This window comes from Heptranchias perlo, chromosome 11, assembly GCF_035084215.1.
Source record: "Heptranchias perlo isolate sHepPer1 chromosome 11, sHepPer1.hap1, whole genome shotgun sequence".
In the NCBI taxonomy this organism is placed as follows: domain Eukaryota; kingdom Metazoa; phylum Chordata; class Chondrichthyes; order Hexanchiformes; family Hexanchidae; genus Heptranchias; species Heptranchias perlo.
In genome coordinates, this window is record NC_090335.1 from 21,516,209 (window position 1) to 21,588,297 (window position 72,089).

The following is a 72,089-nucleotide window of genomic DNA, read 5'->3' on the forward strand; positions in this document are numbered from 1 at the left end:
GAATAACTTTCCAGGAAAGGCCTTTGTAGTGGATAGCTTAAATGGTTTCAAGGGAGAATTAGCAACATTTCTAGAGATCAAAGAGATTGAGGCATGAGGTGAGAAGGCAGGTGGCTCGGACTTGAGACCTATCACAACAGGACAGGCTTGTTGGGCCTAAAGATCTTTTCCCAATTTCTAAAATCACTCTCAGTGTTGATTATTTCTACCCTTTCCTGAGAGCAACTAACCCCATATTTTCCACAGCTATAACATAATATAAAATTAATTAACAAAACCCAAAGTTGACCAAAGCCAACTTAAGATCAAATATGAAACTGAAGCATTTGCCATGTTTCTTTATTCTGCTCACACTCCTGTGCTTAATGTTATGATAATGTACCATATTGTTCATTGTTCCCTATTCTATTCCTAACATGTCCCCTGCAGAAAGCAAATGTTGATATCTTTTTCAACAGCTGTTGTATTATGTCTTTTTCTAATTGATACTCTCTTCCTTTACCAGAAGCTCTACAGTAATGCTGAATACATAAAAGGGCAACAGAGACAGCGCTACCAGGTGAGACTTATAGTTGTGGGTTACAGAAAGTATTCCACAGGCGACCTTGAGATCAAAACTTTGCCAATAAAGTCGTATTCTGTGCCATAACATGTATATTTTTAACTCATTTTAAAATTGTATTTATTAACTTTGTAGCTTTTGATTTATTTTTTAGCATTTAAAAAAAAAATCACTCTTCCCCTATTTGATCCCTTTCTATTCTCTGATGAGAAAAGCAGACAATAGCCTTTTCTAATCATGTCCTTTAGTGAGATATACTGATCTTCCCTTCTTGCCAGCAGATGAGTAAATTCGTCAACAATCGCTAAGAAAAGAGTTTGCCCAGACGAATAAATTGCAGCAAGCTAAGGATCAGATTTCTTTTCACAACACGATATCTTGTGAACAAAATGTTTGTAATTCAGTAAGATTTTTAGTAAGGTGAAGAAATAATTAGAAGCGCTAATTAATAGACATCACAACATTCAGAGTTAACTTTATTGCACACAGAATTAAAAACTGTTCTTCAGCATCTCCATGATCAGAACTAGTTAGTAAAAGTGTTGCTTTACATGTTTTAAAAAAGGTGTTTTGGCTTTTGGAAAAACACTGGGGCTGAAATTGGTCTTTGACGGAAGCCTGGAATGGGTGATACTGAATCGGCAGCCCATTTTACACCGCCTCTGATCTTTCGGAAAAGAAAACTGCGCGGTGTAAAATGGGCTGCCACTTCACTATCGCCTGATTCACACTTTTGCCGAAGACCAATTTCATCCCTCAGTGCTGCTTCATTATTGATCCCATTAGGAACTGAGCTAGAGTTGTCCAATTTCACTTGTGCTCTGTTTCTCCTTCCCTACCAGTGGGGAAGTATTTCACTTGCACTCCATGATATCCTTCCAAGCAGCCTGAGATCAGAAATTCACCACATTGCAAATTGCACAACTTAAATCTGTGTCCTCCCACTTGATGGGCTAACAAGGGCAATTAGGGATGGGCAATAAATGCTGGCCTTGCCAGCGACGCCCACATCCCATGAATGAATAAAAAAAATGCTAGTAAGCCAAGACCTTGTAACAAAATGCTACCCTGGCTTTGATTTTTGTTTAAAATTAGTACTTTACTTACTGAGCTCTATACTATAACTGCAGATGATATTTTAATTGTTCATTTTCTCCAAATTTACAGTATAAATCACAGATTAAACATGGTTGGTTGATGCAAGAAAATAAAACACAATGATCTTCACATCCTCAGCGATTATTACGGTATTGGAAAGGTGACAACTGTGTCACTGAATTTGTGAGCTCTGGGGAGCATATTAAAAATGACTGAGGCAGTTAGCTGGCAAGAGTGGTGCCATTAATACAAAATATGCAGTGAATGTTGGCAGGCTGGTATCATTGAAAAGTACTCACTCGCTGGGCTGCAATCTTTTAGAACCTGGCAACAGCTGTTCAAATTTGAACAAATGGAGACATTAACATTTTCTAGTGATGGACATGAGCAGTTAATTTTCCATCACATTTGTATCATTATATGACTGATGAAGTGTGCTTATAGCATGTCATTAATTCCAGGCAATACCTTATTTCAAGTTCTGCCAATCTTATAGCCAAGATAACATAATGGATTTAACACTGCATACGCAAACAACATCAAATAAATACAGCTGTAATGAATCACTGTAATGAAGCATGAAATAATGCATATGCATATAATCTTATTCTACATTAAAGTAGACATGCATGTGATACTTATCACACTCGTTCACCACCTAAACCAAAATCTCCCCCATTGTATCTGACAGTTCACTTTGTACCAGGGCTATAAAGAGAAGTCAATAGCAATCAGTAATAAAAGTTGCCAAGCTTGCCTCAGTTAAACTGAAGCTACGTGTGGTGACCCAGTTATTTTGGAGAAGACCTGATCACCAAGAAAAAAAATATTTTTTTTTTGTGTTGTCGTGGTTATGATTGTAGTGACTATTTTGTGGGAATTTAGTTGTTGTGGAAATGTTTGTTAGTATGAAATTTTCTCAGAGGGCAAGGAACAAAAACACAATTGGTGAAGTTTTAAAATTCATTTGGTTCTCTTATGTTATATTATGAATAAAATAGTCCTCTGAAAGTTATATATTACGGACTGAACAATGCAAATCCATGTATAAAAGGGTTGTATAGAACTGAAATAGACAAGAGGGGTATAAGTTAAGAATAGAACCTCTGAACATTAGCAAGTCAGTTACAGTCATTTCAGGCAGGTGCTACAGGTAAAAACTGAACTCAAACCCCCAGTGATTTAATATTCTGGTTTTCCAACTAAATCAGTTTTAAGGGCTTCAGGGTATATTTTCATCTTGCTGCCCAAGTGTAAAACCGGTGTTGTGGATGCTCATTGATTTCAAAGGAAATGAAAATCAGGCAGTTTCTATGACGGGTGGCTGATCCGCAATGCTGGTTTTATGCCCGGGCAGAAAGTTAAAAACTACCGTGAGATTTTTATTTACTATTGTCTTTACACAATACTTATTTATGGATAGATGGGAAAACTACATAAGCCATTTTGTGTTGAACTGCAATGATATACGTTGTGATTTATAATTGGCATTATTGTCAAAGCACAAGACGTCATAGTTGCTTTAATGCTCAATCTATCTTATTATTAAAAATGGTAGGTTGGTCCTAAAATATCCATTAGGATGGTAGGAGAACTATTCACATATCAGTGACTCCCTGGCTTCACGAGCAGCCAGGTGAGACACTGTTCTGCCCATGGGTTGCTCCTCCTCCTCTGCCTCCTCGTCCTCGTCCTCCACCGCCTCCTTCTCAATGTGGGTGGCAGATGTCGATGGGGCCTCCTCCAGCGGTACCCCTCTCTGTTTTGCCGTGTTGTGCAGGGCACAACAGACGACTATAATACGTCCCATTCTGTCTGGTGCTTATTGAAGCGATCAAGGCACCTGAAGCTCATCTTGAGCAGCCCTATAGCATGCTCAATTATGGACCTGGTAGCAATGTGGCTGTTGTTATATCGACGCTGTTGCTCGATGATGGGGTTCCTCAGAGGTGTCATGAGCCACGTGTGCAGGGGGTATCCCTGGTCCCTGAGGAGCCAGCCCTTCGGTGCGTGGAAGAGGGGCGGGATGTTGGACTCCCGGAGGATGAAGGAATCGTGGCAGCTGCCAGGGTATCTGGCGCAAACGTGAAGTAATCTCTTGCGGTGGTCACGGATGAGCTGTGTTTTTGATGGAGTGATAGCCCTTCCTGTTGATGATCAGTCCTGGCTAATGTGGAGGTGCTCGTATTGCTATATGGGTGCAATCGATTACACCCTGCATCCGTGGGAAGCCAGCCACAGCGTGGAATCCCACTGCCCTCTCCATCTGGCTGAGGTCATCCATGGGGAAGTTGACGTAGTGCGAGGACCTGCGAAACAAGCCATTGGCGACCTGCCTTATGCACTTGTGTGCAGAAGACTGAGAGACCCCGGCGATGTCCCCGGTGGCACCCTGGAACGATCCGGAGGCGAAGAAGTTAAGGGCAGTGGTGACTTTGACAGTGACAGGTAAGGTGATGCTGCTCGGCCCAGCCAGGAGTAGCTCGGCATGAAGGAGGCTGCAGATCTCCGTGACCACCTGGCGACTGACTCTGACCCTCAGTATGCACTGCTCCTCAGAGAGGTCCAGGAAGCTGAGCCTCGGTGTGTAGAGGGTAGTGCCTCCTGCTATGTCACTCTCTCTGTTGTTGCCCTCCCTGCTCTTGTGCAGGTGCCTGTGGCGCAGCACTGTTTTGTGGAGCTCCACGTGGCGGAGGTGGACGGCGTGCCTGGCGAGGATGGTGATGTTGCTCGTCCTCGGATGAAGTGATGAATGCAGCCATGGCACCCCCCCCATCCTGACGGTGAGTTTGAGGGGGTCCGAAAAGTTGGTAAATGTGTTTGCATGGAAGAGTTTTGGGTATAAATTAAGAATTTTGAGTGAAAAGACAAAGGTCTTGCAGCCAAAACTTTGTCTGAAGTGACAGAGTGCCCTGCTGCAATAAATGAGGTTTTCTCCCCACCTGTCAAATAATCATTTGCATCTCCCACTGGCTGCTGACTGAAACATGTCTGTTGCAACAGGGAGTGTTTCCCACAGCACGGGAAACAGGCTGAAGATCCTTCAAAATTGCACCCCTGCCAAAATCTCCACTCACTGAGGTCCCTCCAATCTGCACGCCAGACCTCACCAATCTGCCGATCTGAGTTGGTACCAGGCCTGCGAGAGTGCGTGCACCAAGGTTCTCTGCTGATGCACCAGAGGCCTTGGTGCAAGAGGTGGACAGGAGGAGGGACATCTTATATCCACGGTGGGGGGGGGGGCGCGGGGGGAGCAAGAGGCCCTCCAGACATATACCCAAAAGGCAGTGGGAGGCAGCAGGGGACAAAGTCAATGCCAGGCACACAGCATCATGAACATGGATGAATTGCAGGAAGAAGTTCAATGCTTTGACATGAGTGGTCAAAGTGAGTGAGGTCATCTGTCAAGTGGGGTCTCCTACCAACTGTTCCATGCACTACACCCCCCATCACCGACATACCAACAAACTCTTTCCATCAGTACTCAACTCTTCCAACCAGATGCTTCCTCTCACCCTTACACATTACCACTGTTGCAGCCACCCACCCACAACTCACAGGCCACACACACTGGTAGCTATTCAGCCATGACAGGCATATCAGCCAGACACATGTCCTGCTTTCTTGCAGGAGAAGGTGGCGCATATCAGGAGCCAGCAAGTGGCAGTGGCATTTAGCCCCTTGAGCCTGTTCCACCATTCAGTGAGATTTTTTTAAAAATTCGTTCACGGGATGTGGGCATTGCTGGCGAGGCCAGCATTTATTGCCCATCCCTAGTTGCCCTTGAGAAGGTGGTGGTGAGCCGCCTTCTTGAACCGCTGCAGTCCGTATGGTAACAGTTCTCCCACAGTGCTGTTAGGAAGGGAGTTCCAGGATTTTGACCCAGTGACAATGAAGGAACGGCGATATATTTCCAAGTTGGGATGGTTTGTGACTTGGAGGGGAACGTGCAGGTGGTGTTGTTCCCATGTGCCTGCTGCTCTTGTCCTTCTAGGTGGTAGAGGTCGCGGGTTTGGGAGGTGCTGCCGAAGAAGCCTTGGCGAGTTGCTGCAGTGCATCCTGTGGATGGTACACACTGCAGCCACAGTGCGCCGGTGGTGAAGGGAGTGAATGTTTAGGGTGGTGGATGGGGTGCCAATCAAGCGGGCTGCTTTATCTTGGATGGTGTCGAGCTTCTTGAGTGTTGTTGGAGCTGCACTCATCCAAGCAAGTGGAGAGTATTCCATCACACTCCTGACTTGTGCCTTGTAGATGGTGGAAAAGCTTTGGGGAGTCAGGAGGTGAGTCACTCGCCGCAGAATATCCAGCCTCTGACCTGCTCTTGTAGCCACGGTATTTATATGGCTGGTCCAGTTAAGTTTCTGGTCAATGGTGACCCCCAGGATGTTGATGGTGGGGGATTCGGCGATGGTAATGCTGTTGAATGTCAAAGGGAGGTGGTTGGACTCTCTCTTGTTGGAGATGGTCATTGCCTGGCACTTATCTGGCGCGAATGTTACTTGCCACTTATGAGCCCAAGCCTGGATGTTGTCCAGGTCTTGCTGCATGCGGGCTCGGACTGCTTCATTATTTGAGGGGTTGCGAATGGAACTGAACACTGTGCAGTCATCAGCGAACATCCACATTTCTGACCTTATGATGGAGGGAAGGTCATTGATGAAGCAGCTGAAGATGGTTGGGCCTAGGACACTGCCCTGAGGAACTCCTGCAGCAATGTCCTGGGGCTGAGATGATTGGCCTCCAACAACCACTACCATCTTCCTTTGTGCTAGGTATGACTCCAGCCACTGGAGAGTTTTCCCCCTGATTCCCATTGACTTCAATTTTACTAGGGCTCCTTGGTGCCACACTCGGTCAAATGCTGCCTTGATGTCAAGGGCAGTCACTCTCACCTCACCTCTGGAATTCAGCTCTTTTGTCCATGTTTGGACCAAGGCTGTAATGAGGTCTGGAGCCGAGTGGTCCTGGCGGAACCCAAACTGAGCATCGGTGAGCAGGTTATTGGTGAGTAAGTGCCGCTTGATAGCACTGTCGACGACACCTTCCATCACTTTGATGATGATTGAGAGTAGACTGATGGGGCAGTAATTGGCCGGATTGGATTTGTCCTGCTTTTTGTGGACAGGACATACCTGGGCAATTTTCCACATTGTTGGGTAGATGCCAGTGTTGTCGCTGTACTGGAACAGCTTGGCTAGAGGCGCAGCTAGTTCTGGAGCACAAGTCTTCAGCACTACAGCTGGGATGTTGTCGGGGTCCGTAGCCTTTGCTGTATCCAGTGCACTCAGCCGTTTCTTGATATCACGTGGAGTGAATCGAATTGGCCGAAGACTGGCTTCCGTGATGGTGGGGATACCGGGAGGAGGCCGAGATGGATCATCCACTCGGCACTTCTGGCTGAAGATGGTTGCAAACGCTTCAGCCTTGTCTTTTGCACTCACGTGCTGGACTCCGCCGTCATTGAGGATGGGGATGTTTGCAGAGCCTCCTCCTCCTGTTAGTTGTTTAATTGTCCACCACCATTCACGACTGGATGTGGCAGGACTGCAGAGCTTTGATCTGATCCGTTGGTTGTGGAATCGCTTAGCTCTGTCTATAGCATGTTGCTTCTGCTGTTTAGCATGCATGTAGTCCTGAGTTGTAGCTTCACCATGTTGGCACCTCATTTTTACGACGCCTGGTGCTGCTCCTGCCATGCTCTTCTACACTCCTCATTGAACCAGGGTTGATCCCCTGGCTTGTTGGTAATGGTAGAGTGAGGAATATGCCGGGCCATGAGGTTACAGATTGTGGTGGAATACAATTCTGCTGCTGCTGATGGCCCACAGCGCCTCATGGATGCCCAGTTTTGAGTTGCTAGATCTGTTCTGAATCTATCCCATTTAGCACGGTGGTAGTGCCACACAACACGTTGGATGGTGTCCTCAGTGCGAAGACGGGACTTCTTCTCCTCGAGGACTGTGCGATGGTCACTCCTACCAGTACTGTCATGGACAGATGCATTTGCGAGAGGTAGATTGGTGAGGACGAGGTCAAGTAAGTTTTTCCCTCGTGTTGGTTCGCTCACCACCTGCCGCAGGCCCAGTCTGGCAGCTGTGTCCTTCAGGACTCGGCCAGCTCAGTCAGTAGTGGTGCTACCAAGCCACTCTTGGTGATGGACATTGAAGTCCCCCACCCAGAGTACATTTTGTGCCCTTGCTACCCTCAGTGCTTCCTCCAAGTGGTGCTCAACATGGAGGAGGACTGATTCATCAGCTGAGGGAGGACGGTAGGTGGTAATCAGCAGGAGGTTTCCTTGCCCATGTTTGACCTGATGCCACGAGATTTCATGGGGTCCAGAGTCAATGTTGAGGACTCCCAGGGCCACTCCCTCCTGACTGTATATCACTGTACCGGCACCTCTGGTGGGTCTGTCCTGCCGGTGGGACAGGACATACCCAGGGATGGTGATGGAAGAGTCTGGGATGTTAGTTGAAAGTTATGATTCTGTGAGTATGGCTATGTCAGGCTGTTGTTTGACTAGTCTGTGGGACAGCTCTCCCAATTTTGGCACAAGTCCCCAGATGTTAGTAAGGAGGACCTTGCAGGGTCGACTGGGCTTGGTGTTTTGCCGTTGTCGTGTCCGGTGCCTAGTGGTCCGATGCCGGGTGGTCAGTCCGGTTTTATTCTTATTATGACTTTTCGTAGCGAGATTTTACAACTGAGTGGCTTGCTCAGCCATTTCAGAGGGCAATTAAGAATCAACCACATTGCTGTGGGTCTGGAGTCACATATAGGCCAGACCGGGTAAGGACGGTAGGTTTCCTTCCCTAAATGACATTCATGACCCAGATGGGTTTTTACGACAATCCGGTTGATCTGTGACCTAACTCCATATACCCACCTTAGCCCCATATCCCTTAATACCCTTGGTTCAGAGAAATCTATCAATCTCAGATTTAACATTCACAAGTGAGCTAGCATCAACTGCCGTCTGCAGAAGAGCGTTCCAAACATCTCCCACCCTTTGCGTGTAGAAGCATTTCTTAACTTCACTCTTGCACGTCCTGGCTCTAAATGTTAGGCTCTGTCCCCGCATCCTAGTATTCCAAGTGTAGGAGACCTCCGAAAACAGTTGTAAATGTCTCGGCAGGCAGAAGCAATAATCCAGCCACTAACCTTAAAATCCTACATGGTCCCTTTAAATAGCCCTGGTTGGGGGTCCTCCAGGCACTTCAAGACACGTTCAGATGGTCGGGATTAAGACCGTGCGTTGAGTTGAGCATTAAGTCCCAAAATGGTGTCTATCACTTTAAATCAGCGTTGCACACTGATTGAAGCCATTTTCTCCCTACTTTACATTATTCCAGCGTTTGTTATCTGCGCCTGCGCTAACTCCTATACCAAGATGGCGTCCAGTGCACGTCATGCTGGAAACGTGGGCGGGCATTCAAGACGCCATCTTGGATGTCGGAGAGGCTGTGTAGCGCTGAAACAACGGGCGCTACACGGCCCAATTTAGCGCCCAGTCTGTTCATCATGCCTTTACATACAGAGCTTGATGAAGCTCTTAAGCAGTACTTACATATTTACCATGAGAGGGGATTTGTTTTTAAGAATTTGCCATAAGGAGTTTGCTGAACAAGGATCATCACTGTTGTATTGCTGTATCTTACTTTATTATATTCTTCTGTGCATCATTTTATTTGTAAATAAATCTGGACAGTAGTTTATTTTTTTTTATTCGTTCATGGGACGTGGGCGTCGCTGGCAAGGCCGGCATTTATTGCCCATCCCTAATTGCCCTTGAGAAGGTGGTGGTGAGCCGCCTTCTTGAACCGCTGCAGTCCGTGTGGTGACGGTTCTCCCACAGTGCTGTTAGCCTATACAAAACCACATGATCGTAAGATAATTATAGATAAGAAAGGCCATTTAGCCCATTTTAGTTCATCTGTGAGAAAGAGCTTAAAGTTCCCCCAAATCAATGCCTAATTGATTCTTAAATGAGTCCAGGGTTTTCAAACCCACTACTCTATTGGGGAGTCCATTCTATGTATTAACCACTCACTAGATGAAGAAAAATTTCCTTATATCAGCCCGAAATTTGGTCTTTATAGTTTGAACCTGTGTTCTTTTGTCCTCTGTCTTTTGTCCTTTGTCTTTTGTCCTTTGTCTCTTGTTATACCATTTCCTCTCGTTTACCTCTATACCTTCTCAGACACCTCTCTTCAAGGCTGAAAATCCCAAATTTCTCCAGTCTTTACTCATAACTCAGACCTCTAACACTGGGGATCAGTCTTGTGGTTCTTGAATGTCTCCTTTGTGTGTCAGTGTCCAGAACTGGGCAAGTACCCATGATGTAGTCTGACCAAAGCATGATACAGTTTGATTATTGCTTCCCCTGACTTGATTTCTACTGTTTTTGCTATATTGTCCAACATTCTATTGACTTTGCTGATTTTTATTCTTTATTATTTGAACTTGTTGAGCTTCAAGTCTACTAAGACTTCTAGGTCTCTGTCAGTTTCAATTCTATCTATTTCAACACCATTCACATCCATTTTTTTCTTCCTTTATGCATTTCTCTGCATTAAATTTCTTCTGCCATTTTTCTGTCCACTTGTACATTTTATCCAACTATGAGCAGCTGCTTCCAATTCTACTGCCTCCCCTTTTGGTTTAGTATCATTTGCGAATTGACCAATTTGCATTGGGTTTCTGAGCCCAAATCATTGACATTAATTAGAAACAGTAGTGGTCCTAACACTGATAACCTGGGACACCCCACTTAACACTCCTACGACCCCAACATAACTCCACTAACACGTACTCGTTGTTTTTAATCTTTCAGCCCACTTCTTATGCACACCGAAGGGTGTTCTAACGTGAATATTTTTTGTCTTTAGCTTGATAGGTGTAAAAGATCAAGGAAATTAAGGCGAAGCGTAAAAATGGGCGTAAGTCATTTAAGCCCAAATTTTCTCGATGTTTTTGCACCAAAAATCGGCTGTTGTTTCGCCACAGGTTTTCAGGAAATTCTGGGCCGTTGCTGCAGCATTTACCAATTGAATTAGTTTTGAGAACCTACCTGTCCAACAGTCATTTGTCACCTGAGATTTACAGTGAAATATGGGCACATGGTCAATGAGAGGTATGTTCTCTGCTGACATCTGAAAATACTAGAGGTTTAGAAGATTAATGTAAATTTGGCTTTCACATAGACAGCCACTGAATGACTTCTAGCAATGCTGGATTCAAATGACATTTAAGCTCATTGTAAAACACAATTGGACTCGATATCCTTCTTCAGCTCATCGCAGATGGCTGCACCTTATTGATTTTGTACATCTTGAGGCTCATCCCCATGTTGTCTAGTATATAAAAGTAACCTGGAGCCTGAGTACTTTCTCATGGGGGAAGGGTGCAGTGGAATATTATGCACTTTGTATTGCAGCTGCTTTAAGAGCCATGCTATCAGAAGGTTAAATGATGGAAATGTAATGTACTTACTTTATTGGTGGGAAAATAACAGCTTGAAACTCCTGTAATTTGATTATGAAGCTGTTTGCTCAGCGATGAGCTGCTGTGAAAAACCCAAAGATACTGGGTTGTGTTAGCAGAGGAAATACAAAGCAAAAGTATCCAGATACTTTGAAAAAAATTGCTTTTGGACTATGGGCAACACTCGCGAGCCTGCATTTATTGCCCATCCCTAGATGCCCTGAGAAGATGGTGTACCACAGAATGGCTTGCTAGGCAACGTCAGAGGGCATTAATAATTAACCACATTGTGTGGACTGGAGTCACATGTAGGCCTGATTGGATAAAGATGGCTGGTTCTTTCTTCTCCGAAGGGCATGAGTGAACCAGTTGGTGTTTCTGACAATCCGAAAGCTTTCATGGTGTTTTTTTTCTGGTCCCAGCCCACAGGTTTATTGAATTCACAACTTGCTGCAACTACTCCAGTACCATAAGCACTACACGACTGTACCCACCTGGAGTACTGCGCGCAGTTCTGGTCATCTAATCGTATGAAAGATATTGTTGCCTTTCAGAGGGTGCAGAGGTGAACAGCGAAGGTATTTCCATGAGTTTAAGTTTTGTGGAAAGATGAAAGAAATTGGGCTGCCTTTCTTTGGAAAAGAAGAGACTTTGAGCTGCGTTGGGTTTTTCAAGGTTTTAAAGGGAATTGACGAGGTTAATCCAGACAAATTGCTCATTTTGAGGTTCAAACACAGGAGACAAAAAAAAATTAGGAAGCTAGGAGTAGAAATGGAAATCAGAAGGAAATTTTCCTTTGCAAAAATAAGAATAGATTTAAGGATTAAGATATCAGGTAAGATCAAAGAAGCAGACAGTATAAATATGCTCAGGAGGCAGTTAGATGTGAAGGATTTGAGGATTTTGGTGAGAAGGTGTAAAGATGACGTTGTTAATTTCTGTTCCTAAAATTGTCTTGTTTTGATTATTCAAGTGTGTAATTTACAGATCAGCAAAATTTAATGAATGTAACATGGATGCTAATTTGGTGAGAAATGCTTCAATTTGAATATTTAATTGATAGTCAGGGAAAAAAAATCACAGTTTTGTGGGTTTCCTGGTTTATAAATAGCTTGCATCGCTTAAATGAACAGCATTTATAAAAAAGTAACTGAAATTGTTTGATAATCCTGCAACTTTTACATCAATACAAAGGCTTTGTGGTTTTATATCACTTGGAGCAATAAAGAGAGACAGGCCTGTTGTTAATTTCTGTTCCTAAAATTGTCTTGTTTTGATTATTCAGGTGGGTAACATAGAAACATAGAAAATAGGAGCAGGAATAGGCCATTCGGCCCTTCCAGCCTGCTCCGCCATTCAGTATGATCATGGCAGATCCTCTATCTCAATACCATATTCCCGCTCTCTCCCCATACCCCTTGATGCCTTTTGTCTAAAAATCTATCCAGCTCCTTCTTAAATATATTCAGTGACTTGGCCCCTTCTGTGGTAGAGAATTCCACAGGTTCACCACCCTGAGTGAAGAAATTTCTCCTCATCTCAGTCCAAAATGTCCTACCCCGTATCCTGAGACTGTGACCCCCCTCATTCTGGACTCCCACCCCCCCCCCTCCGCCCCCCCCCTCCAGCCAGGGGAAACATCCTCCCTGCATCCAGTCTGTCTAGCCCTGTCAGAATTTTATATGTTTCAATGAGATCCCCTCTCATTCTTCGAAACTCGAGTGAATACAGACCGAGTCGACCCAATCTCTCCTCATACGACAATCCTGCCATCCCAGGAATCAGTCTGGTGAACCGTCACTGCACCCCCTCTATGCCAAGTATATCCTTTCTTAGGTAAGGAGACCAAAACTGCACACAATACTCCAGGTGTGGTCTCACCAAGGCCCTGTATAACTGCAGTAAGACATCCTTACTCCTGTATTCAAATCCTCTTGCAATGAAGGCCAACATACCATTTGCCTTCCTAACTGCTTGCTGCACCTCCTTGTTTGCTTTCAGTGACTGGTGTACAGGACACCCAGGTCCCTTTGTACATCAACATTTCCCAATCTATCACCATTTAAATAATACTCTGCCTTTCTGTTTTTCCTTCCAAAGTGGATAACTTCACATTTATCTACATTATACTGCATCTGCCATGTATCTGCCCACTCACTCAACTTGTCCAAATCGCCTTGAAGCCTGTTTGCATCCTCCTCACATCTCACCTAGTTTTGTTTCGTCAGCAAACTTGGAAATATTACATTTGGTTCCCTCATCCAAATCATTGATATATATTGTGAATAGCTGGGGCCCAAGCACTGATCCCTGCGGTACCCCACTAGTCACTGCCTGCCAACGCGAAAAAGACCCATTTATTCGTACTCTGTTTCCTGTCTGTTAACCAATTTTCAATTCATACCAGTATATTACCCCCAATCCCGTGTGCTTTAATTTTGCACACTAACCTCTTATGTGGTCTCTTATCATCTTATTGCTGAGCAATACATATGCTGTGAATGTTGCAAACAGTCACAAACAATAGTTACGTGTACCACAATCAGGCTCACTCACTCACTCACTCACTCACATTCACACCTGATACTAAAATAAATTAAATGACCCATAAGATACGAGGGAATTAAACCTTCTGGATGGCTACTGCTTTAAAACACATGCAGGAATATTATTGTTCTGTAAAATGAACTGTATTAATTCTCAGTAAAATCATTTTTTGATTCTGTCAGTTGCCTCCATTATTCCAAATGTTATTGAATACTCCCCCCTTTTTTCTTGTAACACAGAGATGTGAATAAAATTCTAGGTCGGTAATCATAGGATTTAGCAAGAGTAAGAAAAAGATTGAATTCCAATAGTAAAACTAAAATAAGAAACTTTAGCAAATTTACACACAATGAAAGCTTCTAGTTGTAAAATTATGTGTTCACAGCCTTTAATAGACAAGACACTCAGATTTTGGAATGCTGCTCAAGTTTCACTCTCCTGGTTTGTGTGTTCAGTGGAACACTGAGTATTTTGCAGCCTTGTTACACTCTGCTTAGTATTTATGTTATTATTTGATGACATTTAAATTTTAGTGAACTACAGGAATTGGAATCAACTGAAATTATCAATAGATTGATGAGCAATGAAAATTAAACCCCGCGCAGTCCACTTCTGCCTCCTTCCAAAGGTCCACAAACAGGACTGCCCCGGTAGACCCATCATTTCAGCCTGTTCTTGCCCCATGGAACTTATTTCTTCCTATCTCGACTCCATATTTTCTTCTCTTGCCCAGTCTCTTCCGACGCTCTCCGCCATTTTAACAGTTTCCAGTTCCCCGGCCCTATCCGTCTCCTTTTCACCATGGACGTCCGGTCCTTCTACACCTCCATCCTCCACCAAGATGGCCTGCGGCCCTCCGTTTCTTCCTTGAACAGAGGCCCAACCAGTCCCCATCCACCACCACTCTCCTCCACCTGGCTGTGAGGAAACCTCTTAAACTCATTTAAATGATTCCTCGTGGTTCAGGCTCGAACGTATTGCCCAAATGAAAGTTTATTACTCAGACAGCAATAGTATAATAACTATTACAGTTATACAATAAACTCATACAAACTTGTTTTCTGCAGACCCAAGGTGATCAGGCATAGCTTCCGTAGATTGGACTTCCGACCGTGCTGCCCACTAACTCCAAAAAGCCCGGCACTTGTTCTTATATCGTCCCCTTCCATGTCCAAAACCTTCCCCATTGATGTGAGCCATCTCACATGACACCCAGAATGTATATTGAAGTGAGGTTCCTCCAGACCTCGACATAATGGCCATGTTGATAGTTTTATTGCTAATCAGTTTAACCTGATGTCTCCTGCCTGGCAATACAAATGATGTGGAGATGCCGGTGATGGACTGGGGTGGACAAATGTAAGGAATCTTACAACACCAGGTTATAGTCCAACAATTTTATTTTAAAATCACAAGCTTTCGGAGATTATCTCCTTCGTCAGGTGAGTGAGTGAATGAGAGGTTCTCAAATCGCATATCTTATATTAGGCTGGGACACCATCACACCAATCAAAGGTGTCGTTGGTGTTCAGACAGGTTAGCCACGGAAAACAGTAGGTCCCAGTATACTGAATACACAATGGGTCAAATTACACAGACAGAGAGAAAGAGACCCGAAAGGCAGAGAGAGAGAGAGAATTTCCAGTTGTATTAAAAACAGATAACTTTTTTTCCCCTGCTGGTGGGGTTACGTGTGGCGTGACATGAACCCAAGATCCCGGTTGAGGCCGTCCTCATGGGTGCGGAACTTGGCTATCAATTTCTGCTCGACGATTTTGCATTGTCGTGTGTCTCGAAGGCCGCCTTGGAGAACGCTTACCCGAAGATCGGTGGCTGAATGTCCTTGACTGCTAAAGTGTTCCCCGACTGGGAGGGAACCCTCTTGTCTGGCGATTGTTGCGTGGTGTCCGTTCATCCGTTGTCGCAGTGTCCGCATGGTCTCGCCAATGTACCATGCCCTGGGGCATCCTTTCCTGCAACGTATGTGGTAGACAACGTTGGCCGAGTCACAGGAGTATGAACCATGTACCTGGTGGGTGGTGTCCTCTCGTGTGATGGTGGTATCTGTGTCGATGATCTGGCATGTCTTGCAGAGGTTGCCGTGGCAGGGTTGTGTGGTGTCGTGGACGCTGTTCTCCTGAAAGCTGGGTAATTTTCTGCGAACGATGGTCTGTTTGAGGTTGGGTGGCTGTTTGAAGGCGAGTAGTGGAGGCGTGGGAATGGCCTTAGCGAGGTGTTCGTTGTCATCGATGACATGTTGAAGGCTGCGGAGAACATGGCGTAGTTTCTTCGCTCCGGGGAAGTACTGGACGACGAAGGGTACTCTGTTGGTTGCATCCCGTGTTTGTCTTCTGAGGAGGTCTATGCGATTCTTCGCTGTGGCCCGTCAGAACTGTCGATCGACGAGTCGAGCGTCATATCCCGTTCTTACGAGGGCGTCTTTCAGCGTCTGTAGGTGTCCATCGCGTTCCTCCTCGTCTGAGCAGACCCTGTGTATTCGCAGGGCCTGTCCATAGGGGATGGCCTCTTTGACGTGGTTAGGGTGGAAGCTGGAAAGGTGGAGCATCGTGAGGTTGTCCGTGGGCTTGTGGTAGAGTGAGGTGCTGAGGTGCCCGTCTTTGATGGAGATTCGTGTGTCCAAGAAAGAAACCGATTCTGAGGAGTAGTCCATGGTGAGTTTGACGGTGGGATGGAACTTGTTGATGTTATCGTGTAGTCTCTTCACTGATTCTTCGCCGTGGGTCCATAGAAAGAAAATGTCGTCGATGTATCTGGTGTATAGCATTGGTTGGAGGTCCTGTGCAGTGAAGAAGTCGTGCTCGAACTTGTGCATGAAAATGTTGGCGTATTGGGGTGCGAATTTGGTCCCCATGGCTGTTCCGTGTGTTTGGGTAAAGAACTGGTTATCGAAGGTGAAGACATTGTGATCCAGGATGAAGCGGATGAGTTGTAGGATGGCGTCTGGAGATTGGCTGTTGTTGGTGTTGAGTACTGAGGCTGTTGCAGCGATGCCGTCATCGTGGGGGATACTGGTGTAGAGTGCCGAGACGTCCATCGTGGTGAGAAGTGTTTCTGGTTCAACTGGTCCGTGGGTGCTGAGTTTTTGTAGGAAGTCTGTAGTGTCGCGACAGAAGCTGGGGGTTCCCTGTACGATGGGTTTCAGGATGCCCTCGATGTATCCAGAGAGGTTCTCACACAGGGTTCCGTTGCCTGATATGATAGGATGTCCGGGTGTGTTGGCTTTGTGTATCTTTGGGAGGCAGTAGAAGTCTCCCACGCGGGGAGTACGTGGCATGAGAGCATGTAGGATGCTTTGAAGTTCTGGATCGAAGGTCTTGATCATTTTGTTGAGCTGGTGGGTGTGTTCTTTGGTCGGATCTGCAGGTAACCGTCTGTAGTGTTCCTGGTTGTCCAGTTGTCGGTATGCTTCTTTGCAATAGTCCGTTCTGTTCTGTATGACAATGGCTCCTCCTTTGTCCGCTGGTTTGATGACGATGTTGCGGTTGGCCTTGAGAGCGTTGATGGCGTTGCGTTGTGCTCGGGTGACATTCTGGACTGTCTTGTGAGTGCGGCTAATGAATCTGGCTACATTACATGTATGAATCTGGCCACCAGGTACATGGTTCATACTCCTGTGTCTCGGCCAACGTTGTCTACCTCATACGTTGCAGGAAAGGATGCCCCGGAGCACGGTACATTGGCGAGACCATGCAGACACTGCGACAACGGATGAACGGACACCACGCAACAATTGCCAGACAGGAGGGTTCCCTCCCAGTCAGGGAACACTTTAGCAGTCAAGGACATTCAGCCACCGATCTTTGGGTAAGCGTTCTCCAAAGCGGCCTTCGAGACACACGACAACGCAAAATCGTCGAGCAGAAATTGATAGCCAGGTTCCGCACCCATGAGGAACGCCTCAACTGGGATCTTGGGTTCATGTCACACTACACGTAACCCCACCAGCAAGGACAAAAAAGTTATCTGTTTTTAATACAACTGGAAATTCTCTCTCTCTCTGCCTTTTGGGTCTCTTTCTCTCTGTCTGTATAATTTGACCCATTGTGTATTCAGTATACTGGGACCTACTGTTTTCCGTGGCTAACCTGTCTGAACACCAACGACACCTTTGATTGGTGTGATGGTGTCCCAGCCTAATATAAGATATGCGATTTGAGAACCTCTCATTCACTCACTCACCTGACGAAGGAGATAATCTCCGAAAGCTTGTGATTTTAAAATAAAATTGTTGGACTATAACCTGGTGTTGTAAGATTCCTTACATTTGGCAATACAAAGGGACAGGAGATGCCTTGGGCATCCCAGATGGATAATGTGATGACTGGCTGACCTCCATTGTTCTAGCTAACCTCTGTTATTAATACATATCCTTATCTGATAATCACATTGAGATGTGATTAACTTTGATGGGACACAAAGCAAATTCTAACACTGGCTGAACTTGTTTTTACGTTGAACAATGTCTCCTTTGACTTCACTCACTTCCTCCAAATAAAAGGTGTCGCTATGGGAACCCATATGGGTCCCAGCTATGCCTGCCTTTTTGTGGGATATGTGGAACATTCTTTGTTCAAGCCCTACTCAGGTCCCCTCCCTCACCTCTTTTTCCGGTACATTGATGACTGTATCGGTGCCGTTTCCTGCTTTCGCCTTGAACTGGAAAATTTCATCAACTTTGCTTCCAATTTCCACCCTTCCCTCACCTTTACATGGTCCATCTCCAACTCTTCCTTTCCCATCCTCGAATTCCCTATCTCCATTTCTGGGGATAGGCTGTCAACTAATAACTTCTATAAACCCACCGACTCCCACAGCTACCTTGATTGCACTTCCTCCCACCCGCTTCCTGTAAGGACTCTATTCCCTTCTCCCAGTTTCTCTGCCTCTGTTGCATCTGTTCTGATGATGCCACCTTCCACACCAATGCTTCTGATATGTCTTTTTTCCTCAACCGAGGATTCCCCTCCAATGTAGTTGACAGGGCCCTCAACTGTGTCCGTCCTATTTCCCGCACTTCTGCCCTCACCCCTTCCCCTTCCAGAACCATGATAGGGTCCCACTTGTCCTCACCTTCCACCCCACCACCCTCCATATTCAACATATCATCCTCCGCCATTTCCGCAGCCCGCTTGATTGGCACCCCATCCACCACCCTAAACATTCACTCCCTTCACCACCGGCGCACAGTGGCTGCAGTGTGCACCATCCACAGGATGCACTGCAGCAACTCGCCAAGGCTTCTTCGACAGCACCTCCCAAACCCGCGACCTCTACCACCTAGAAGGACAAGGGCAGCAGGCGCATGGGAACAACACCACCTGCACGTTCCCCTCCAAGTCACACACCATCCCGACTTGGAAATATATCGCCGTTCCTTCATTGTCGCTGGGTCAAAATCCTGGAACTCCCTTCCTAACAGCACTGTGGGAGAACCGTCACCACACGGACTGCAGCGGTTCAAGAAGGCGGCTCACCACCACCTTCTCGAGGGCAATTAGGGATGGGCAATAAATGCTGGCCTTGCCAGCGACGCCCACATCCCGTGAACGATTTAAAAAAAAAACTCATCTTCCCCTCCCATCCCCTTGCAGCATTCCGAAGGGACTGTTCCCTCTGCAACACCCTGGTTCACTCTTTCTTCACTCCTAACCCCCACCCTCCTCTCCACGGCACCTTCCCGTGCGAGCGCAGGAGATGCAACACCTGCCCTTTCGCCTCCTCCCTTCCCACCGTCCAGGGCCTCAAACACACCTTCCAGGTGAAACAGCGGTTTACTTGTACTTCTTTCAATTTAGTATACTGTATCCGCTGCTCACAATGTGGTCGCCTCTACATTGGGGAGAACAAACGCAGATTGGGTGATCACTTTGCTGAACATCTCCGCTCAGTCCGCAAGCGTGACTTGCCGGTCACTTGCCATTTTAATTCTCCGTCCCACTCCTACTCTGACCTCTCTGTCCTCGGCCTCTTACACTGTTCCGATGAAGCTCAACGGAAGCTCGAGGAACAGCACCTCATCTTTCGATTAGGCACTTTACAACCTTCCGGACTCAACACTGATTTCAAAAATTCAGATCATAACCACTGCTCCCATTTTTTTGGACTGCAGGTGCTGGTAATGGTTCTGCTGTTGCCATTTACAGCTCTCTAGACTCATCTTTTATTTCTTAACCTGTCCCACTACCACCCTCCTTGCCTTGCACCATCATCCCTTTTGTCATTTAATCGCTCCTGCCATCCAGAGAACTTTCCTTTTTGTTCTTTCCTTCCCTCCCCTTCCTGCCCCCTTCCCCAGCTCAGCACTTGATTTAAAAACTGTTGAATCTTTAACATCTTCCAGTTCTAACGAAAGGTCTTCGACCTGAAATGTTGGGCTCGATTTTTGGACGTCCGAGCGGGTGCGTTTGTGGCGGGGGGGCTCCGAAAATTGGGGATTCCTGTGGCGGGTCCGGAGCCCGGCTCCAACCCGCCCACTTCTGGGTTCCCCAGTGACGCGCTTAGATGCGCGCGCAGCCCCCGCGGGATCCCACTTAAACCAATTAATTTGATACTTAAGTCGTTTGCAGATCTGATTTGTAGGATATTTTAGGAGGGGTGGGATTTTCATCCAAACTGAGCGTGTTTCCCGTACTGGGGGAAACACTCCCAGTTGAAATGGACGTGTTGCAGCCACCAGCCTGTGGCAGCTGCAAAGGTCCATTTGACGAGGCCACTCTGTCACTTTGGTCTGCACCACCCTTCTCTTAACACTAAAATTCACCAACTTGCACACTTACCCCGGGGTCCAGACACATGTACCTACCTTGCGGACCCCCTCAAATGTACATCTTCCAGATGGGGGCCGCCATAGCTGCAGTCATGACCTCCTCGGAGGACGAACAGCATCACCAGCCTCGCCGGCCACGCCGTCCACCTCTGACACGTGGAGCTCCACAACACAGTGCTGTGAAACATCCACCTGCACAGCAGGAGGGAGGGCAACCGCAGAGAGAGATGCGTCGCAGAAGGCACTACCCTCGCCACAGGGTCCACAGACCGAGGCTCAGCTTCCTGGACCTCTCTGAGGAGTAGTGCACACGGAGGCTCAGATTAACTTGACAAGTAGTCGAAGACATCTGCAGCCTCCTTCATGCCGAGCTGCTCCCGGCTGCCCCGAGCACCATCTTCCTACCTGTTGCTGTCAAAGTCACCACTGCCCTCAACAACTTCTCTTCCACATCCTTCCAGGGTGCCACCAGGGAAATCGCCGACGTCTCTCAGTCGTCTGCACAAAAGAGCCCTGCAAGTACACCTGCACCCACTCTGCTGTGACACAATGGGTGGCATCAGGTGTGGGTCTTCATGGTGATCCTCAGGAAAGGGCATTATTGCACAAGGCAGTCAAGAATGGCCAAGACGTGGCAGCAGTGGTGACAATATAATATGTAATATGAGTTGATCAGAAATCAAATATAAGTAAAAACCATGACAAACCCTCAAACACCCTTGTGCATCCCCTTCATGCTCACGACACATTTGCCTTATGCTTCCTACTACATATATGTGATGCATGCCCTGTGGCTGCAGCACAGGTAGTGGCAGGTTGAGTGAGGCTGACCATGAAATAGATGCATCAGAGGGTGAGTATGAGATAGAGCCATGAGATTGTATGAGGATTGGGTTGAGTGGTAGTGGTGGGCCGAGTGCTGGCGAGATGAGTGAGTGCAGGTAAGATGAGGATGAGCTTTGAGTGGGTGTGAGGGGTGATGTGACAGGGTAGTGTTGGCAGTGCAGAAGGAGATGTGGGGCGGGGGCGGTGATGTGGCAGACAGAGTGTAGGGGAATGAGTAAGAGTACTCACTTCGGCTGACTTACGTAGGTCATTGAAGCGCCTCCTGCACTGTATGCAGGTGCGTGATATGTTGGTGGTGCTGGTGACCTCCTCTGCCACCTCGAGCCAGGCCTTCGTGGTGGCAGAGGCAGGCCGCTTCCTCCCGTCCGCCGGGGAGAAGATCTCTGTCCTCCTCCTCCTCACCCCATCCAGTAGGACCTGGAGTGAGGCATCATTAAACCTGGGAGCAGCCTTCCCCCTGGGCTGCTCCATGCTGTAATTTTGGCTCCTTTCTGCAGCATCAGTCAGTGGGGGACTGCCCCTTTAAATAGGGCTCCTCCAGCTGACTGCCTATGATGTGGGTGTGCAGTCCGCCCGCTGTGCAGCTTTCCAGCGGGAAACCCGGAAGCCAAGGTAAGTACCTTCAATTAGGCTGCGATCGCGTGCGGACCACCCCAATTTCACTGGGCGCGTTACCCACGTGCCCAGTCGAGCCCCCGCTGCCAACCCCGCCTCCCTCCTAATATCTGTTTATTTCTCCACAGATGCTGCCTGACAGCATTTCCAGCATTTTCTGTTTTTATTTCAGACTTCCAGCATCCGCAGCGTTTTGCTTTTGAATGAAAATTAGAACATGGAAATACTTTTTTTCAGTATTTTAGCTTTCAGACCGATTGGATGCTTTATAAAGAACCATTTTCAATATTTTTTCTGTTCATAAATGCTTTTTTAAATTTAACTTTGCAGGATAACCTAGATTTAGTTCCTCGTTTTGAGAATCACGGTTTGACGTTTGCTGGTTGTGATGTGAAAGCAGAACGGATGGAAATCATTGAACTGAAAGGTAATTGGAAACTGCTCCGCTGCAACCACATTTTCCAATTACGTTGATAGATTCAGTCAGAACATTTGGTAAATGGTCTTTGTACACACTATATGGCAATTAGTCTCTTTAAAATGTTTGAACAGTACAAGTAGGTGAATAATACAGACTTATTGCACCCATCACATATGTACTTAAGGTATGCACTTGACTTGTACATTTAGGAAACAATGGTAGTCTGTAGCCTTATCAAGGAGCGTTTTTAAATTGAAAAATATTAACACTCTTAAAAATATATTAATAGAATGGTTACCACACCAGTCTGTTTTAAGTGCTAGAATCTACTTATTAAAATGAAGAGTAATTGGAATATGAATGCCGTGTATGCACAACTGGCAAAGCAATAAAACACATTTACAATAATTTCCAATCTTGGTTTATAAGTAGTGCTTTGTTGATTCAATCCTAAAAATTGAATTATTTTTTGTTTAAAAGTAACCTCCTTTACTGGATCTTTGCTATGTACTGGTGCTGTAAGTGTGTACTGTTTTATGGTATGATCTCATTTAAAGAAAGAAAAAGAACTTGCATTTACATAGCACCTATCACCACCTCAGGACATCCCAAAGCGCTTTACAGCCAATTAAGTACTTTTTGAAGTGCACTCACTGTTGTGATGTAGGAAATGCGGTGACCAAATTGCGCAAAGCAAGGTTCCACAAACAGCAATGAGATAATGGCCAGATAATCTGTTTTAGTGATGTTGGTTGAGGGACAAATATTGGCCAGGACACTGGGGGAAAACTCCCCTGCTCGTCTTTGAAATAATGCCCTGGGATCTTTTACGTTCACCTGAGAGGGCAGACTGGGCCTCAGTTCAACGTTTCCCGAAAGACGGCACCTCCAACAGAGCAGCACTCCCTCAGTACTGCAAGATTATAATTATATTATGTTTTTCTCTAACAGATCCTGTCCATAGAATTTTCTAGTAATTGACTGTAACCTATTTCTTGATTAATTTGCAGTAATAATGTTAGTCGTTTATACTTGAGTTTGAATGTTGTGTGCTCACGGCATGGATTATATGTTGCATTAACACTGCAATCACAGTGTTGGTGTGAGGCTAAAGTTGATTGTAAATTCAGTCAGGCCCGAACTGGCTTTCGTAATCATAATCTGAGTGGGCAATGCCCGGTGCATGTTCTGCTCACCGCCGATGAATTTTGTCTTGAAACAGGGGTTAGGCCCCTCATTAACATATGCAAGGGGCCAAATGCCTGTTTCAGCTGGCTACCAGGGACGGCTGCAAAGCTGCCTTGATCAGTATGGCAGCATCTGTAATACAGATGTAGGTTGGGCGCAGGACCTTGTGCCACAAAATTGTCCCTTTTGCCCCCTGTTTTCCATCTGGAAAATGGGTGCAATGAGGAACAATTTCTCCTTCACCATCCCCAAATACAATGTCAGCCTTCACCGGTATCAAAGGAGGATACAACGCCTGCTGTTTAAATAAAATAAAAGTAAAAGAATATAAAGTGAAAGATTATCTTGTGCTCAACTTTTCAAAGTAGCTCTGCAAGAAAGATTCCTCCTTTTTTCAAGGATACTTATCAGAAAAGGCAATTTATGTAGGACACCAAAGAAAATCTATGAAAAGGGAGAAGTTATCCGGGAAAAATAAGAGACAATAAGATTTTAAAAATATATAATTAAACAGAAATAAACCGTTAAAAGGTGATGAAAAAAAGTTAAGATGGGTAGAACAGGGTTGAAAAGGGTCTCCAACAAATTACTACTGCTTTTGGGGATGGCAGGGCAACAACCAGCTGTCAGAGGATTAGTAAGACCTTTTTTGATGTTCTTGCAATGTACTTTCCAGCTCTGTGATATTCTATATTCCAGTAGACTGCTGTGAAGAAAATGAGTCAGAATAAGATTTCAATTCCAGTGAAAGGACACGCATTAGAAACGGTCTGACTCATTCTGAGTTCAACAGAACATTTACAGATTTGTACAGAGCAGAAAATAGAAAACCGGCCCTTGAGGTCCTTTTCTAACTTTTTTAATTTGCAAAATTATTAATTGAAATATTAGGTGACATTCACTTTTTAAATAATTATTTATGGTTTATGTAAGGCGCTGCCTAGATTCAATTTATTTACTCATCTCGCTGTTTGTTATTGATTTGCTTTATTGAGAACATTTTGTCTACTTGTGCAATGGACTATGTGCAGATGACGCTACATTAAAGAAGATTTTTTTTGAGGTTAATGGAAGACAGTTGAGATTGAATATTATAAAGTGATTTGTGCAAAAAAAAAGATTGAACACCATAAGAGCTTATCATTGTCTCTTGCGCAGTAGATAGTTGAGCAGAGTTGGCAACTTAAACCATTTGCTGAACAAGTACAATTCAATAAAACAGTCCTTATGGTTTTCATTTTATCCCAGAGAAGTAAAGCATGGCGTCCATACATAACACTGGCCATATTACCACGGACATTACCATGAAATGTTATATGAGACTCTTCGATGAAAAAAGGACACTGAAATGGAGATAACATGACTTCCAAGGAGAGAAGCCTCTAATAAATTCAATTCCACATTTTTTTTTGTAGAGGAATCCCTAGAATTTGATTTAAATGTCACCGAGAATAACTCGAGGCGTTACATAGTTTCTAAAGAGTAACTTACAGTTTAACTGTATTACTAAGAATGTGTATATTCCTGGCTTTTTTTGCTTGGATTTATATACAAATTACAATCTGGAAATATGCTGTTCAGCCCAATAAGTCCATGTTAGTGTTTAACCTCCATATGAGTAGTAGTCCTAATCACATTTTCCCATATTCCTTTATCCCTGTTTCCTTCAACACCTATCTAACCTATTCTTAAATGTTAACATGGTTTTTGCTTCAATCACTAACTCTGGTATGCATTCCACAGCCTCACAAGCCCCTGTGTAAAAAGATATCTCCTGTTCTCTGTCCTCCTGTTCTCTGTCCTAATTCTCTTACATTACAACAGTGGCCACACTTCAAAAGTACTTCATTGACTGTAAAGCACTTTGCGACATCCTGAGATCATGAAAAGTGCTACATAAATGCAAGTTCTTTCTTTCTTCACATTTAACCTTATATCAAAGGTCCTTCATTCTAGACCTCTCAATCACTAAACACAATCTATTTCCATCTACCTGTCCTATCTTTTCACAATTTTAAATACCTTTATCAAATCACCCAACTGTCTATATTCTATGTTCTAATAAAAACAACCTCAATTTATCAAGCATTTCTACATATTGTTATTTGCTCACGCCAGGCAACATCTTAGTGAATCTAATATCTTCCTTTTATTTATTGTAACATCTCTCGCCTCACGTTTTGCCAATTCAGGACTTATCTCATCCCTAATATCCTTCTCTTTTATAAACACTGATGTGAAGTACTTGTTAAGTATCCCCAACAATTTCAGTTTGTTCTCTACAAACTCACTATCCTCTCCTCCCAGGGGTTCCACCTCACATTTAACCATTCTCCATTTACTGATACACTTGTAGAATATTTTACTGTTTTTTTTTAATACTTTTTGAGATCCTCTCCTCATACCAAATGAATCGATCAATTCATACATAGAAAACAGAAGACTAGTATAAAACATTTCAAACTGTGTCAATAAGGTTTACAGGAATGTTACACGAGCGTTTCTCCTGCAATTTGAAGTCTTTCATAAGAACAATGGAATTATAAATTTACTGTTCTTTTGTAATGTTGGTCATGGTGACATGGGATGTCACTGCAGCAAAAGAGAGAAGGTAAGAAAAATAGGATAAAGGTCTTCACCATACTAGAGGGGCAGTAGCAGAGGCCTGAGAGCAGGTCATCCACCTACCCTCAGCTGTTGTTGGTATACAACTCAGCAAGAAGGGAGAAGAAAGGCTCAGAAAATATCTCGAAAGAAGAAGGTCTTGTACTTTCAAGAGAAAGTGTTTCAGATCAATTCAGATCAAATTTTATGTACATTGCGGTCACAAATTCTAAAATGTGCATTATTCTATTTTAACGTGGACGCTGGCAGATCTCCCAAGTGCTTACTGTAAGTCAGAGGATACACTCTTTCAAGCTATGTAGCATACCATATATTAGGGCCATTGATTAATGGTGATTGATTAATTAAAATTGCATTTCTGTTGCAAATTATTATGGGAACGTTAGTGCTATTTTTGGATTCAAATTATGTGATTATGTCCACATTTTTGTGGAAATTGCAAATCGGTGGCCTTGGTTATTATTGTATGTTTGTTTAGCTGTGTGTAAGGAATTTCAGGGCCTCTGAGCGGTGAATGAATGGCGTTCGTCGCACATTAAATTTGCACTTACCCATAAACTTTTCTTGTTTTTTTTCACGGCAATTTCTTCTAGTGGGTCCCTCAATCCAGCATGGCGCCCTCTCCCGAGCGCCTGGGACCAGTGTGAACGGGGCAAGCAACTATCTATCCCCTTAACTAATCAGATTGAAGCATGTTAATAAGCCACGCAGAGTCAGAACCAGGAAGTGTAAGTTAGAATAGTGAATTCAATGTCAAATCAGGTACAGAAAGCGAAATAGAGGGTAAGAAATATTGATAAAAGAGACAGAAAGAAAAAAAATAAAAATTAAATATTTCTTTTTAAAATGGCCAATAACAATTAAAATGTGAAGGAGTGAGACTCCACACTTGTAAAAGTTAATTTTTCAGTGCCAGAGAGATTGTTTGGCAGTCATTAAGACTTACCATGCTGTTAAAAGGGTGACAATTGTAAACAATTTTACAACACCAAGTTATAGTCCAGCAATTTTATTTTAAATTCACAAGCTTTCGGAGGCTTCCTCCTTCCTCAGGTGAACGAAATGAAATCCTCGAAATGAAATCGCATTTATAATTCACAGAACAATGCTTGGTGATTACAGACAGTTTTTTCAACTGCCCGTTGCCAAGGCAATCAGTGTGCAGACAGACAGGTGTTACCTGCAAGGTCTCAGAATATACAAATCACCAAAAAAAAACAAACAAACAAAAAAAAACCGAGATAGAGAAGTAGAAACATAGAAAAGACAGCAACTGACCCGTTATATTAAAAACAGATAACATTTGTTCGCTGGTGGGGTAACGTGTAGCGTGACATGAACCCAAGATCCAGGTTGAGGCCGTCCTCATGGGTGCGGAACTTGGCTATCAATTTCTGCTCGACGATTTTGCGTTGTCGTGTGTCTCGAAGGCCACCTTGGAGTATGCTTACCCGAAGGTCGGTGGATGAATGTCCTTGACTGCTAAAGTGTTCCCCGACTGGGAGGGAACCCTCCTGTCTGGCGATTGTTGCGTGGTGTCTGTTCATCCGTTGTCGCAGTGTCTGCATGGTCTCGCCAATGTACCATGCTCCGGGGCATCCTTTCCTGCAACGTATGAGGTAGACAACATTGGCCGAGTCACAGGAGTATGAACCATGTACCTGGTGGAGACTACACGATAATATCAACAAGTTCCATCCCACCATCAAGCTCACCATGGACTACTCCTCAGAATCAGTTTCTTTCTTGGACACACGAATCTCCATCAAAGACGGGCACCTCAGCACCTCACTCTACCGCAAGCCCACAGACAACCTCACGATGCTCCACTTTTCCAGCTTCCACCCTAACCACGTCAAAGAGGCCATCCCCTATGGACAGGCCCTGCGAATACACAGGGTCTGCTCAGACGAGGAGGAACGCGATGGACACCTACAGACGCTGAAAGACGCCCTAGTAAGAATGGGATATGACGCTCGACTCATCGATCGACAGTTCCGATGGGCCACAGCAAAAAATCGCATAGACCTCCTCAGGAGACTAACACGGGACGCAACCAACAGAGTACCCTTCGTCGTCCAGTACTTCCCCGGAGCGGAGAAACTACGCCATGTTCTCCGCAGCCTTCAACATGTCATCAATGACGACGAACACCTCGCTATGGCCATCCCCACACCTCCACTACTCGCCTTTAAACAGCCACCCAACCTCAAACAGACCATCGTTCGCAGCAAATTACCTAGCTTTCAAGAGAACAGCGTCCACGACACCACACAACCCTGCCACGGTAACCTCTGCAAGACATGCCAGATCATCGACACAGATACCACCATCACACGAGAGGACACCACCCACCAGGTGCATGGTTCATACTCCTGTGACTCGGCCAACGTTGTCTACCTCATACGTTGCAGGAAAGGATGCCCCAGAGCATGGTACATTGGCGAGACCATGCAGACGCTGCGACAACGGATGAACGGACACCGCGCAACAATCGCCAAACAGGAGGGTTCCCTCCCAGTCGGGGAACACTTCAGCAGTCATGGACATTCATCCACCGACCTTCGGTTTTTTTTTGTTTGTTTGTTTTTTTTGGGTGATTTGTATATTCTGAGACCTTGCAGGTAACACCTGTTTGTCTGCACACTGATTGCCTTGGCAACGGGCAGTTGAAAAAACTGTCTGTAATCACCAAGCATTGTTCTGTGAATTATAAATGCGATTTCATTTCGAGGATTTCATTTCGTTCACCTGAGGAAGGAGGAAGCCTCCGAAAGCTTGTGAATTTAAAATAAAATTGCTGGACTATAACTTGGTGTTGTAAAATTGTTTACAATTGTCAACCCCAGTCCATCACCGGCATCTCCACATCATGGTTAAAAGGGTGCTTAGACTTAAATAACTTGACATACCTTTTTTGGAGAGATCTCTTCACATCCATCAGGTCAATGCAGGAACTTCACGCTATTCCATTAATTTTAAGTTGAGTTCTCCTTCCCGCGGAGCTTAAGGACGAGCATGGCATCTTGTAGAGCAACATCCGATTTCTACGTTTAACTGTGCATGTGCTCTTGCCGGAAGTTGCTCTACCGTTTGCATTGAAATAACGGTGAACCCTGTTAGCCTCACTGTTATTTTCAGAGCAAAATCTGGCCCCACATCTTTTTCTGTGAACCCTGTGTCTGAATGGTGAGGCCAAAAGTGCCCCCGCTATTGGCCCTCATTTCCAACGAGCTGCTGATGGAAGTGGGGGGGGGGCGACCGGGTTGGGAAGTATCAGTGGCGATTGGCTGGGGGGTGGGAGGGGGGAGGGGAGCAGCAGCCAGCAGTTGCCTGTGTTCTTTTAATGTGAAGTCCACATTCAGGTAGGTATATTTTAAAAGCTTAGCTTGTTGGTTGTAGTTAGGGTCCACCTGTTAGGCCACATGTAGGCCTGGTTTTCCTAAGCCAGCTGCCTTAGGGCAAACCAATCTTACAGTAGGGGCCTCAAACAGATGTTAGGCCCCTAAGACCTGTTTCAGGTGTGGGCACTGCACGCCGATTTTTGTTTTGTCCCCGGCCTTTACCGATATGGCGGGCGTAATGAGCGTGCGCTTCCTGCCCGCCACATTGGAGGCCTAGGAGGCTGTTCAGGGCCCAAAAACAGGTGCTGCATGGCCAAATTTCTAGGCCTTTGTGTTACACTTGCCCCTGATTATCTCAAATTTTGTATTTGAAAATCAACGACAAACCACAATTGAACAGGTAGGCACTGTACAAAAGAAACAAGAAAAAAGGGTGAACTTCCAAGGATAAAACTTCCAATACAAAACAAATCCTGAATAAAAGGTCAGGAAAACCTACCAAGAAATGAAAGAAGGTGAACCGGTCAAATTGCTCAAAATATCTTTTGAAAATGTTTTTGGTTGTCTTTTTTTTCCTTTCTTTATGCAACTACATACAGGAAAAAAAACTTTGAAAGTAGGATATGTAATATGGTAAAGACATTAAAAAAAGGCATTAAAAAATTGCTTACAATAACACCATTAAAGTTACCTATAAATCATCTTTATTGTCCCTGAGCACCTTCATTAAAGTTTTTATTCAGAAGCTTTCACATTTCTGAAAACCCTTGAGTTGATATTTACCCTGGAGCGACCACTTTGTCAGCTGAAAAGAGTTATCAGTTATGTCTGTGCCTGAAATTATCCAGCATGTTGCAGCCTGATCTGTGCACTCTGAAGTATTTGCCAGCAAGCATCAGTCTAATTTTGTTGCATAATCTGTGCATCAACTCAAAGTGTGATTTTCCTCAGGCTATAAGCGTAATTAGAAGGTTTTACAAAACCAACAAGAGCATGACCTTTTTGGAGGTAAGTGGTGACAGGAGAAAGGTAGAGAAAAAGGGAGAGACAGCTCGGGAAAGTGTGAGATACAGAACTGTTACATTTTCTAATGTATTCTAAATAGTTACAGTACTTATCTTTTTGTTTATACTGAGAATTCAAGAACAATTGTTCATTTAAATAAGATTTACTTGTACAACAACAACAACTTGCATTTATATAGCACCTTTAACATCGTAAAATGTCCAAGACGATACAGCTATGGTAGCTATTTATTTGGCTGCCTCATCTTATTTAATATAGTTTTTAAAAAAGTTTTAACAACTTGGCCTATGCAGTGTGAAATTTGGTATTCAGTAGCAGACAACACATTTTAGTGTTGGGAGGTTTGTTTGTGAGTAGTTTGTGTTTATGTTTAAACGCGATCAGTAAATTCCTGTAATGACAGACAGGGTTAGTTGTTCGATCTGGGCTATGTTATTCTGCAAGGCAGAGAGTGAAAGAACCAAATTTCAGATAATAAGGGGCACGATCCACCTATAGAAAATATCATCAGACCATTTGAAAGAGAAAATAGTGTTTTAAAAGCCCCAACTGTAATAATTGCCTTTTTCAAATGTAACTGATCATAATAATTCTTTCATTTATGTAACACTTTATCAGGTTAGAATGTCTCAAAACATTTCATACAATAAATTACACTTGCTGTGACGTAGGCAATGTGACAGTTAATCTTTGTCCCTTTTAACCGTAATGATTGAACCCTTTACATTATGTAAAAATAGCATTTTTTTTATTGTACCCTCTATATTTTGTAAGAATTACATTTCTTCTTACCATTCATTCTTTGTAGTTACATGTTCACATTTTTATATTACTCTAGCTATGGCCAGGACCATGCCAGTTAAGAACATAAGAACATAAGAAATAGAAGCAGGAGTAGGCCAATCGGCCCCTCGAGCCTGCTCCGCCATTCAATAAGATCATGGCTGATCTGATCCTAACATCAAATCTAAATTCATGTCCAATTTCCTGCCCGCTCTCTGTAACCCCTAATTCCCTTTACTTCTAGGAAACTGTCTATTTCTGTCTTAAATTTATTTAATGATGTAGCTTCCACAGCTTCCTGGGGCAGCAAATTCCACAGACCTACTACCCTCTGAGTGAAGAAGTTTCTCCTCATCTCAGTTTTGAAAGAGCAGCCCCTTATTCTAAGATTATGCCCCCTAGTTCTAGTTTCACCCATCCTTGGGAACATCCTTACCGCATCCACCCGATCAAGCCCCTTCACCATCTTATATGTTTCAATAAGATCGCCTCTCATTCTTCTGAACTCCAATGAGTAGAGTCCCAATCTACTCAACCTCTCCTCATATGTCCGCCCCCTCATCCCCGGGATTAGCCGAGTGAACCTTCTTTGTACTGCCTCGAGAGCAAGTATGTCTTTTCTTAAGTATGGACACCAAAACTGTATGCAGTATTCCAGGTGCGGTCTCACCAATACCTTATATAACTGCAGCAATACCTCCCTGTTTTTATATTCTATCCCCCTAGCAATAGAAGCCAACATTCCATTGGCCTTCTTGATCACCTGCATACTAACCTTTTGATTTTCTTGCACTAGGACCCCCAGATCCCTTTGTACTGCAGTACTTTCCAGTTTCTCGCCATTAAGATAATAACTTGCTCTCTGATTTTTCCTGCCAAAGTGCATAACCTCACATTTTCCAATATTGTATTGCATCTGCCAAATCTCCGCCCACTCACCCAGCCTGTCAATATCCCCTTGTAGGTTTTTTATGTCCTCCTCACTCTCTACTTTCCCTCCCATCTTTGTATCATAAGGATTGAAGCACAGTGCAAATAGATTTCTGTTGGTTTTCAAGGAGGGAAAGAACTGCTTGGCATGTTTCGATGTACCATCCACTACAACGACATTAAAAATCTTAGTGGCAGAAAAAAGGACATCCAAGGAGAAGTCAAACTTCCATCCATGATGGTGTGCTATGATCTCCCCAACTCCTACTTCTGTAGTTGAATACTGTAACTTGGACTGCAGTGATGCGGTAATATAGCACTGGGTTGTATCTCACATCGTGTAATATGGGGAATTACTTTTCCTTTTTCTACAATATAAAAAGTATAATTTAACCTTTAAATCACTCTGAATTCTCACCCAACTGGTCTAGTTTCACACTTCATATTAAACATCTGTTACTGACATATGAGTACAAACTTAATAAATGTCAGGATGAGAGCCCTGCAATATGTTCACTTGTCTACAGTCAAGATTGGATGATTAATAGTCTACATTCATGACCAGGAAATGCATTATCACCAGTTTCTAAATTAAAAAGTAATCCTTTTTAAAGGGGAAATGCTTCATTTGAATTAGTATTTAAATTAGTGTTTTTGTGTATTCTTAATGTGTTTATTATCAGATAATTTTTAACTTTAGGGGCTTACAATGGAATCGGTGAGGAACTGAACTGTCATGGTAGCTGCATCTAACACTATTTCATTTTCTGGACTGTGATGGATGAGGAAACTGAAATTGGAGAAAACCGTTCTGCTTAATAAGATTGCCGAACAATGAAAGTAGAAAATAACCAGTTAGAAAGGGGAAAAACACAGAAATGTAAACATTTAACCAACGGAGAGGAGAAATCTCAATGGCCATGACCTAGACAACAGTCGCAACGGACATTGATCATAATAGACGTAAGAAATTCCATATTAGATATAATAAATATACTAACAAATCATGCTATTAATGACTTAGTTGAATTACACATGCTTAAAGAAAACATATTCACATTTTACTTCCACTTTATTAAACAGTGGATTTCCCATTGGGTTGCTTGTGGTAAATTGGATGTTATGTTGTTTTTGAAAGGACAGGAGTGTTATACCATGTAACACTGTATGCATTATTCTGCTAAGATGGAGCTGCTTTAAAGTCATGGGGCTCGATATTAGGAGGGCGGCGGGTTCGTGGCGGGGGGGCAATTCGCGCCCGGTGAAATCAGTCTGCCCCGCGCACAATCGCAGCCTAATTGGATCTACTTACCTGGTCTTCCGGGTTCCCCACTGCTGAGCTGCGCGTCGGGTGGACTGCGCATGCGCAGTAAGCTCTGTCAGCTGGAGGAGCTCTATTTAAAGGGGCAGTCCTCCACTGACTGATGCTGCAAGAAATAGGAAAAATTACAGCATCGAGCAGCCCAGGGGGAAGGCTGCTCCCAGTTTAATGATGCCTCACTCCAGGTATCATTAGATGGGGTGAGGAGGAGGGGGAGGACAGAGATCTTCCCCCCGGCGGGCGGGAGGAAGCGGCCTGCCTCTGCCACCAAGAAGGCCTGGCTCGAGGTGGCAGAGGAGGTCACCTGTGCCACCAACATATCGCGCACCTGCATACAGTGCAGGAGGCACTGCAATGACCTAAGTAGGTCAGCCAAAGTGAGTACACTTACTCATTCCCCTACACTCCGTCTGCCACATCACCGTCCCCACCCCACATCTTCTTCTGCACTGCCAACACTACCCTGTCACATCACCCCTCACACCCACTCAAACCTCATCCTCATCTTACCTGCACTTACTCACCTCGCCAGTACTCATCCCGCCACTACCACTCAACCCAATCCTCATACAATCTCATGGCTCTATCTCATACTCACCATCTCATGCATCTCTTTCATGGTCAGCCTCACTCAACCTGCCACAGGGCATGCATCACGAATGTGCAGTAGGAAGTGTAAGGCAAACATGTTGTGAGCATGAAGGGGCTGCACAAGGGTGTTTGAGGGTTTGTCATGGTTTTTACTTATATTTAATTTCTGATCAACTCACATCACATATTATATTGGCACCACTACTGCCACGTCTTTGCGAATCTTGTCTGGTTTGTGCAATAATGCCCTTTCCTGAGGATCACAATGAAGACCCACACCTGATACCACCCATTGTGTCACTGCAGAGTGGGTGTAGGTGCATTTGCAGGGCTCTTTTGTGCAGACGACTGAGAGATGTCGGCGATGTCCCCCGTGGCACACTGGAAGGATGCGGAGAAGTTGTTGAGGGCAGTGTTGACTTTGACCGCGACAGGTAAGAAGATGGTGCTCGGGCCAGCCAGGAGCAGCTCGGCATGAAGGAGGCGGCAGATATCCACGACTACATGTCGAGTGACTCTGAGCCTCCGTATGCACTGCAGCTCAGAGAGGTCCAGGAAGCTGAGCCTCGGTCTATGGACCCTGTGGCGAGGGTAGTGCCCTCTGTGAAGCATCTCTCTCTGTGGTTGCCCTCCCTCCTGCTGTGCAGGTGGATGTGTCACAGCACTGTGTTGTGAAGCTCCACGTGTCAGAGGTGGACGGCGTGGCCGGCGAGGCTGGTGATGCTGTTCGCCCTCCGAGGAGGTCATGACTGCAGCTACGGCGGCCCCCATCCGGAAGATGTACATTTGAGGGGGTCCGCAAGGTAGGTACATGTCTCTGGACCCCGGGGTAAGTGTGCTAGTTGGTGAATTTTATTGTTAGGAGGAGGGTGTTGGAGGCCAAACTTTGTCCAAATTGACAGAGTGGCCTCCTGCAATGAGTGAGGGTCTTCCCCCCCGCCTGTCAAATGGACCTTTGCAGCTGCCACAGGCTGATGGCTGCAACACGTCCATTTCAACTGGGAGTGTTTCCCCCAGTATGGGAAACAGTCCCAGTTGAAATGGACGTGGGGAACCCGGAAGTGGGTGGGTTGGAGCCGGGCTCCTGACCCGCTCCGGGATTCCCCGATTTTCAGAGCCCCCCCCGCCAGGAACGCACCCGATAGCGGGTGCTAATATCGGGCCCATGAAGTCTGTTGTTCAGGAAACGTAAGCTTGGGTCAGGCAAAATTTAACATGTTTAGCCAGGGAAGTTTGCAGATCGAAGTGCGGTTGTCAGTTTTTAGCTTCAGCTCAGGCAAACCCACATTTTAAGATTTGTTTGCTTCTGCGAATTATTCATAAAGTTACAAAGAGTCTACAGCACAGAAACAGGCCATTCGGCCCAACTGGTCTATGCTGGCATTTATGCTCCACACCAGCCTCCTCCCATCTCTCTTCATCTAACCTGATCAGCATATCTTCTATTCCTTTCTCCCTCATGTGCTTATCTAGCTTCCCCTTAAATATATTTAAGGCTATTTGGCTCAAATACTCCTTGTGGTAGCGAGTTCCACATTCTCAACACTCTTTGGGTGAAGAGGTTTCTCCTGAATTCCTTATTAGATTTATTAGTGACTGTCTTATATTTATGACCTCTAGTTCTGGTCTCCCCCACAAGTGGAAAAATTTTCTCTACATCTATCCTATCAAACCCTTTCATAATCTTAAAGACCTCTATCAGGTCACCCCTCAGCCTTCTCTTTTCTGGAGAAAAAACCCCCAGCCTGTTCAGCCTTTCCTGATCAGTATATCCTCTCCGTTCTCCACCCCAGAGTACTATGGATGCTTCGTGGTTGAGTATATACAGGACTGAGATTGATAGATTTTCGGACACTATGGGAATCAAGGGATATGGGGATCGGGCGGGAAAGTGGAGTTGAGGTAGGAGATCAGCCATGATCTTATTGAATGATGGAGCAGGCTCGAGGGGCCATTTGGCCTACTCCTGCTCCTATTTCTTATGTTCTTATGTTCTGATGTTCTGGTATCATCCTTGTGAATCATTTTTGCACCTTCTCCAGTGCCTCCATATCCTTTTTGTAAAATGGAGACCAGAACTGTGCACAGTACTGTAAGTGTAGTCTAACCAAGGCTCTATACAAGTTTATTCAGATTGGAATGTTTTTTTGTTGGTTTCAGGCTGCAGCTGAGAAGCGCTCAGCATTTTAAGGTTATTTTGCAATTGTAACGGTGTGATTTCTAGAGTGTGACATCTGTGTGTGTTAAACGTGCTGTAGTTAATAGATTTTCAATGGAACTCCTGTGGTAAATCAGGTGATTGTGTTTTATAATGGCAGGAGCATCATACCATGTAATTTGCAATGTAGTATTCTGCTGCTAAGGTGGAGCTAGTTTGATTAAACTAGCCTGTCCCTCTAAGACTACAGAGTCTAATTGCTATAGAGGGGGAGGGGAAATTTCTTCTCTTAACTATTTATAGCAAAACTGTGAACAGCTTCTTTATGGATGCATTAATGATTTTGCCACAAACAGCACACAAAGGGAATCTTACCCTAGAGAAGTGGCTGTCGAACAGATTCCAGTAAAAGCAGATGATGCACGTTAAACAGAGCTGATTGAATACCTGAAATAAAAACAGAAAATGCTGGCAACACTCAACAGGTCAGGCAGCATCTGTGAAGGGAGAAACAGAGCTAACGTTTCAGGTCGATGACCTTTCATCAGAACTCTCTCTCCACAGATGCTGCCTGACCTGCTGCGTGTTTCCAGCAGTTTCTGTTTTTCTTTCAGATTACCAGCATCTGCAGTATTTTGCTTTTGTTTTGGTTGAATATTTGGGTAGGAATGGGATTGGAAGTTGTAAGCATGGATATAGGCAAAAGAAATCAAATGATCCAAGGAACAATTTTGATTAACTACTGCTATGCTTCATGTCTTAATGGTATTTGCCTAAGTTATTAAAACTATAAATTACTGAATTGTCACTAAGAACTACTTTTTGGAGATAGACATCCTAATCTGGATTGAATCTTTTTGATACTTTTCTAGAGTGTTTATTTTACAAAGTTGTGAATGTCTCATATGATTCGCTTTTAAAATATACCTGTATACATAACTCAGATGAATTTTAAAACCTATATGTTGTACCACACATCTCTCTGTTCTGTAAATATTTCTGTTCTAGCCTCGGTCTCCAATGAAACAACCCATAGAGACGATGAAATAGCAGATTCCTTTTGGGAGGTTGTAGCTATGGTGAAACATTTGGGATTGTCCTCCCCCAGGAATTTAGCAGCAGCACAGCTTCCATTGAGCATCACCTGGAAAAGTGTTCGGGCTCGATTTTCACACCCCCGAGCAGGTGCGTTCGTGGCGTGGGGGCTGCAAAAATCGTGGATTCCCAGGGTGGGTCTGGAGCCCGGCTCCAACCCGCCCACTTCCGGGTTCCCCAGTGACGCGCTGACATGCGCGTGCAGCCCCCACATGTGGGACTCCCGCCGGCAATTAAAGCCGGCGGGGTGCCACTTAAGGTAATCATTTAGGTACTTCAGGTCGTTAAGAGACCTGATTCACATGACATTTTAGGAGGGGTGGGATTTTGCAAACAACTGGGACTGTTTCCCGTACTGGGGGAAACACTCCCAGTTCAAATGGACGTGTTGCAGCCATCAGCCTGTGGCAGCTGCAAAGGTCCATTTGACAGGTGGGGGGGGAGACCCTCACTCATTGCAGGAGGCCACTCTGTCACTTTGGACAAAGTTTGGCCTCCACCACTCTCCTCCTAACAATAAAAGGCACCAACTTGCACACTTACCCTTGTGTCCAGACACATTTACCTACCTCGCGGACCCCCTCAAATGTACATCTTCCGGATGGGGGCCGCCGTAGCTGCAGTCATGACCTCCTCGGAGGACGAACAGCATCACCAGCCTCGCCGGCCAAGCCGTCCACATCTGACACGTGGAGCCCCACAACACAGTGCTGTGACACATCCACCTGCACAGCAGGAGGGAGGGCAACGGCAGAGAGAGATGCGTCGCAGAGGGCACTACCCTCACCACAGGGTACACAGACCAAGGCTCAGCTTCCTGGACCTCTCTGAGCAGCAGTGCACACGGAGGCTCAGAGTCACTCGACATGTAGTCGTGGACATCTGCAGCCTCCTTCATGCTGAGCTGCTCCCGGCTGGCCCGAGCACCATCTTCTTACCTGTCGCTGTCAAAGTCACCACTGCTCTCAACAACTTCTCCTCCGTAACCTTCCAGGGTGCCACCGGGGACATCGCCAACGTCTCTCAGTCGTCTGCACAAAAAAGCCCTGCAAATACACCGACACCCAGTCTGCAGTGACACAATGGGTGGCATCAGTTGTGGGTCCTCATAGTGATCCTCAGGAAAGGGCATTATTGCACAAACCAGACAAGATTCGCAAAGACATGGCAGTAGTGGTCCCAATATAATACGTTATGTGAGTTGATCAGAAATTAAATATAAGTAAAAACCATGACAAATCCACAAACACCCTTGTGCATCCCCTTCATGCTCACAACACGTTTGCCTTACGCTTCCTACTGCACATATGTTTTGCATGCCCTATGTCTGCAGCACAGGTAGTGGCAGGTTGAATGAGGCTGACCATGAAAGAGATGCATGAGAGGGTGAGTATGAGATAGAGCCATGAGATTGTATGAAGATTGGGTTGAGTGGTAGTGGCGGGATGAGTACTGGCGAGGTGAGTAAGTGCAGGTAAGATGAGGATGAGGTTTGAGTGGGTGTGAGGGGTGATGTGATAGAGTAGCGTTGGCAGTGCAGAAGGAGATGTGGGGTGGGGGCGGTGATGTGGCAGACGGAGTGTAGGGGAATGAGTAAGTATACTCACTTTGGCTGACCTACTTAGGTCATTGCAGCGCCTCCTGCACTGTACGAAGGTGCGCGATATATTGGTGGTGCAGGTGACCTCCTCTGCCACCTCGAGCCAGGCCTTCTTGGTGGCAGAGGCAGGCCGCTTTATCCCGCCTGCTGGGGGGAAGATCTCTGTCCTCCCCCTCCTCCTCACCCCATCTAATAATACCTGGAGTGAGGCATCATTAAACTTGGGAGCAGCCTTCCCCCTGGCTGCTCCATGCTGTAATTTTTCCTTTCTCGTGCAGCGTCAGTCAGTGGAGGACTGCCCCCTTAAATAGGGCTCCTCCAGCTGACAGCCTATGCTGTGCATGCGCAGTCCGCCCGCTGCGCAGCTTTCCAGCGCGAAACCCGGAAGCAAAGGTAAGTGGCTCCAATTAGCCTGTGATTCCGTGCGGAGCACCCTGATTTCACTGGGTGCATTACCCACGTGCCCCATCGACCCCCCGCTGAGAACCCGCTGCCCTCCTAATATCGGGCCCTTCATCTTCTCTCCAGTCATTTACCAGAAGACCTCGGTGAGCCTCAGTACAGCAAACCACTGGCTCATGTTGACTTGGAAGAAGTCATGTTTCATTCATAAACTAGTAAAAAACTGAATGCTCACTCCAGGAAATGCCAGGAGCATTTTGTGCATTTCCAGTAGAAATAAGAAAGAAAAAGGCAAAGAATTCCAGGGCCTGGTTCTTTAGGAGATGAAAAAAAAATAATTTGCATTTATATCGCGCTTTTAACATAATGAAACTTCCCAAGGCGCTTCACAGGAGCGATTATCAAACAAAGTTTGACACCGAGCCACATAACGAGATATCAGGACAGGTGAACAAAAGCTTGGTCAAAGAGGTAGGTTTTAAGGAGCGTCTTAAAGGAGGAGAGAGAGGGGTAGAGAGGCGGAGAGGTTTAGGGTGTGAATTCCAGAGCTTAGGGCCTAGGCAGCTGACGGCATGGCTGCCAACAGAGGAGGAATTAAAATGGGGAATGCGCAAGAGGCAAGATTTGGAGGAGTGCAGAGATCTCGGAGGGTTGTAGGGCTGGAAGAGGTTACAGAGATGGGAGGGGGCGAGGCCATGGAGGGATTTGAAAACAAGGATGAGAATTTTAAAATGGGGGTGTTCCCGGACCAGGAGTCAATGTAGGTCAGCGAGCACAGGGATGATGGGTGAACGGAACTGGGTGTGAGTCAGAATATGGGCAGCAGAGTTTTGGATGAGTTCAAATTTATGGAGGGTGGAAGATGGGAGGCCGGCCAGGAGAGCATTGGAATAGTCAAGTCAAGTCTAGAGGTAACAAAGGCATGGATGAGGGTTTCTGCAGCAGATGAGCTGAGGCAGGGGCAGAGACGGGCGATGTTACAAAGGCGGAATTGGGCGGTCTTGGCGATGGAGCAAATATGTGGTCGGAAGCTCATTTCTGGGTCAAATAGGACGTCAAGGTTTGCTCATCCCGTGCCGGATATCAGACAAGCAGCATGTCAAGTCAGAGCCAGTGGAGGGGTTGAGGGAGGTGGTGGTGAGGTAGAGCTGGGTGTCGTCAGCGTACATGTGGAACCTGATGTGTTTTCGGATGATGTTGCCGAGGAGCAGCATGTCGATGAGAAATAGGAGGGAGCCAAGGATCGATCCTTGGGGGATTCCAAAGGTAACATGGTGGGAAGAGAAGCCATTGCAGGTGATTCTCTGGCTACGACTGGATAGATTAGAATGGAACATGTGTAAAAAGTGAACCAAAAAAAACGTATTTGATTAAGTGCCAGTATACCCATTTGTAAACTGTTTTCCCACTGCATCCCCAGTAGATTCAACTTTGGTGTCATGTAGAGATTTTTTAAAAACTTTACAGCATTTAATATTTAAAACAGTATTTACTCCTTTCTGTACATGAAGAGTCTGAATGTTCTGATGATGAAGGCAATCTAGGTGCTGTACCAAATAAAAAGATCATCATGTGTTCTAATCCCTCTGGAATACAATCAATGTGATAATCAGGGTAAAATATCTACTGATTAGAAGGAACCATTGTTGTTAATTGTTATTGGAGATTTAAAAAAATATATACTTTTTAACATTTTCTTTCTGTCTCTTTTTTTCTCCCTTTCTTAATCCAATCTTTCTTTCTCTCTCTTTATTTCTCTTTCTGTACCTAATTTGACGTTGAATTCACTATTCTAACTTACACTTCCTGGTTCAGTCTCTGCGCTGTTTTTTAGCGATTCTTCAATCAGATTGGTTAAGGAGATAAACAGTTGCTTGCCCTGTTCACACAGGTCCCAGATGCCCAGCAGAGGGGGCATCTGGGACCGTTTGAAGCTCTAATTTACAGCAACCTCCAGAGCAAAACCTCATCAAAAGTATATGGGCAAAGGCAAGTCTAACGAATGGCACCAGCTACAGTAAATTCTGGCCCAATATATTTAACAGCAGGTAAAGCATAAGTATTCTACACAACGTATATTGTAAACAAGTACAATATTTAATCTAAATTGGCACTTGGACCATTTGATGTGATTTTTTTTTATCCTTACCACTCTCCCTCCCCTCCGCCCCCCCATCGCCTCCCCTCCCCGATGCCTGCCTTAGTAATGCCGGGCACAAGGAATACCAGAAGTGGTGATGCCCCACTACGTCATGCTTTCAGTGGCACTGTATGGAAGAAGGGATGCTCAGTCAATTGGCCAGACCTGCCAAGGTGCCGTTAACTATATTTGCAGGCATTATTGCAACTATCTGGCAATGACTGTGGGGAACTGTCCTCAAAAGGGTCTGAATCAGCAGAGAGCCAGATATAGTGTTGTGCCAATTATTTCAAGCATATCTGTTGCTAACATAGATATTGGGGCTGGCACAGCCAGGGACAGTAGCAGCCAGGGACAGTAGCAGCCAGCAATGGTCTTGAGCCCTGCCTCCACTTTTTCCAGATCTCCAGCAATGACGTGCTATGGGGATGGTGCAGTGGAGTGGCAAACAAGGCCATCCTTATTGCTACCACTAACTCCACTTCAGCAATCATTTTACTGCAGACTCATATATAAAAGGGCCTAAAATTAACCAGAATGCATAATTATTAAAATAAAATTGTAAATTTTCTGGGGAGCCTGCCATGCCCCTGAGCCCTCTTCACATAGAAATGTACCACCAACTTTGTGCCTTCAACATTTCGAATTCTCCCTTCTGGCTTTCATAGTTTTTTTTCTCCAATATGAGTGAAAGAACTTTGGGTATATCTACAACTCACATTACAAAGCCTGTGTCACTATTTGCATTCACATATCATCGGCTGATAATCAGGGCTGTTCTTGAGCTGTCGGTTTTTAGAGGCCTGTGTCAGCTTTTCTGAAGCTGTTGATCAGCTTTTGCTAGTTCTCCAGGATGGCAGGGATGGCCACATCAATCTCATAGTTAACATGCCTGTTTTTCCCTTTAGTCAAATGTTGAATGGTCAATATGAGCCCAATTGCTAATGCTGGCGGGGGGGTGGAGAATATATGCTGACATTTGGGCAGATCAACAGCAATCGCAATATTGGCTTGAACTTTAAATCAACATAATCTGACTTTATGAAAACTGGCATGATAAAGGATATACAGCATTAAATTCCATTTCATTTCATGTAATTTTTTTTTGATTAATTGTAATACACTTCTTAAAATAGCACTAACTTGAAAAAAGTCCAGCTCTATTTAATTAGTATTTGCTGTATTTGTTTGCTTTTAGAGCTGTCAGTAAACCGTGTTGGTGTGACTCGGATCATGTGCTTCAGTCTGATTGCTCTGAAGAAAAGTAAAAAGGCAACAATCTTCATTTTACTGTGGCCAAATGCTCAGAAGAGTTGGGCACAGATTCTGCCAACCAGCGAGGAGTTACGCTCACAAGCAGCACAGGTTAGAGAGTTGAAGCTACAGTGTTGGAGCATTATTTCCGATCCTTGCTCCCTGTGAGTACAGCTCCTCTGATGGGAAGCACAGGATTGCAGATTTATCCCTTTAGTTTTAAGTATCGTGGTTATTTTGGGAAGTACATTAACATGAAATATATAAAACGAGGATCCTGCAGCTTGTAATGTCATACATTTTATCAGACCAAGTGCTCAATAGGAATTCTAATGGGTGTCTGGTGCTGTAAGGTCAGTTGATAGAGCAGTTACATGAAACAGGAGACTATAGAAGTAACATTAAAGAACACCAGGGGTTGTAGAGTACAACCACATATCTTTAGAAAGACTTGAAAATGCACAGTTGAAGTAAATAATGGTTCTTGTGCTTTTAAACCATTTTTGCTGAAGTGTTTTTTGGATCTTGTCCAGGCCTATAATTATATCAACATATTTTCTTTTTACACTGAGTGTTAAATTCTTTGATGAGAATTTGAGCTTTTGTGCTGCTGTACATAGCTGTTCTTTGCACTCGTTAATTGGCACTATGAGTCGGTAAAAATGTTTCATAACCATTCTGACTGATCATGTGTATTTTAGAATAACGGCAAGAAACCAAATACAACAATGTTATTGTCTAATCACTCGCCCATCCATAATTGTAAATATATATAACAAAGAGTGCACAAATAAAATAACTAAAAACTTCGGTACTTATCTCCATCACTGTCTAGCATACACAATATTTAGTTGTTTCAATGGAAGATTGATGCAATCTAGTCAAAAGAGTAAAATGTCAAAATTGATTTCCAAATACAGTCGACATGTGTTGGTACAACCAGCAAGGACATGCATCATGGGACCATAAGATGTCACTGTTAGATAGGCACTACAATCACCAACTAATAGATAGGCAAACTGCATTTAAAAATCATTTAAAGAAAAATCATAAATTGTCTATAAATTGTTTTGTGCCAAAGAAGATTTCAAAAATGTTATAACTCTGTTGTTATAATTGATAAAAGGCCCTAATATTTTCCTTTCTATATTCATTTTAATGATCACATTTACAAACACTGCATGTAAGGATTATATCAGGAGGGTTCCATAAAACATGTTTGAAATGCAACAGTGTTTGATATTAACATTTGAATTTTAATGAGAAGACTATCTGTGAAGATGGACTAATCTTTATGACATCCCTTCCTCTGCATTGTCATGCATCAATGTCCAGGTTTTGTTCTATGCTGATAAAGCTAATGAAGTGTCATCGGGTCAGATTTTGCTGTCAAAATAACAGTGAGGCTAATGACACTCACTGTTACTTATGCATAAATGCTGCAGCAACTTCAGGCGTGGAGCAGTTAAATGCGAATATCCAAAAGTTGCTGTCCGAGGTGGGCCACTCCGCCGTTAGTTTCACGAAAACGGCATTTCGCTGTCTGTCTCGCCATTGACATGCATTGAATGTCGTGAAATTGCTGTATTTGCACAATAGATACGAACTAAACCCACTGCATATATTTAGGGCTAGTAATTACAAGTGTAAGTACTCTTTTAACGATGTGATAAGTGTTAATGATTGTCAATCAACCTCTCTGGCACCGAAAATTAACTATTGTAAATGTGGAGTCTCATTCCTTCAGGTTGTGAATTGTTTTAGGAGATTTTAAAAAAAGTCAAATTTTAAATGTTTTTCTTACTTTTCCTTTGTCTCTTTTTTTCTCTCTGTCTTAATCCAATCTTTCTTTCTCTTTCTGTACGTGATTTGACATTGAATTCAACCCCTTTAATTAACCCTCTTTCTCAGTCCTTCCGCTGTTTATTCCCCAATCCTTAAATCTCATCAATTAAGGAGATACCCTGTTGCTTGCCCTGTTCACTCAGGTCCCGGGTGCCATGTTTCCCTCCTTATCAGCTCGCACTTTCAGCACCTTAGTGGGCAGAAATGTTTTGCGCTGAAGGGTGCATGGGCAAGTCTAACTAATGGCAGATACATTAGATGCCCTGTAAAATCTACACCAGTCATTCATGTGAGTTCTACTAAGGTACTTTGTGCATGTTTTCCTCTGCTAGCATCCATGGAGATTGGTGTTAAAAGGAGCAGAAAAGTGGGAAAAAAGGGTAAAGTATCTGCTGGCGCTTTTAGTACTGCCCTGAGTGAAAATGAATTTGCACTCTGTGAAAATTGCTTTTATTTTGGAGTAATATTCTGGTATTATTTCTACCTGTCCCGTTTGGGAGAGTAGCGCACTGTCAGCCTGAATCTGTCCCATCCGTGAATTGCTGCTCCAAATCATGCACAGCCATACTAATTCGATGTACACTATTTCAGACACAGGACATGAATGATAGTGGGTGTACATATATGTTCACTCCTGTTACACAGGGTATCATTTAAGGAGAGTCACTGCCTTTATTGGATAGTCTGCATTTTGCTCATGAAGATGGACTGCATGACAACCATTTGGCAGGCAGATGGGAACAAAACCACCTGCGCGTTCCCCTCCAAGTCACAAACCATCCCGACTTGGAAATATATCGCCGTTCCTTCATCGTCGCTGGGTCAAAATCCTGGAAGTCCCTTCCTAACAGCACTGTGGGAGAAACCTTCACCACACGGTCTGCAGTGGTTCAAGAAGGCAACTCCCACTACTATAAGTGATGTGAGCTTCACTTATCATCAAACTGTTCCAACCTCTCTTTGTTCTTTTCTCCTGTAGATGTGCTACAGCACGAGGACATGGGCTTCTCTGCATCCGCTCATTACAGCATTTAGCTGCAAACACTGTCATTCACTCTATCCTTCCCAAGCACCATTTCAGGGACATCCTCCAAGGGAAAGTTTCAGAATGAGTCGCAAGGATGTACATCGTGTCACACAGACAGCATGGGTGATCAGAGGCAGCTGTTGGTGGCAAATGATGAGGAATACAGTGCTGACTGGAGAGTCAAGATGCATCGCCTGATGGCCGAAGAGCCGGGGATCTGCAGATCACGGGTCCTGCTGTTAAAAGAATGATGCTGATGCACCTAAATTAAGATCCCAGGAGTGCCTACATTTCCTCTACTCTTTGGCCTGTGCCCAGTAGTGCATCCCCATGCGTGCCAGGTGTGTGTGAACAGAATGTTTAAATATGGTCGTGCTCCATGCAAAACGCACTTCTGGTGCGCTGCACTCACATTGCTCCCGGTCAGTGCCAGCAGAGGAAGATCAGCCCTACTATATCAATGTACATTTCTACAGGTAGCACGTGAACAGAATGTACAACGACTGCACCAATATATAAATCAGTACACAATTGTTTCAAACAAGAAAAAAATGTGAATCCTTGTTTTTAAATTAATGCTAATTATCAAGGGACAGCCTGGCCATTGCCTTTCGATAAAACATATTTGTAAAAAATTGAAAGTCGATGTATTCATATCATAACTCCTCTGATAGTATTTAACTATTTATGTGAATTTGATTGTTATCCAAAGCAAAGCCAGCAAGCAGAAAATGAATAACAAAGACATGCATTGATAATTGGAGTACAGTTTCATTGTCCTTGTCAAGGATTCTGGATTTTAATTTAGAAGACTGAAAAATTGAAAGTTCAAGGCAATGAATACTCTGAATTCTTTGTCTTTATCTCCTTTTGAGGAGCTGTAACTCCCTGTACAATACCCTGTGAATGCTGCACCTCTCTATTAACTTTGACTGTGTGGAATAACAACAACAACTTGCACGTAAAGGCCTGGGGTTTCCTCCATTGGCACAAACTGGAAGTTAGATCTGAAAATGTGCCTGAACCTGCATCCATTTTGCCGATCTCAGGTTACGCCCAAGGACCCTCCCAACACCATTAGAATACGTCCAAACTTAAAATGGGCATAACTCAATGTTAACAATCGGGGCCCAAGGAAACGCCGAACACACTCCTGATATTTCTTCTTTAAGTATGAAAATTTAAGTTTCAACTCATTTAACCATCATTCTTGCACATCAGGCACAGCACGTTTAGGAATCTGCAATTAGAGAAGCTTTTCCATTTTTAATGTGACTTATACTTAAGCCATAAAAATCCATACAAAGAAACATAAAATACAGTGCATGACTCAGTGAGGATAAATTTTTAAAAAACGCTCAAAAAACAAAGTAACTTTCTTCCCTGTTGTGCCTGAAAATCTGATCGCAATGTGAACAAGCACAACTGAAGAAAACTCATGTTTGAGAATCGGGGGCGTGGCCAGTTTTGTGGGTGGAGGCTCATTCGGGTGGATGGTTCGATAGGCGGCCACAAAGAATCAAGGAGACTTGAATGTATTGTAGTTACATGCGTAACTAATGTCCTTTAGGGAAGGAAACCTGCTGTCCTGACTCGGTCTGGCCCATATGTGACTCCCGACCCACAGCAATGTGGTTAATTCTTAACTGCCCTCTGAAATGGCCTAGCAAGCCACTCAGTTGTACAATCCCGCTACAAAAAGTCATAATAAGAATAAAACCGGATGGACCACCTGGCATCGGACACGACAAAGGCAAAGGCAAACCAAGCCCAGTCGACCCTGCAAAGTCCTCCTCAATTACAACTGGGGACTTGTGCTAAAATTGTGAGAGCTGTCCCACAGACTAGTCAAGCAACAGTCTAATATAGCCATACTCACAGTATCAGCCAACATCCCAGACCCTTTCAGCCAACGTCCCAGACTCTTCCATCACCATCCCTGGGTATGTCCTGTCCCACCGGCAGGACAGACCCACCAGAGGTGGCGGCACAGTGATATACAGTCAGGAGGGAGTGGCCCTGGCAGTCCTCAACATTGACTCTGGATCCCATGAAATCTCATGGCATCAGGTCAAACATGGGCAAGGAAACCTCCTGCTGATTACCACCTACTGCCCTCCCTCAGCTGATGAATCAGTACTCCTCCATATTGAACACCACTTGGAGGAAGCACTGAAGGTAGCAAGGGCACAGAATTTACTCTGGGTGTGGGACTTCAATGTCCATCACCAAGAGTGGTTCAGTAACATCACCACTGATCGAGCTGGCCAAGTCCTGAAGGACACGGCTGCCAGACTGGGCCTGTGGCAGTTGGTGAGCGAACCAACATGAGGGAAAAACCGACTTGACCTTGTCCTCACCAATCTACCTGTCGCAAATGCATCTGTCCATGACAGTATTGGTAGGAGTGACCACTGCTCAGTCCTTGTGGAGACGAAGTCCCGTCTTCACACTGAGGACACCTTCCAACATGTTGTGTGGCACTACCACAGTGCTAAATGGGATAGATTCAGAACAGATCTAGCAGCTCAAAACTGAGCATCCATGAGGCGCTGTGGGCCATCAGCAGCAGAATTGTATTCCAGCACAATCTGTAACCTCATGGCCTGGCATATCCCTCACTCTACCATTACCAACAAGCCAGGGGATCAACCCTGGTTTGATGAGGAGTGTAGAAGAGCATGCCAAGAGCAGCAGCAGGTGTACCTAAAAATGAAGTGCCAACCTGGTGAAGCTACAATACAGGACTACATGCATGCTAAACAGCGGAAGCAACATGCTATAGACAGAGCTAAGCGATTCCACAACCAACGGATCAGATCAAAGCTCTGCAGTCCTGCCACATCCAATCATGAATGGTGGTGGACAATTAAACAACTAGTGGGAGGAGGAGGCTCCGTGAACATCCCCATCCTCAATGATGGCAGAGCCTAGCACGTGAGTGCAAAGGACAAGGCTGAAGAGTTTGCAACCACCTTCAGCCAGAAGTGCTGAGTGGATGATTCATCTCAGCCTCCTCCCGAGATCCCTACCATCACAGAAGCCATTCTTCAGTCAATTCGATCCACTCCATGTGATATCAAGAAACGGCTGAGTGCACTGGATAAAGAAAAGACTATGGGCCCCGACAATGTCCTGGATGTAATGCTGAAGACTTGTGCTCCAGAACTAGCCATGCCTCTAGCCAAGCTGTTCCAGTACAGCTACAACACTGGCATCTACCCGACAAAGTGGATAATTGTCCAGGTATGTCTTGTCCACAAAAAGCAGGACAAATCCAATCCTGCCAATTACCGCCCCATCAGTCTACTCTCAATCATCAGCACAGGGATGGAAAGTGTCGGCTCCAGACCTCATTACAGCCTTGGTCGAAACATGGACAAAAGAGCTGAATTCCAGAGGTGAGGTGAGAGTGACTGCCCTTGACATCAAGGCAGCATTTGACCGAGTGTGGCATTAAGGTACCCTCATAAAATTGAAGTCAATGGGAATCAGGGGGAAAACTCTCCAGTAGCTGGAGTCATACCGAGCCTAAACGAAGATGATAGTGGTTGTTGTAGGCCAATCATCTCAGCCCCAGGACATTGCTGCAGGAGTTCCTCAGGGCAGTGTCCTAGGCCCAACCATCTTCAGCTGCTTCATCAATGACCTTCCCTCCATCACAAGGTCAGAAATGGGGATGTTCGCTGATGATTGCACAGTGTTCAGTTCCATTCGCAACCCCTCAGATAATGAAGCAGTCTGTACCCATTTGCAGCAAGACCTGGACAACATCCAGGCTTGGGCTGATAAGTGACAAGTAACATTCACGCCAGACAAATGCCAGGCAATGACCATCTCCAACAAGAGAGAGTCTAACCGCTTCCCCTTGACATTCAAAGCCATTACCATCGCTGAATCTTCCACCGCCAACAACCTGGGGGTCACCATTGACCAGAAACTTAACTGGACCAGCTACATAAATACTGTTGCTGCAAGAGCAGGTCAGAGGCTGGGTATTCTGCGGCGAGTGACTCACCTCCTGATTCCCCAAAGCCTTTCCACCATCTGCAAGGCACAAGTCAGGAGTGTGATGGAATACTCTCCACTTGCCTGGATGAGTGCAGCTCCAACAACACTCAAGAAGCTCAACACCATCCAAGATAAAGCAGCCCGCTTGATTGGCACCCCATCCATCACCCTAAACATTCATTCCCTTCACCACCAGATCACTGTGGGTGCAGTGTGTACCATCCATAGGATGTACTGCAGCAACTCGCCAAGGCTTCTTCGACAGCATCTCCCTCTACCTCTTAGAAGGACAAGGGCAGCAGGCGCATGGGAACACCACCTGCACATTCCCCTCCATGTCTCACATCATCCTGGCTTAGAAATATCTCGCCGTTCCTTCATCGTTGCTGCGTCAAAATCGTGGAACTCCCTTCCTAACAGCACTGTGGGAAAACCTTCACCATACGGACTGCAGCGGTTCAAGAAGGCGACTCAGCACCACCTTCTCAAGGGCAATTAGGGATGGGCAATAAATGCCGGCCTTACCAGTGATGCCCACATCCCATGAATGAATTAAAAAAAACTCTTTTAAGGCACGTAATTGGTTTACACCCAGATTACACATATCTAGGCCATACAGTGCCTTTAATATCATTACGCACCCCAAAATGGCTCACAGAGGCTGATTAAAGATGTAGGTACTCAAGCTTTTGAAGAAGGGGAGGAAGGCAGCAATACAGGGGGGATTCGGGAAAGCATTCCACAGTGGAGTCAAGATGGCTGACGACCCTAGGCCAAAGGTTGAGCAGTGGGAATTGAAAAGGAGGCCAGAGTTGGAAGAACAAAGGGTGCATGCCGAGACAATGGGCTGAAGGTGGGCGCAGAGGTGGGATGGTAATGGGGCCATAGAGGGTCTTGTAGATGAGAACATGGACTTTGAAATTGATACATTAGCGATAGGAAGCTAATGACGGTGCAGTTGGGACTTCGAGGTGGAGGACAGCTGAATTCTGGACAAGTGACATTTTGTGAAAGGCGTCAAGATCACTGGAGCAATTGAGCCTGGAGGTGACAAACGTGTGGTAAGTGCTTCAGTAGCATTGGGGCTGAGGAAGGGATGGATGCAGTTTATGTTGCAGAGGTGGAAATGGATGATCTTGGTGGTCGCTAGGATGTGGGCTTTGAAACTCAACTCTTGATCAAATGGGGCACTAAATTGTATACTGTCGGGCTCAGCCTAAGCGTGCTGGCAGGGAGAGGGATGGAGTCAGGGGCTAATGTGTGGAGCTTTTTGTGGCTTTGGTCTTGTTGAGGTTGAGTTGAAGGAAATTCTTGCTCCTGCAGGACTCGATGTTGGACAACACAATGACGGTTGAGGACGTCAGAGTAGTGGCAGAGAGGTAGAGCTGGATGCTGTTAGCATACCTGTGAAAGCTGATATCATGCCTATGAATTAGCTTGCTGAGGGGCAGTGTGTAGATGATGAAAAGAAGGAGGCCAATGATGGAACCTTGGGTCATATCCAAAGTGACTGTGAGGTTGGGAGGAGAAGCCATTACAGCTGGCTTCTTTGGAACAGCAAGGAGTGGAAATAAGCAGCGCTGGATCACAGTGGAGAGATGGTGGAGGAAGATGGAGTGGTCAACTGTGCCAAACGCTATGGAGAAGTCAAGGAGGAAAAGTGACTCTTTGAGAAGTTGTCCCAGCACCCCTCTATTGAGGTACATTTTCTCCTCCCCATGAGGTATTTTCCAATGGCCTTTGTACAGCTAGTTTTCTCCCACATGCTTCTCCTCTCCCCTAGCCCCTTTCCTGTCCCTCCTTTCATCTTTTGTCCAATTCTCTTCCCCTCCCCTTCCCCCCTTGCTACCTTCCTCTCTCACCTCATTTCCCCCCACTTTCCCCAACTCTCCCCTTCCCCCTTTCTGCTGCACCTCTCCCTCCCATCACCATTCCTTTTCTCCCTTTTCTCCTGCCTCTCTTCCTCCCCTCTCCTTTCTCACCCTCCCACTTCCTCTGCTTTGTTCCAGTTATCCCGTAAACTTTAACCTTCCTTGACCTGAAGAGAGCATTTGGTTTTGACTAGTTGTGTGCCATTAATATCAATATTAATGACAGTATTACCCATTAAAAGTAATGTAAATAAGTATCACATTTTGCGTGTGACAAAATCATGACTGAGGAAATAAGAAAGTGTAATACAGGAAGATAGAGTAATTTTCTGGGGACACAATTTTGTTTTAATATCAATACGTATTTAAGCTATAATTTTAACGTGACAGCTTGGTGTGACAGAATTAGCGTGACAGGGGAAGTACAGAAAGTGCACAGTCTATGCAAGAATTTCATAAAACTACTACTAGATGACCTGTGGTTAGAAGTAACGCTGTCTTATAACATTAGGGGTGTTATAAATAAAATGTAATGGGGGGAATGTGCAGCTTGCAGAAAGTGCACATTTTTTAGTGTGCTGTAACAGCCAGGAATCACAATGGCATTGCACTATTTATTGATAAAGCAAAGAAATTGAAACATCAAATAAATACAAGGCAGTAAAATGTTAATTCTGGGTGGAATACACATTTTGAATGTATTATACCAATTACAAGTTACCTTTTATAAAATAAAATGGCCATTGAAATAAGGAGTAATTTAGCTTTGTTGCACTGAAGAAAGTGGTTCAGGGCAAGGAGTGAAAGAAAGATCGCAGCTGCCCCTAATGTAGAATACTGAAAATAAGTGTAAAAAAGGAAGTGTGACAGTATTACCCATTAAAAGTAATGTAAATAAGTATCACATTTTGCGTGTGACAAAATCATGACTGAGGAAATAAGAAAGTGTAATACAGGAAGATAGAGTAATTTTCTGGGGACACAATTTTGTTTTAAATCGAGATGTAGGAATTAAGAAAATGTGACACAGGAGGACAAACGTAATCTCTTAGGGAACCAGCTTTTTTTTTTGAAGAGAGACTAACTTATTCCTTTGAAGAGTTATTGGAGAAGGTACATTACATTAGAATATGTTTATTATAGTTATTTATTGCTCGTGGCATTTCTTTTGTTAATTTAGTGCACTGTTTCATCAAATAAAAAAATAGACCTTTACTTCAAAGTACTTACAACATCCATATCCATTCGCCTTTATAGACGATTAAAGTAATTTGATTGCAACTTAAAGAATATTGCATCTTTGGTCCAGCTGACTTGAGTTACAAGATGGTTACAATTCCTACAATGGTTTAGTTTTTCACACAAAAAGTCAGTAGATAGATGATAGCAATTTTATATAGTAGCTTTGAAAGTATTCAATTAACTTCAGTAGGTGGAAATAAATAATGGTTCTTGTTCTTCGTGCTTTGCTACATGCTGTTTTGGCAAGTGTTTGTGGTGCGATCACTAACACCTGTGGTGCCAAATAATGTTCCCTCTAACTTTTTTCGGCCATGTGCGGAATGAATTTGGGTTTGTGTATCGATATTAAGGCTGCGTGCACCACCGTAAAAAAAAATTACAACTTTGAATGGAACACCTTTTTAGAAAACAATATTCAGGGTACATAACAAACGGAACAAATGTACAAAATAATGGATAATTGTAACAACTTAAAGCTATATTGGCTGATAAATTGATATAATGTGGGTGATGCTGGCAAGGCTGTATTTATTGCCCATCGCTGGTTAAACATTGAGATTCAACCACATTGTGTGAGACTGGAGTCATGTGTAGGCCAGGCCAGCTAGTGATAACAGGCTTTCTTCCCTGAAGGTCATAAGCGAACCAGTTGGGTTTTTACAACAATCCGGCAGCTTCAGCAGTCTTTTTCTGATACCAGGCCACAAATGATCTGATTTATTGAATTTAGTTTTTCAACTTGCCCTGGTGAGATTTGAACTTGGTCCAGCAACCAAACCACTGCAGTACTGTCCAGACTCTCTCTTGACATTTTGAAGTTTGGACACCGTGACGTCTCAGCCTTTGCTGTGACCACCCCCCCCACCCCAAAAAGTTATGCCAGCCTGCCCTGTACCAGTGCCTGCTGCAATCTCTATACAACAGCCACGTTCAACAGTGCCATCCTGCCAATACAGATATTAATGTAAACAAATCCACAAAGTAGACTTCAACCCTGTGCAGTCATTCTGTACAGTGTAGGAAAGATTTTGAATGCTTATAAGCAGTTGTTTAAAAGCTTAGTACCCCTGAGATTCAACTAATAGCAAGGACAATTTGATCATTATTGTTGGCACAGAGAATGACAGAATGGAGCAAACTTGGCAACCGCTCACCTGAGTAATCATAATCACTGCCATCTGGAGTCCTCCAAGGTGAAATTGGTCTTCAGTGGTGGTGCAAAACGGGGCATCAATGGAAAAGAGAACCAGGCGGGGTGTAAAATGGGGTGTAGATCCGTTAATGCTGTTTTTGCGTTAGAAGCAAAGACCAATTTCACGGCCCAAGATATTAGTCATCACACTAACAGGTCCTGAAGCCACTTGAACAGAGGAGAGCAAAATGATATGGTGTCATCTAGAATTGCAATAGTGCTTTTTCAAAATGATGTTTATAATTGTAAAACTACTTGGAAGAAGCTGATATACTCGAGTTAAAGCTGAGTTGTGAATCTCAAAGGTTCTACTGTGGAGCAGGCTCTCCTAATTGGGCCTAACCAAAAGTACCTCAGTGCAGGTCTGTTGTTTCTAAATATATCTGACCCACTGACTCTGCTACGGTCAATGTTGCCTCACCTCTTAAAGGAAATTGATGAGGTAATTGTCTAGTGGCTGGGCCAGAAACCATTAAGTCTGTCATCATATTAGATTCTGAACATCAGTGGAAACTGCAGTTCAAACTCAGACTCCAGACTCTCCCGGGAAAGATGCTGCATCTGGAACTGCCAGCCTTCCAGCGATGCTAATTCCTGGAGTAAAGCTGCAATGATACACACCTCATTTTTCTGAAGCTTTAGTCGCTGCCGTTCCTCGAGTACAGCTCGTTGCTTCTCTCTTTTCAGTCTTTGTTCCGCTAACCTCTTCCTCCGGTTTCGCACTACATGCCGACATTATCAACACAATGCTCTCGCCCATCCTAACTTTAACTCCCGCCCTTGCTGCAAAGTGATTAGGTAGCTGATGTGACCTCAGCAGCGTCTCCACTAGAGAGCACTGGGTCGGTGAGCGGGTGGAATGATGACGTGCGCGGCACACAACAAACTGCTGCGCAGAGGCCCACGCGTGCAGCTTAGAGGGAACGGTGGTGCCAGAAGCAGCTGGTGACAACAGCTGTTTCGCACTAGGCTATACGGTCACATTACAGGCCACTAATGAAGAGTTGTCACTGTGTAGCATTGCAATAGTATTTCTGCACCCAAATTCAAAATATACCCAGATCAATAATGTGGAGTTTATTCCAAGAATCTGGTAATTTCTGACTATTACACTCTTTGAGGTGACACCATAACCTCTGATAACATGTACCGTTCTCCCTTATTGATATAAATACAAATTGGTACAAAACACTATCCCTGTCTAATATTCTATTAGTTACGATGGAGCAGAAATTGCTTGGAAAGAAACAGTGAGCTCAACAGCGCTGTCTGTTGTTAGTGGCGAAATCGAGGAGCAAGTTCCGGCGTTCGCACAAGCGCAGTGAAACGCGGAAATCCGGAACTTGCTCGTCCTGGTTCAGCAGCGATATGACAACTTTGAATTAAAGGTATATCGCCGGCTGCAATCAGTGAAATCATTGAAAAAGCGCCAACTTGCTCATCTGCCCAGCTGCAAAGTAGCTAAAATCGCCACAAAACAGGTATGTTTAAAAATACCAGGTCCAAACTCAGTTTTAATACCGCGGTAAGTCTTAATTACTTCCAAACAACTAAAAATTAACTTTTAAAAATGTGGAGTCTCATTACTCCTTATTTTAATAGTTTTTGGTCATTTAAAAAAAAAGATTTTTTAAAAATTAAAAAATTAATTTTTTTTTAACTTTACCCTTCAGTCTCTTTTCTTTAATTCTATTATTTCTTACCCTCTTTTTTCGCTGTCTATAATGTTTTACAATGATTTTAAAGTTGTACCTTTCACTTCCTGGTTTTCACGTTCGAAGCTGGCAGATACAGTTTCGCAGCTTAACAAAAATGCAATCTGATTGGTTGAGGGGAGAGATCGATCCTCTCACTTCTCCCAGGGTCCTAGCTTCGCCTGAACTAATGCTGAGCTCTTCTCCACTTACTATTCGAGGAAGTGCCCAAAGCAAAGACATTTTTATTTATGTCTTCCCCCTTTCTCTGAATGTAAATGACAGTGGAGCGGCGAGCTCTGTTGCTTTGCCGTTCTGAGCAATTTCTACCCCAATATGTTTTCTATATGGTTCTCGAGGATGCTTTTACATGGTGACTCTGTTGGACTATGAGTAAGAACCCTATGGTTCTGTATACTTTTTGAATTTTTAATGCATTCACTATTAAGAAATTTCAGAGCTTTATTTCGTAGTTATGTGGAAAAGATGTGCAGATTTGTAAAGTTCCTACGGTCCTTTGATATTCAGAGAAAAATTGGATAACCCAGCTGCCTCTGATTTGATTGTATTACTCACCCCCATATGCCTGTCTTTATCAATCAGGGGCACCTTTGTCTTGTTTCATGATAATCTGGGTTTTTTAAAATACATACTTCTGTTTGTAAGTAAATCGTTAGATAGCAATTTAGGAAACGGAATTGGGAATTGACAAGTGCAGAGATTTCTGATAGCTGGTGGGAAGACTTTGCAGTCGAGCACTAGTATGATATTCATCTGTAGATATGTTCAGTGCAGATGCACAAGAGAGATCACTTTAGATTCTTCCAGTCTTTTTCCGACACCACAGGAGTGGTGCCGTTCCTCCGTTAAAGTAGAACTGAGATCAGTCAGGTGCCATTTTTTGAAATTCAATATAATTACTTAAAAGGGAAAGAAAGTCTGGTAGCGTATTTTATGATCAAGGTACTCCCCATATACGTTTTAAAAAAGATATAGCCATAAATATATCCATTACCCGATCATTAATCTTTATGGGGCATACAATATGAACTTTGTTGCCTTTTCATCCAGCAGAGTCTTTTCATTCAGGTCTTGTTTTAATACCCAATTTGTCATTCTCCACCCTTTTCATAATCTATGGATACCTATGTTGGAAGTGTCTGACATCAAACAACACTACAGTGTCAGGACTATAGAGCTTTAGACAGGCTTTTGATCTCATAAAACAATGATTTGCTGGTTGTCTTTTCTTCTCTTCCAAAGGGTCTTGCACAAAACTTGTTCAGAGTTTGCTCTGATAATTATGATAATAAAGCCTGGTTCTCAGACACTGTGCAACTCAGTTTTACCACTAGGCATTTGGACAGAGTCCTACAAAGAAAATAGCTCATCTCCCAACTAAACAATCAGATATTTCACCATTCTGCAGAGAGTTGCAACTTGATGGGATGGTGATTGAAAGGGCACAGCTATCCCCATCAGATGCCCATCAGAAATAGAGACTGCAATGTCAGACAAAATACCGTCTGTACCAAAGGCATACAATGTGGAGTGGAAAAAACTGACCTTTTTGTTGCTTTGAAAATCACTCTAGTCTTTTCATTGTCAAATTCACCATGTTCTCAGCTGTCTATAGTACTGAGCAACTTAAGGCAAGATCAATTAGAGTGCCTGTGGCGGTGATTATTTCCTCCCTATGGTCTATGAATAGTTAAAGGAAAACATCCTTTAATATGCCCTTTTATGAGAAGGCACCAACCCTGCTAGACTGCTGGGAAATCAGACATGCATACCATCGGGGGATCAAATGCACAGACCCCACAAGAGACTTTGGCGGTGAGATCAAATGCACTTACCCCACCATCTTTTCAGAAGGCAATTTTGTATTTCAGCTCTAGTTTCAGAAGAGCTGCACTATGCCAACCTACAGGTATCCTCTCTCCCCTGTTTACACTTCTACCCAATGCCATTCCCCATTAGGTGCCAGGCAGAAGCCGTGCCAACAAATCCAGCAATACCTCTTAAGGCTCATGAAAATGTGGGTCCCTGCTGTCACTGGAACAAGGCAAGACGGCAAGATTAAATGAATAACTGCAACCATTTATTTACAAATGCCCAGAGACAGAAGCAGATGCTACTATACTGTCAAAAGGGTAAGGTTAATATGTTTCACTAAACCATAGGGGAGATTGAATGCACATGGCAATCTAGAAGAATAGCTGCAACCATTTCCCTTGCAATCTATCAGGATATGTAGGTCTGAGTTACTGAATGGTATAGCAAAGTTTGTACATCTGATTTCATAATCATCAGGTGTAGACTATTTTTTAAAAGTCTTTCCCCTTTCTTTGAATATGAAATCCAGACTGAAACATGATATTGTAACATTATTTGACATATTTGATGGTTACTTGGCATAGTGAATGGGTAGGATAGGATAACATGGCATCAAGCATGAAAATAGCATGAGAACAAAACAGCAAAATTGTGTCAAATGTACTCGGTATATATTTCCTAATTGGTCCTATTTTGGACTGCCAAAGTATTAACTGACATATGAGTTGGCAAATCAGTCACCAAATAAAGCATTCGAAACCGTTCCATGCAGATTGTAGGCAACCCCTGCAAATGCACCAATCTCTTACTCACTATCACCAGAAGCTCATGCGATCAGCCAGTTAAATACTTCCATCTTCAAGATTTTTATTTCAAATGAAGAAATATTGGCCTGGAATTTGCTCTTAAAATAACAGAGTGCCGAACAGGACTCACTCTTATTTCAGGGCAAATGGAAGAGCAACTTCCGACGAGGGCACATGGGCTGCCAAACGCAGATATCCGGAGGTTGCTGTACGAGGTGCCCTCCTCCTCTGAAAGCTACGCGGGAATGGCAGATCACCGGCTGGATCCCGGTGAAATGAATGGACAAGTGTGATGTTGCTCTCCTGCCCAGCTGGAAACGAACTAATCTACACAGAAAAAGGTATGTTCACTTCTTTAGGTCTAAGCTAACTTTTGATGGCGTGATAAGTCTTAACGACTGCCAAACAACCTCTCTGGCACCGAAAATTAACTTTTAAAACGTGGAGTCTGATTCCTTCCGACTTTAATTGCTATTGGACATTTAAAAAAATGTTAATTTTTTTTTTGCTTTTTCTTTCTGCCTCTTTTATCTGTCTTTTAATTCAAATTTCTTACCCTCTTTATTTCGCTGTCTATAAATGTTTTTACATTGATTTAAAAAGTTGTACCTTTCACTTCCTGGTTTCCACGTTCAAAACCGACAGACACAGTTTCGCAGCTTGTCAAAAATGCTGCGAACGGATTGGTCGAGGGGAGCGATCGATCCTCTCACCTCTCCCACAGGTCCTAGTTTCGCCTGAATTGATGCTGGGCTCTTCTCCGCTTCCTATTCGAGGAAATGCCCGAAGTAAAGTAAGTTAGTGGGTTAGCCTGAATCTATGCAACAGTGAGCTCTGTTGCTTTGCCGTTCTGAGCAATTTCTACCCCAATATGTTTTCTATATGGTTCTCGAGGATGCTTTTACGTGGTGACTCTGTTGGACTATGAGTAAGAACCCTATGGTTCTGTATACTTTTTGAATTTTTAATGCATTCACTATTAAGAAATTTCAGAACTTTATTTCGTAGTTATGTGGAAAAGATGTGCAGATTTGTAAAGTTCCTACGGTCCTTTGAGAAAAATTGAATGACCCAGCTGCCTCTGATTTGATTGTATTACTCACCCCCATATGCCTGTCTTTATCAATCAGGGGCACCTTTCTCTTGTTTCATGATAATCTGGGTTTTTTAAAATACATACTTCTGTTTGTAAGTAAATCGTTAGATAGCAATTTAGGAAACGGAATTGGGAATTGACAAGTGTGGAGATTTCTGATAGCTGGTGGGAAGACTTTGCAGTCGAGCACTAGAATGATATTCATCTGTAGATATGTTCAGTGCAGATGCACAAGAGAGATCACTTTAGATTCTTCCAGTCTTTTTCCGACACCACAGGAGTGGTGCCGTTCCTCCGTTAAAGTAGAACTGAGATCAGTCAGGTGCCATTTTTTGAAATTCAATATAATTACTTAAAAGGGAAAGAAAGTCTGGTAGCGTATTTTATGATCAAGGTACTCCCCATCTACGTTTTAAAAAAGATATAGCCATAAATATATCCATTACCCGATCATTAATCTTTCTGGGGCATACAATATGAACTTTGCTGCCTTTTCATCCAGCAGAGTCTTTCATTCAGGTCTTGTTTTAATACCCAATTTGTCATTCTCCACCCTTTTCATAATCTATGGATACCTATGTTGGAAGTGTCTGACATCAAACAACACTACAGTGTCAGGACTATAGAGCTTTAGACAGGCTTTTGATCTCATAAAACAATGATTTGCTGGTTGTCTTTTCTTCTCATCCAAAGGGTCTTGCACAAAACTTGTTCAGAGTTTGCTCTGATAATTATGATAATAAAGCCTGGTTCTCAGACACTGTGCAACTCAGCTTTACCACTAGGCATTTGGACAGAGTCCTACAAAGAAAATAGCTCATCTCCCAACTAAACAATCAGATATTTCACCATTCTGCAGAGAGTTGCAACTTGATGGGATGGTGATTGAAAGGGCACAGCTATCCCCATCAGATGCCCATCAGAAATAGAGACTGCAATGTCAGACAAAATACCGTCTGTACCAAAGGCATACAATGTGGAGTGGAAAAAACTGACCTTTTTGTTGCTTTGAAAATCACTCTAGTCTTTTCATTGTCAAATTCACCATGTTCTCAGCTGTCTATAGTACTGAGCAACTTAAGGCAAGATCAATTAGAGTGCCTGTGGCGGTGATTATTTCTTCCCTACGGTCCATGAATAGTTAAAGGAAAACATCCTTTAATATGCCCTTTTATGAGAAGGCACCAACCCTGCTAGACTGCTGGGAAATCAGACATGCATACCATCGGGGGATCAAATGCACAGACCCCACAAGAGACTTTGGCAGTGAGATCAAATGCACTTACCCCACCATCTTTTCAGAAGGCAATTTTGTATTTCAGCTCTAGTTTCAGAAGAGCTGCACTATGCCAACCTACAGGTATCCTCTCTCCCCTGTTTACACTTCTACCCGATGCCATTCCCCATTAGGTGCCAGGCAGAAGCCGTGCCAACAAATCCAGCAATACCTCTTAAGGCTCATGAAAATGTGGGTCCCTGCTGTCACTGGAACAAGGCAAGACGCCAACATTAAATGAATAACTGCAACCATTAATTTTAAAAATGCCTAGAGATGGGTGCAGGTCCTACTATACTGTCAGAAGGATTAGATTGATATATTTCACTAAACCATAGGGGAGATTGAATGCACATCGCAGTCTAGAAAAATAGCTGCAACCATTTCCCTTGCTATCTATCAGGATATGTAGGTCTGAGTTACTGAATAGTATAGCAAAGTTTGTATATCTGATTTTATAATCATCGGGTTTAGAGCATTTTTTTAAGTCTTCCCCCTTTCTCTGAATGCAAACAGGATAGTGTAACATTATTTGGCATATTTGTTGGTTACTTGGCATAGTGAATGGGTAGGATAGGATAACATGGCATCAAACATGAAAATAGCATGAGAACAAAACAGTAAAATTGTGTCACATGTACTTGTTATATATCTTTTAACTTGTCCTATTTTGGACTGCCAAAGTATTAACTGACATATCAGTTGGCAAATCAGTCACCAAATAAAGCATTCCAAACTGTTCCATGCAGATTGTAGGCAACCCCTGCAAATGCACCAATCTCTTACTCACTATCACCAGAAGCTCATGCAACCATAGAATCATGGAGTGGTTACAGCACGGAAGGAGACCATTCGGCCTATCGAGTCCGTGCCGGTGCTCTGCAAGAGCAATCCAGCTGGTCCCACTCCCCCGCCCTATTCCCGTAGCCCTGCAAATTTTTTCTGTTCAAGTACTTATCCAGTTCCCTTTTGAAAGCCACGATTGATTCTGCCTCCACCATCCCCTCAGGCAGTGCATTCCAGATCACAACCACTCGTTGTATAAGAAAGTTTTTCCTTATGTCGCCTTTGGTTCTTTTGCCAATCATCTTAAATCTATATCCTTTGGTTCTTGACCCTTCTGCCAATAGGAATAGTTTCTCTCTAACTACTCTGTCCAGACCCTTCATGATTTTGAATACCTCTATCAAATCTCCTCTCAACCTTCTCTGCTCTAAGGAGAACAATCCCAGATTCTCCAGTCTATGCACGTAACTGAAGTCCCTCATCCCTGGAATAATTCTAGTAATTCTCTTCTGCACCCTCTCTAAGGCCTTCACATCCTTCCTAAAGTGCAGGTGCCCAGAACTGGACACAATACTCTAGTTATGGCTGAACAAGTGTTTTATAAAGGTTCATCATAACCTCCTTGCTTTTGTACTCTATGTCTCTATTTACAAAGTCCAGGATCCTGTATGCTTTCTTAACCGCTTTCTCAATCTGGCCTGCCACCTTCAACGGTTTGTGCACATATACCCCCAGATCTCCCTGTTCTTGCACCCCTTTTAGGATTGTACCCTTTAGTTTATATTGCCTCTCCTCGTTCTCCCTACCGAAATGTATCACTTCACACCTTTCTGCGTTGAATTTCATCTGCCACAAGTCCGCCTATTCCACCAGCCTGTCTATGTCCTCTTGAAGTCTATCACTGTCCTCCTCACTGTTCACTACACTTCCAAGTTTTGTGTGATCTGCAAATTTTGAAATTGTGTCCTGTACACCCAAGTCCAAGTCATTACTATATATCAAAAAAACAGCCAGTTAAATACTTCCATCTTCAAGATTTTTATTTCAAATGAAGAAATATTGGCCTAGAATTTACTCCAAAAATAACGGAGTGCCAAACAGGACTCACTCTTATTTCAGGACAAATGGAAGAGCAACTTACAGCAACGGCACATGAACTGTCAAACGTGGATATCCGGAGGTTGCTGTACGAGGTGCCCTCCTCCTCTGAAAGCTACGCGGGAATGGCAGATCACCGGCTGGATCCCGGTGAAATGAATGGACCAGTGTGATGTTGCTCTCCTGCCCAGGTGGAAATGAACTAATCTACGCAGAAAAAGGTATGTTCACTTTTTTAGGCCTAAGCTAACTTTTGATGGCGTGATGAGTCTTAACGACTGCCAAACAACCTCTCTGGCACCGAAAATTAACTTTTAGAACTGTGGAGTCTCAATCCTTCTGACTTGAATTGTTGGACATTTAAAAAAAATATTTAATTTTTATTTTTTTACTTTTTCTTTCCATCTCTTTTGACTGTCTCTTAATTCAAATTTCTTATCCTTTCTTTACATCGCTTTCTCAAACTGATTTTACATTGAATTTATTCTTGTAGCCTTCACTTCCTGGTTCTCACTCTGTGTGGCTTGTCAAGGATTCTTCAATCTGATTGGATGACGGGACAGACATTTCCTTTCCCTGTTCACACAGCTCACAGATGCCCAGGAGAGGACACTGCACTTTTTTGTGGCTCCTCATTGCAGCAAGTTGGCGCCCAGAAGCCCATGGATAGTTTGTGGGTAAGTTTAAATCTAATGAGTGGCGGGCACAGTTCGTTCGCTGCTCAGCGCAAATTCCGGGCCATTAATTTCCACTTTCTATCACTTTATAATTTGTTACACAGTTTAACTATGTTGGTGGAGTATCATTCAAAAGTTGAACCTTTGCAGTCTTCCTCAATGATAAATCCACTCTTTAAAAAAAAAAATTGCTTTTTATAATTCACCTAATGTTTTACAATATATTTGATGCTGTGCATTGAAAACGAGATCATTTTATTTTTGGGGCAAAAATCTGTTTGTGTTGGATTTTTTGGAATTTCATCACAAGGCCCAAAAAAAAATCAATATTCTGTTTGCATCTATTTTGCAAGGTATTGCAAAGTAAGAGTATTTTTTCCTTGTCACCATTTTATGCTTGCACTGACTTTTTTCACTCAGTCAATTTGGCATCAGGCACTGCTGAAGTAATTTTATTAAGAAAAAGAGAATGGGACCGATTTCAACAGCTTCCACCTGGCAGGAATATGGCTGTATTGGGCCGAAAATAGCATTGCACCACTTACTGGCCTTTTCTCACTCCTGGTATGGCTGCTGCTATTTGCATTGCAGCCTTCGCATGCGTCTCAAAGGTACCCACCTGTTTCAGGCAGGAACCAATTTGTAATATGCTAATCAGGGACCTATGATGTGTATAAGACCCTGATACAATTTTAAGGTATCAATGGGCAGAGCGTGCACCATGGACACTATGCCCATTGGTACCAGAAGCTGAGCGATCAAACCAATTGTCCTCTCCATTGTCCCAGCCCCCAATCGCGATTGTCTCCACCCCTTTAAGATACAATTTCTAGCTCAGCTCTGCAGAAGTGCCTCCGCAATTCCCTCCACCCACCCGCCCCCCTCCCAACTGGCAACCTACTTGTGATCGCTGGTACAGTGCTTGGAGCCCCCTCCCCCCCGGCAGTAACCAAATGAGACTTGGCCCTCAAAATAGTTCAGGCCCTCGCGACAATGACTTCAGATGGTTGGCACAAGGACTCCTTCCACCACCTGCGCAAGATCTACCCCAACGTGTTAGCTATTACCAATCGTCCTGTCTAATACGCCAAGCAATATTGTAATGGCAGGGTTTATTAAAAAATATAATTAAAACACTGATTGTGGTATTCACTTATGATTTCCATGCATGATTTTGTCATAACAAAGATCATTCAATTTCAATTTCATCACGGTTAAAACTTCTCAGTTAGTCTCGGTTTCAAACACATCTTCATATTTCTGACATAGCCAGGGCTGATGAATGTACATTCTCATATTAGTAATGATTTAAGTCTTCCTGGTTGAAGGAGTTTGGTTTATGAATGTGTGTCTAATGGCCATTGGTGTAATTACCCGATTAAAGATATTGGGACAGATTTTGCTGTGAGAATAATGGTGATGCTAACAGCGCTCACCGTTATTTATGTGCAAATCGAACAGCAACTTTCGGCGAGCGCACATGCACGGTTAAATACGGAAATCGGGAAGTTGCTGTCTGAGATGCGTCGCCCCCTCCGTAAGCTCCGCAAAAAACGGCATCTCGCCGTCTGGCTCCCCAGTCAAATGAATTGAACAGCATGAAGTTCCTGCGCTGACATCGTAGGTACGGACTAAACTCGCCAGAAAAAGTTAGGGCTTGTCTGAACCGACGCGAGGAGCCTGTCTTGCCGACATTTAAAGATCATGCATATTTAATTAAGCCGGAGGGAGCTTTTGAGCTGTCAGAGATTTGTACAAAAAGCCTGAGAGAGCTGAGTGTCAGATTTTTAAATTTTTTTCAAATTCATGTGACATCTAGATTCCTGGAAGTGCTTAAAGAGGCCTGTGTGAAAAAGAAAGAAGGGAAAAATAAATGCTTTTTCCACTCGAGATCCCACTGTTTATAAAAAGTTTATTTACAACTAAACTAACTTTCTATATTTAAGAGGTCATTTGAAGACTCTACTCACCTCTCTAAGACTCCTGGCTGAACTGGTGGGCGTCTCGTCTCTTCACTGTTTATTGTCCCATGTGATCAGACTTGTTCTCGCACGATTCCAAACATTGCTCAGATGCCCTGTAGAGGGCACTGTGCTGTATTGAGCTCCTGATGATGGACATGCCATGCAAAAGCCCATGGAAAGTCTATGGGCAAGTGTCATCTAACGAATGGCTGGTGCTGTTCGTTCACCATTCAGAGCAAAATCTGGCCCATTAACTTTGACCTTTTAGATAGTTATCTTTGTCTTTCTCTTACCTTTACAACTCATTTAAATTGGATTACAGTTCCATTAATATTGTGAAGTGCAATCTAAACTTCAAGAACCTTGCTTTTCTTATTACATAGAATTACATAGAATTTACAGCACAGAAACAACGCGTCTATACTGGTATTTATGCTCCACACGAGCCTCCTCCCACCCTACTTCATCTAACCTTATCACCATATCCTTCTATTTCTTTTTCCCTCATGTGTTTATCTAGCTTCCCCTTAAATGCATCTATGCTATTCGCCTCAAATACTCCTTGTGGTAGCAAGTTTCACATTCTAACCACTCTCTGGGTAAAGAAGTTTCTCCTGAATTCTCTATTGGATTTATTAGTGACCATCGTATATTTATGGCCCCTAGTTGTGGACTCCCCCGCAATTGGAAACATCTTCTTTACGTCTACCCTATCAAACCCCTTCATAATTTTAAAGACCTCAATTAGGTCACCCCTCAACCTTCTTTTCTCTAGAGAAAAGAGCCCCAGCCTGTTCAGTCTATCCTGATAGTTATTATCTTTACAAATAGTGAAGAGGAAGTCATACTTCAAGAAGAACTCGGCAACTAATACAGAAATCGCACAATGATGGGGAATAGATGAGGGCCAGTATTTTTTTCAGAACTGGTGTTCAGACCACATTACACAGGAGAGACGAAGTCATGAGCATGGAACTTTACAACAGTTGGATTACCATTTGTGAAAACATGGCATACAGTCCATCATCTATCTATTTTTATATATTTTTTGTGAATGAGACCCAATCTTAACTTTGAATCTGTTGGGAGGCACTAAAGATCAGGTGCAATCCTGTGCTACATTGTATTTTATCATCTGCTAATTCATTTTTATATCTGTAATCATGGATTTGCATAATAACTTTTACTGGCTACCTTCTCGTTTTCACTTTGGGTGTTAAATTACACACACTACTTTAAATTATTACAAAAGATGAAGTAAACTGCAATGGAAGAAACATGGCTTAGTTCACAGGCTCAGAGTCTAAACTTTCATCTTACATGTCAAATAGTTGGATCAGCAAACAGAAAGCTTTTAGATAAGGTTATATAAAGTTATTTAATAATCTCATCAAACTAGAGAATAATGTCACACCCAAAAAGTTCACTACACTGTCACAGTTAGTAATGCTGCTGTGTTGGTCCTATTGGGACCTGTTGGAATATCATCTGCAAAATGTAATTTTCGAGTTGAATGTAAGATCGATATTTTGGGGTTTTCAATCCATTGTCTTTGAGAATGAGAGAAATTTCATATCCTTGGAAGTTTTACTTGTGACCATTCATCTCCATAAATTGAAGAGAGCCACTGACAATACAAATTGTGTGTGGTGTATTAGAATGAGGGGCCTGCAGGGGCTGAATGGCCTTTTCGCATTGCATACTTCTTTTTCTTCAGTTCAGCTATATTTGCCCCCAGAGAACGGGTGGGTTGGGGGCGGGTGGGAGGTAAAAATAATAGTTTAACCCAGGCGCGTTTGGATGCGCACGCATCTGAAACCCAGAAGTCCTGTCCCTGCTTAATGACAGCGGGCGGCTTGTTAAAGGAAAATGTACCTCATTGTGACAGTTGAAGCACTATTTTTTGTGGATTATAAAGGTAAAACGTATTTAACCTTACCTGCATGGGTTTCCGATCCCCCCTCCTCCGCGATTTCTCCAACTCCACCCCTCCTCCGCGATGTCTCCGACCCCCCCCTCCTCCGCGATGTCTCTGATCCCCCCTCCATCCTCAGCGATGTCTCCATCAAGCCTCGCGATGTCGCCAGCCTCTCCGATGTCCGACTGTTCTCCTGACCCAATATCCTCCATCCCCCACCAATCTACTCCATGCCTCCCCCCTCCCTCCACCCCATGTCGTCCACAGCCCATGATCTCTCCCTCCCTCCTCTCTGATTCACGGCTCCTTTACTTCCCGACAGGCAGCCAGGCTATCAATCTGGCTGCCTCGCACGCGGGGAACCAGGAAGCATAAATAATTACCTCCAATTGAGTCGCGATTGCAGATTGGGACACACTCACTTATCCTCCGGGATTCTCACGCAAACATCTATCCATGTACTGGGTTCCCTACCCCAAGTGAAAATCATGCCCTTAAGTTCTGTGGTCCAGATTATAGTACGAATGTACTGTATGTATTCTATGATTTGTTGAAAAATTTTAATAGTTAAGTTTAGGCTTAATTTTTTTCTCGCTAAGTTGCAAGTGTTGAAAATGTTAGCGTTGAATTGTTTCTTCTAAATATTTTGTTGAATAGCATTATTGTAAAAGTTATAGGAAAGAGCAATTTACTTTGTCTGCTGCATGCGAAGTGTTGCACATTATAGTGTCTCATTAATTTCAGAAATGTCCCAAGTGCTACACATACACTGAATTAATTTGAGGTGGTGACTATGTAGGCAAATGTGTGCTCACAGCAAAATCCCACAAACAGCAATAATATAATTGACCCGTTAATCTGATTTCAGTGGTGTGTGCTAGGACACTTTGCTCTTCTTTGAATAGTGCCAGGAGATTTTTAATGTCTGCCTGAACCAACGGAACAGACAGAAGGAACTTTGGCTTAAAGTCCCTAACTATGGAATTAAAGCATGAGTTTAGATTATGTGCTTAAGTCCTAGTGTAGGGTTTGAACTTGTAACCTTCTAATCCAAATGTGTGAGTGCTACTAATTGAGCTAAACTAATGCTTTAGCTAACAGTAACAGTAGGTGTAACACTAGACAGTGATTAATAACAGAAAATGAACCATTCAAAAAAGATGATAAAGAAACTGAGGATTTAGTTCAAGTTACTTATGTAGGTCAAGATGCTTAGAGGATATTAGAGTCATGAATCTCTTCAGCATATTTAGCATAGAGACGGCTTTGAAGCAGTGCCTATGTTTTTTTATTCCTCTCTTTTTTATAATTTATTTTCCCTCAGTGTCTTTATGTTTGCTAGGTTATGCATATTCACTAACCACCAGGCAATCTGTTCTCTGCTCCCAGATATCTGCCAGTGCTCCTCTGACCCAATAGACAAAATTCAGATGAAAGTATCCCTGGGTGGCTTTTCTTTTGCCCCATCCCTGTGAGGAAATATGTGGCAAACACTTGGTGCCTCACCCTGATTTCACACTTGTTTCTGAAAAGTTATCATTTGATAAAATCATAGACAATAACCTAGGGTTGTAGCTGCCATTGAAGCAATCAAACCTGCTGCTTTGATGACTATTAAGGCTTTAGTTCAATTCATAAAAATTGTTGATTTTAAAATCAGGGTGATTATTGGGGTCAGGTTATATGAATTGGGATATCAGGTGACCAGGCCAAGACAAAAACATTTCATTTCAATTGGAATCAGAGCTGTTTTGCACAGTTTGACTGGCAGGGTAAAAATCGTGGAATAAGGAATAAAATAGAATGCTGTGAACAAAATTAGCTCCAAAACGTAGCCATAAATGTAAACTTTTCAAGCAAGATCTCACCAGTGACACTGAGCAGGAGTCAGTCTTAGAACCCTTGTTCATTAAAGAACTTGGATCAGAGCAAGAACTCCAACTTTATAGATAATTTCAATATTGGAGGTAGAGGAAATAATAAAGGACAATGTAACCAAATTCAGGAAAATAGAATCATAGAACCTCACAGCACAGAAGGAGGCCATTCGACCCATTGTGCCTGTGCCGGCTCTTTGAAAGAGCTGTGCAATTTAGTTCCACACCCCAACTTTTTCCCCATAACCCTGCAAATTGGTCCTCTTCAAGCACATGTCCAATTGCCTTTTGAAAGTTCCTATGGAATCTGCTGCTGCCATCGTTTCAGGTAGTGCATTCCAGATCTTAACAACCCTCTACGTGAAAAAACCTCTTCTCGTTTCCCCTCTAGTTCTATAGAGCCATAGAACCATAGAAAAGATACAACACAGAAGGGGGCCATTCGGCCCATTGTGTCTGCGCCAGCTCGAAGAACAACCAGGTGCCCATTCTAATCCCACCTTCCAGCACCCGGTCCATAGCCCTGCAGCTTACAGCACTTTAGGTGCAGGTCCAAGTACTTTTTAAAAGAGCTGAAGGTTCCTGCCTCTACCACCAATTCGGGCAGTGAATTCCATACACCCACCACCCACTGGGTAAAAAAGTTTTTCCTCATGTCCCCCCTAATCCTTCCGCCAATCATTTTCCACCTTCTTTTACCAATTAACCTCTAGTTACCATCCCACTTACCAGAAGGATTTAGATATTTTAGAAAACTGTGCCTGTAAATGCAAAATGCTAAATCCAAAGCTGTCCTTCCTCTCTTGCCACCACACATACCTAAGCACCTCTGGTCTCAACTTCATCAATTTTGTCATCTGCCATCTCAGGCAAAGCCCAGCTGTCTGCAATCTTGGTGTACTGCTCAACCATGAACTCAGCTTCTTCCTCCATATCTGATCTATTATCAAAACCACTTTCTCACCTCTAAAACGTCCTTCTCCTCTCCTTCCAAAACCCTTATGCACACCTCCAAGGCTCACATTCTACTAAATGCCATGGTCTATGTCCTTGTCTACGTGAAAGTTCTTACACTGATCATCCCCCTTTCCATTCTCTCCAGGTATCATTGGTTTCCTGTACCCCTGCGATTTGATTCCAGGATCCTCATTTTCATCTAAAAATCCCCCCATTGCCTTGCCCTACCCTTCTTCAGTGATCTACTCCAACTATATGTTTCTTCATACTCTATCTACTTCTGCAACACCGGCCTTCTCCTGCTTCAATACTCCTTGCACACATTACTGCAAGTGTGGTCTAATCAGTGCTTTTAATTTATATTCTATCCCTTTATCATTGCAGGCATGCACAGGGTGGGCAGCTTCAATCATTTTCCCACAACAATCCCCAGAGCCTTTTCCTAATTAGTATTCTAACAACTGGTCCATTCAGCACATGATTCCCATTTTAGATCCTTGCTCCTAAACTAATAATTTTATATTTGCTTACACTAAACAGCAATGTGTATTTTCATAGTGGTTCTCACAGGCAGGTAGGCAAATCCGAGCACTTTACAGGGCTGCAAGCAAAGAGCGGAGACCGACCAGAAGGAGGAAAGGGAAAAAGTGAGGTTGAGGAAGGGCAAAGCATGGTCAAAGGGTAAGGTTTAAAGAAGGCTTTTGAAGTCAGGTGACATAGCAGAGGTGCTGGGAGAGGGAGCTCCAGAGGGCAAGTGCATAGTGACTGAAGAATTACCTTTGTACCTTACATGCTCCATCCTATCCAGGGCAATAATGCCTATCCTATGACATAGGGCCAATGATGCAAACAGGGACAGATGGCCTTTTCCTGTTCCTAAAGATTTCCTTTGTGATTTTTCTATATGTGGGAAGTCAATTGGTGCCATGCCTTCAGCAGTGGCACTCAGTCTGCTGGGCACTTGATGAGGGAAATCACCAATGGCACCATAATAGAAATCAAGAGCTTGATCTGGTCATTTCCTTGGTGTGAATAGGAGAACCTTTAATGTTCAGCTTCCTAATTGCATAGAAAACCAGCCTTTGGAATCAGCTTTCGGCTTGTTAAGCCATGAAAGACTTGCATTATATAGTGCCTTTCACAACCTCAGGATATCCCAAAGCGCCTTACAGCCAATGAAGTACTTCTGAAGTGTAGTCACTGTTGTAATGTAGGAAACGTGCAGCCAATTTGTGCACAGCAAGATCCCACAAACAGCATTTATTCTCAGAGATCCCCATTACACATCAAGCCTCCCTAGATAAGCTCCCTCCTATAAATGGATACAAGGGAGTCCCCAATTAATACCCACCACCTGAATACAATTAACACTAATTGATATAAATCACATGGATACAATGAACACGTTTTAGTGATGTTGGTTGAGGGATGTATATTTTAGTCAGGACATCGGGAGAACTCTTCTGCTCTTCTTTGAAATTGTGCCGTGGGATCTTTTACGTCCCCCTGAGAGGGCAGACTTGGTTTAACATCTCGTCCGAAAGTCGGCACCTCCAACAGCGCAACACTCCCTTAGTACTGCACTGGAGTGTCAGCCTAGATTTTGTGTTCAAATCTCTGGAGTGGGTCTCCATGATGTAAGATTCAATGTTTAGTCAGACATGCATGTTACTGAAAAGTGTGGGGTTGGGCACTAGAAACACTGCTGTAAATACACATGCAAAGTAGACCAATATATTCAGTTGGGAACATTCCAAAGTAAATGTTCTATTTTGTGATGAATTATAAGAACGTAAGAACATTAGGAGCAGGAGTAGTCCATACGGCCATTCAATAAGATCATGGCTGATCTTCGACCTCAATACACTTTCCTGCCTGGTTTCCATATCCCTTAATTTCCTTAGAGTCCAAAAGTCTATCAATCTCAGCCTTAAATATACTCAATGGGCTCGATGATACCAGGGCTGCGGGTTCGCGGCGGGGGGGGCTATTGGGCGCGTGGGTAACTCGCTCCATGAAATCAGTCTGCCCCGCGTGCGATCGCAGCCTAATTGGATCCACTTACCTGGTCTTCCGGGTTCCCCACTGCTGATCTGCGCGTTG